The sequence below is a fragment of the Trichoplax adhaerens genome, genomic scaffold (assembly GCF_000150275.1).
Source record: "Trichoplax adhaerens TRIADscaffold_6 genomic scaffold, whole genome shotgun sequence".
Classification (NCBI taxonomy): domain Eukaryota; kingdom Metazoa; phylum Placozoa; class Uniplacotomia; order Trichoplacea; family Trichoplacidae; genus Trichoplax; species Trichoplax adhaerens.
Window position 1 is genome coordinate 5,613,305 of NW_002060948.1, and position 72,089 is coordinate 5,685,393.

The window sequence follows — 72,089 nt, forward strand, 5'->3', positions numbered from 1 at the left end:
CCATGTTGAAAAGCGATTTTCTAGCAGTATTTGGGCCGAGTTTTACTTTCTTCTTAGCTCGATGCAGCCTGGAATCCTGGAACAAATACACCACACCCTGCAATATGGTCGCTATGGCAATTCTATCCAGTATCTATCGATAATAATATTATAATTAGCAACCACTCACCGCCCTTACCGCACCAGTTGGGGTCAGCGGTATGTTTACAAAAAAAAATTTCTTGATGAGGAATAATTGGTGTTTGCAGTGCTACTGTAGAAGCTGTTGAAAAAGGAAGAGAAAATTTCAACAATAAAACCATATTCAACTGTCTTATTCATGAGTGAAACTGGAAAAAGTTTCCCTTGCTCTCTTTTTTTCCAATCGTTGCTGTTAGTAGCTGTAGAGCACAGGCAGATTGCATGGCTACATTGATTGCTCCTCCCCCATTTTTCTTCATTAGCCAGGAATAATTTAGCTCGAGTCCTGCTAACTGCTGACTCATGCCGTTGCAAAGATGGCTGTTAGCCTTTTCGATTGGCTTACATGATCAACTTGTAGCAGTTGCAATTTTAGATTTATGGGATGGATTATTGTGAGTAGAATTACAAGGGGTTGCTATTCTCCCATGACATCAGTTAATTTATAACTTGTTTTTATACACTATTTTCCCAGCTTGAGATCGATATCCGATAGAACCATAAGAGAATTCTCTTTCAGCCCCTTCTAGCTCAGCGGTGAGCATGATGTCCGGATTGACTTTTGGAAATAAGTCTGTCTTCTATATAACAGTATGGGCACAATCGCCTACATCATACACTACCTAGACAGTCTACGCTCGACTGCCCTTACTCGATGCTCGATACGATTGTACACCAGTATACTACCCCATACAATACCTTGAATCCAGTCTATATACTACTTCATATGATCAGCCCACTTGGCTATATAAAGTAACTCAGAAAGTGCATTTTCTTTCTTCTCATCTTATCCCATCAAGACGGATAGCTTGGCTATATTCAGCTCGACAATCCTCTCTTAATCGATCTAGCGTGATTTTATCACTTCTGCAATCAAGTTAAGCATGTCGTCAAATAATGGAAAGTAAGTCTAGCGTAACTTCCTTGTACTGTTGCTATTTTATTGCCGAGAGAGAGAGAGACAAAAAAAAATACTCAGCTGATGCTTTACTCGTACAGTATTCGGAGATTCGCTTATCGCAGGATACATTTGACCTCGATAATCCTTAACTTATCTAGCGTGATTTGATTACTTCTGTAATCAAGTTAAGCATGTTGTTGAATGATGAAGAGGAAGTCTAGTGTTGCTGTTTTATTGCTAAGTGAGAGAGACACACACACACACAAAATACACAGCTGATGCTTACTCGTATAGTATTCGTAGATTCGCTTATCGGAGAGTACATTCAGCTCGACAATCCTTAATCGATCTAGCGTGATTTCATCGCTTCTACAATCAAGTTAAGCATGTCGTCAAATAATGGATAGTAAGTCTAGCCTTACTTCCTTGTACTGTTTGCTATTTTATTGCCAAGAGAGAGAGAGAAAAAAATACACAGCTAAGCTGATGCTTTACTCGTACAGTATTCGTTGATTCGCTTATTGGAGAGTACATTCAGCTCGACAATCCTTAATCGATCTAGCGTGATTTCATCGCTTCTACAATCAAGTTAAGCATGTCGTCAAATAATGGATAGTAAGTCTAGCCTTACTTCCTTGTACTGTTTGCTATTTTATTGCCAAGAGAGAGAGAGAAAAAATACACAGCTAAGCTGATGCTTTACTCGTACAGTATTCGTTGATTCGCTTATTGGAGAGTACATTCAGCTCGACAATCCTTAGCCTATCTAGCGTGATTTGATTACTTCTGTAATCAAGTTAAGCGTGTTGTTGAATGATAGAGAGGAAGTCTATTGTTGCTATTTTATTGCCAAGAGAGAGAGAGACCAAAAAAAAATACACAGCTGATCCCTACTCGTACAGTATTCGTAGATTCGCGTATACTGTTGCTATTTTATTACTAAGAAACAGAGAGAGGAAAAAAATACGCAGCGGATCCTGACAGTATACAGTAGAGATAGTCTTGGATATTGGAGATGAGGCGTGCTACGCCTATCTCGACCACATTGAGCTCGACAATCCTTAACCTATCTAGCATGATTTCATTCCGTCTATAATCAAGTTAAGCATGTTGTCAAATGATAGAAAGTAAGTCTAACGTTGCTTTCTTATACTATTGCTATTTTATCGTTAAGAAAGAGAGAAAAATATACACAGCTGATCCTTGCACTCGTACAGTATAAACAGTACAGGGATGTTGTAGATAGGGTATGACAGGTGTTGTATCTTGGCTATATTGAGCTCAACAATCCTCAACCGATCTAGCGTGATTTCACTACTTCTGTAATCAAGTTGCTGTAAGCATGTCGTCAAATAATTAATGGAAAGCCTAGCATTATACTATTGCTATTTTTCATTGCTAAGAGAGAGAGAGAGAAAAAAAAAAACACAGCTGATACTATTACTCGTATGGCTAGATGACATTGGATATTGTCGATGGGGTGTGGGCTACAAGATGAAGAGAGTGTGCTTTGTCATTGCAACAGCTGATCATCATCATGAGCCCACACACTGTTCTAGGATCGAGAAAGGTTGTGTTCAAATGCATCATCATCATCATGAACAAGTGTTCTATACTGATGGCTAGATAAATGGGCATCATACACAACTTGATTAGTCTTAATCGGATAATCATCTAACGCTTGATAGCGCGATGATAATAGAAAACTGATCTTTTATGTAAATTCTATCTTTTTAGGGCAGATATTGCACTCATTGGTCTGGCTGTTATGGTAAGTTTGCATACTAACATTCTAGAGTGGATCGCTACTCTTATTATCGCCATAGGGCTAGATAGCGGTAGACAGTCGACATATAATACTGTAGGTGGTACAATTTAGCAGAAAATGACCAATTAAGTTATTAATCAAGAATGCTCCAACTTAATACTGTTGATAAATACATGATGATTTGGTGTACATGCAGGGCTGCTACTGCTTGTAACTATGAAAGCTTATACTTTGTCTTTCTTACAGCAATTTTTTTGTTCTCATACCTTGGCATACTTGCATATATTATGTACTGTACTACTTTATCGTTGTCAATCTTTGCCTCTTATACTCGTATGAGCAGATACAGTATTCTATCGAAAATTGAACTGTACCTTGATGGTAACGCAATGTACATTTATGGAGAGATTGTAGTGGTGATTAAAATGTTGAAGTGCAATTTTACTATAACACATAGAGTAGTAGTTGCCGCCATTGAATTAATTACCAGTAGACTGCAACGTATCTATATCTGTGATGGAAGAATTGCAAGGTTGTAACCAACGTTGTCATTAAATGACATCGAAGGACGCCACGATTCTACTTCAGAATTCGAAGTTTGAATCAAAATTTGGCTTTGATTACTAGAATACCCATATAAAACCCTTAAAAGAAATTATTAATTAATGTTACACGATATATTCTTGCCATAATTTATTGTTTAGGGCCAAAATATCATCTTGAATATGAACGATCACGGCTTTGTGGTAAGCTACTAACCTCTATGCTAAACCATGTAGCAATCTACTGCTACTATGCGTATTAATGCAGCTAAATATCCTGTTGATATTAGATATGATAAATAAATGTATTTGTTGTATGGGTAGTCAATGCTGTGTCTATTGTAATCTGCTCAAAAGTTTGAGCTCGTCTACTGCCATCAAAGTAAATGAGGAAAGAGCACTATATTGTAATTGTTGAGTCTTCATTGAATCTTATCAATCAATTGCTGTTAAGTTTCTTACTTTTAGACCCTATACGTTAACATAGTTCTCGAATGTAGACAGAAGGATGTTTAGGCTTTTTGATTAAATTACGCAATGATCTATACCACTAATTTCTATCCATTTCAAAATCTTGGCAGGTTTGCGCTTACAATAGAACAGTTCAAAAGGTCGAACACTTCTTACAAAATGAAGCAAAAGGTTATACCAATGACCAATTATTTGAGCAATTTTTTATTTAAAGTGCAAGTTAACTTTTAAAAGTGATGTTATTGTCGCCGAACTGAAGTTGCTGAATAGTATTCTTGCCGTGTTACATTCTCGATGTATCTGATTACATGCTTATTTAATGGACCTCTTTCTCTTGTTCAAGAATTGTATTTCAACGTTCTTGCTGTTTCATGTCGTGGACCTACAATTTATACTAAAAAATTCAATTGTCGTCTAATAAAGGTACTAATGTTGTTGGTGCTAAAAGCATTGAAGAAATGGTCTCTTTATTAAAGAAGCCGCGCAAAGTGATGACGTTAGTTAAAGCTGGAAGAGCAGTGGATGCACTTATCGAACAATTGGTAATTTGATTTTGGAGAAATATTCAAATTTCTGTTTTAGAACTTACTACTACAGTATCTACTATTATCAAACGACACAATTATAGAATTACATAAAAAATTGTGTTAGCAATGAGATCTTTATATCGAAAAGAGTTTATTATTTTGATATTAGAGAATTCTTTGATTACGAAGTCCAGTTATGATGATGTAATGATGAATGTTTTCTCTTCGTTGAATATTTGTTTTTCTTTCCTAATGAAATACTATGTATTTCATTAACGATTGTATGCTAAAATATAATAAATTAATATTAAATGCTCATTTGATTCTGTAAAAATTTAAAACTAAGCTAGTAGTATTACTGATTACTATATAGAGGACTTAAATTCAATGCTACCGTTGATACGGTTTTTCTTATTTCTTAAGGTTCCTTTGTTAGAGGCTGGAGATATCATTATTGATGGTGGAAATTCACAATATACCGATACCCAGGTACCGTTGGATATGTAGTTAATCGTATCTTTCAAAATGTTTTATTAAATAGCGATTTAATAAACATATCTAATTATAATTAAATATCTATGGCAATGTCTTCTATCCTTTTTTCCGCTTTAGCGTCGATATAATGAACTAAAAACTAAGGGTATTTACTACTTGGGCTGTGGTGTTTCTGGAGGAGAAGATGGAGCTCGGTATGGACCTTCTTTGATGCCCGGAGGTGCCGCAGAAGCTTGGTAAAAATAACGCTAGAAAATTGATAGGAAGTTTCATTTGATATACCTTGTATATAATTCCTATGCTCTTAATGATTTACTAAATTGTTACATTGCATATTCGTCTAAGCCATATTTAGCTCATTTATTACCGATTAATTGTTACGACCAATTGTCTAGGCCGTCACTTAAGCCAATCTTCCAGTCCATTGCAGCTAAAGTAGGAACTGAACCCTGCTGTGATTGGGTAAGAAATGCATGATTAGAGAAATTTTTGAAGCAATGAACTTTTATTTTCAAATTGCTTGCGTAAACTAACATTGAAAGCTATAACTAATACGTGCATATGCTTATCATATTTGTAAGAGTAATGGTTACGTTTGCATCTTAGGTTGGTAGCGATGGAGCGGGCCACTTTGTTAAGATGGTACACAACGGCATTGAATATGGTGATATGCAGGTAATGATAAGAAATTGCTTTTAGACTGTTGGTCATATCAGCATTAATGAGCAATAATTAAAACTTTTAAAATACTCGATTTATAGCTTATCTGCGAAGCTTACCATTTGATGAAAGATTCTCTTGGAATGAGTGATGACGAAATGAGTTCGGTATGATCTTAAATTGTTTAATATTTAAATTTTATTATATAGCATATAATAACATTTAGGGCTCTTGGTGTTTTACAACGCAATTATTGTCTATATGTAGGTTCTGAAAGAGTGGAATAAAGGTGAACTCGATTCATTTTTAATTGAAATCTCTGGTGATATATTAGCCTATAAAGATAGTGATGGGCAACCATTATTAGAAAAGATAAGAGACGCTGCTGGTCAGGTAACCGAATGCATGTTATTAATTACAGTAGACAGTTTGAATGCATAGGAGAGCACACTTGCGGAATACAAATATCTTTTAGTCAGAGAAATAAATTATTCGGTATTTATATTCAAATTAGAAAGGAACTGGCAAATGGACTGCTATTTCTGCTCTTGATTTCGGCATGCCTGTAACATTAATTGGTATGTAGATCAAAAAATGACGTTCTGTGCAACTATTTTGATAACCTATTGCGTTTCTGCAGTCTTATTAAACGCCATTTTGTTAAATACAGGTGAAGCCGTGTTTGCTAGATGTTTATCGTCTTTGAAAGATGAGCGTGTTCGAGCTAGTAGCGTATTGAAAGGCCCTTCTAGTGCAAAGTATACTGGTGACAAGAAGGAATTTATCGAAAATATTCGAAAGGTTCAAAGTCTTCGATTGACATATTTATTTTGAATCAGTTAGTAAAATGGTTCTATTATGATAATTGTAGGCGTTATATGCTTCGAAAATTGTATCTTATGCGCAAGGCTTTATGCTATTGCGCGAGGCCGCAAAACAGTTTAACTGGACGTTAAATTATGGCTCGATTGCTTTGATGTGGCGAGGTGGATGTATTATTAGGAGGTTAGAAACTCAGTCAATTAATTTATTGCTTTATTATTACTAAATTACTCATTCTCCAAATTTTTCATTGATTCTCAGTGTGTTCTTGGGCAATATCAAATCCGCGTTTGATAAAAACCCTAATTTGGAAAGTTTATTATTAGATGATTTTTTCCATTCTGCAATTGATTCCTGCCAAGTATGTACTGTATTGATATTATATTAGAAATTGGTATGCCTTGCCTAATGCTAACGTACGATTTAATCAATAGGAATCCTGGCGTAAAGTTGTGGCAAATGCTGTATTACTTGGAATACCTACTCCATCATTCAGTTGCGCTTTGGCCTTTTATGACGGCTATCGGTACTGTGATCGATTTATCTATTTTTATGCTGTATTTGCTGTATCATGGTTTAGTGGTGCTTTGTTTATGATCCAGTTCCATTTCCAATTACTTATAAAAGCCGTATTTATTTCAATTATAGCTCGTCCCGCCTACCTGCTAATTTAATCCAGGTAAGATCTATACGAATATTAAGTACTGTTAATTTATTATTAGCAATATACTGCATAGCACATCTTTAGTTACTAAAAGGGATATGTCCAGTGTCTCTTGATATTTTACTAATTCTAAGTATATGATTTGCTCTATCTCTTTTTTTAGGCACAACGTGATTACTTTGGAGCTCATACCTACGAGTTACTTTCCAATCCCGGACAGTTTATCCATACTAATTGGACTGGTCATGGCGGATCGGTTTCTGCATCTACATACCAAGCTTAATCTCTTAGTTCTAGCTATCATTTATCTCCTTCAAGGTCATATGGATTTCATTTTTGTTGTAGTTTATGACCTTTCTTTAAAGGTGGCACTATGATTATTTCTGCAATACTTCTTTCTATGATAATTTTACTGTTTGGCAATCCTGCGATTATGATCAGTCACCTTGTTACAGACAGTTGGTCAAGCGTATTGTTAAAGTAGTGATAACTACATGAAATGCAATAAAATGATAACGTTACATGAATTAATTTTAAATCGCTTGTTTTTCTTATAATTTAACCCATACTTTCAAATGATAAATGGCAAGATTGTTATGCATTTAAAAGTGTAGTGTAATAGTGACAGATGCTGATTCATTTTAGGAGACATCAACACTGTACAGTTAAGGATATGATCAAGACATTTATAACTCGATGTTAGTGTGACACGTATGCTCTAGAAGATGTATTTCTATAATGTTGGCAGTACAACAATCAGCCATGCGTACCATAATAATTATCAGTTAATCTTGCTTATTAAAAGAACCTTAGTTTATAGTTGATTTATGGTACTATTTTCATATTTTTATATTTTGTAAAATGAATTTGGCCCTAGCGAAAGCAGCAAAATGCTACCGGACTTTGTCCTATTCTACTTTGACCTGATATTTGATCTTCAGCTAATGTTGCTACTGCCAAAATAGATGTACAGTAGTGATTGGTTAATCTATGATGTTGTATAGGATAACGGTAAAGTATAAGTTTAAGTTGATGATAAATAGGATATTTTCCAGTACGAAGTAACTGAAAGTGGAAGATTAGTTTAACCTAAATAATGTGTCGGCATCACTACAATACAAGGTGCATGATTTTTTGATATATTTTTACATCGCTAGTCCACTATTGGTATTATGAATAGTCTAAACGAAGTCAAAGTCCCTTGCACTACAACAAGTCCGTTATCGACTATTTCAGTTTAAATTCGATATCATGTGTTTATTTCATAGTAGGGCGGTGACACATCTTAAAGAAGAGGTTTAATCCAAACATATGCATTAATTATAATAATTACTAGTTAATTGATTTGCAAGCATGTGTGAGGATCACGTCAACGATTGGAAATCCTGTCGATCGGCCATGAGCGGGTGGCAGTCAATTGAATTGAAATGAATGCTGTAATCATGATCATTATACCTGATTCAAGAAGTCGCATGGGATATTATTTCCAGTAGAATGTTATGAGCAATAACCATCAGTATCTTGATCGTTCTCTTTTTTGTATGATGAATTCTATCATCAATATCATGCTAGCCATGTGGCTGACGGCTAATAACGTTTCCATCGTAAAGCAGCACGATAATATTTCCAAGCTGCCAAGTGACCCAATATAAGAGTAATAATTTCGCAAGATTGATATACTTTACTTCGGAATTATCCAATTTCAGAGTTTTTACCTATAAAACTTCAACTTTATAGTCCATCCTACAACAATTGGACATTGCCCGAACCGATGGTCAAATCATGCATTCAAATTCATTCTATTTATTTATTTCTATCATGATATACAGAGGAAGAAGACGAATTGAACGATAAAAGTTGAATTTGTAAAAGTAACTGCATCAAAATCCAATTTAAAATATTTACTATAACATCCAATACGACTAGACTGTTATCCTACATTGGTTCTCCGTATGCCATTTTGAATGACAAAAAGTGCTAGTTCGAGCTAGAACTATTTTTAGTATGCAAACGATTCATCAATTTCATTCATTTTTGTCATGACTAAAATCTCCATTTTAATCGCTGTCATGCAGATCTTGAAGAAGAAAGTCATACTATTCGAAGAAGTACTTTCTACTGTATAGAATGATATCCATAACAGTAATCATTTCATAAGATTGGGACATTAATTTGGATATTATCCAACTCCAATGGATGCCCATGACCTAGCCATTGTCAGCAATGGACTACAGCTGCTTTACACGCTACTCCATAACCCTCTATGGGTAGGTGATGCACTACCCTATAGTGAACAGTAGTATGCGCAGTATGGTCTCGGGCATACCATTGGATTCCCATACTCTACACGCTATAGTGACTACGTCGATCGCATAGTAATTCAAGTATAAATTCGTCCACTGCAAAGGTTCTTCTCATCATTTGTGGAGAAGACGATTTTGCCAATTTGGGCTTGCGATTGTGTCGACCAAACCATGCCTAAATTAGATTTTGCTATAGTATGCTCTAGTAATCAAAATCGAAGCATGGCTGCTCATAAGCTACTGAGGTAAATCAACCATCATGGGGATCTCTGATGGATGATAAACTACAATTATTATTCGTAATTGTCTTTCGTGTTAGTAATGGATTGATTTTTCATCGCCTTTTTGACGATACGAGTTATGATCACGATCTTGGTTGCCAAGCATAGCTATAGGATAGCCTTTGAGACGGAAAATGGATTGTATTGGTAGAAAAAGCACAACATGATAACATTGGATAGTGATTGAGGATATACTGTAGACGCATGTCTTCGGCTCTGTAAATCCAATGTGTAGATGATAGAAAAAAGTAACAAGATTAGTACAGTAGTGAATGAGACTTGAGTCGGCTTACTTGACAACGAATTCATTTCTTCTAACTGATCATCAATGGTAAAACACAGGATTATAAATCGAATACTGCCGTTTATTCTTGTCATATCTTCACTATACATTGTAGTGATAAAAGTACTTACTTGATCATGAACCATCGTCATGTTTTTAACAAAGACGATCAATGATACAAACTGTTGAAATGATTAAACTTCAGTCAATTCTCACAGCTTAAACAAAAGTTGATTAATTTACAACTATCGCACGTACAGTATTCCTTTGCACATATTACCATAACCATATTGATAGAGCCATAGTTAAAGGAGGTAAAGTCTTTATCCTGTTGATTATGTTCGTAACAGAGAGCCTGCCATGTTACTCTAGCAAGAAATTAAACATATTTTGTCTGTTTCACTAACAATGCGGATATCAGATCCAGGCTGGATGTGAAAGAGTTAAATCTCCAATCGAGCGATTGATTGCTATTAATACCTATTTTTATCATCTTGCTTTAGTAAGCGAGGCTTCAATGTTACTTCATTTGGTTCCGGTACTCATTGCAAATTACCTGGCCCAACTCCGGAAGAGCCTAATATTTACTCATTTGATTCCAGCTATGATGAAATGTATAACGATTTGACCAAGAAAGATAAAACATTGTATCCTGGTGTCACAATATCAACATTACAAATCTCCTCTGTAGGGGATATCGTCCATTCTTGTTGTTATCCATCAATTTTAATTCTACATAGGATACGGAAATGATAGCGATAATCATACACAGTGATATCTTAGAAAGTTGTATTTTCTTTAATTTTAATGACTTATGATACGTTCAAGATATACACAAAATGGTATATTACACATGTTAGATAGAAATAGAAGGATTAAAACCAAGCCCGAAAGATTTCAAGATTGTACTGTTAAACACGATTGTGTTATTTCATGCGATGAGCGTGTTTACGATCAAGTCATCGAAGGTGGGTTAAGATAGACGTACGAGTATATGTTATAATAAAAAAGTTGCGATAAATTCCCTTAGCGCTACTTCTTGATCAATGCTTTCCAGAATGCAACGATTATACTGTACTGATTTTCTTTGCGATCTTTGCTAATAACAAATAGATTTTGAAAATCGTGGCAACGTTAATGGCACTCCCGTACACTTAATCAATCTGAATATAATGGATAATCAAGAAGAAGCCACCATTGGAGCTGTTTTAATTTGCGAACTTTGCCAACAGGTCTGTATGATAGCAGTCCTAAGTTGAGTACCTAGCTTAAAACTTAGTACAAGCCTGCACTCTTTCTATCATTCCATTGAATCGCTTAACCGTTACGTTCATTTCTTTTATTAATATTATAAATGATTGACATCCTTGTTGAAGATTGAAGAATGTGAAGACTTAGATGACAATATCGAGAATATTATTAAAGAGTTTGAGGATAAAAATAAGAGAACTTTATATTATCATGTAGCTTTCTATTGATAAATTAAAAAGTTATTCCTCTTATAGTTGGTCTTTATTAATTACCGTTTCTATATAGTACTTTTATCTGTAATGATATAGTGAAACTATTATACCAGTATTATTTATAACCTTCATAATGTTGTAAATTAGTATTATACTAGCAGTTGATTATTTATCTATAAAATAGATCACCTTACCATTTTGCAGAATAAAACATTAAAACTGTAGCTAAGATTACTTACTTACATAGTAAAAAGTTACAATGTGCCGAAATTGTAATATTGGTTGTAATCACGCTCAGAGGTGGTTCATGCCTCAAAATGGGGTTTGTACATTTTCGTGATTGTAAGCATTCTAATTCGAAATGATTTTGTCTTTACTGGAGATGTACATTGAACAGTACTAGGATACAGTAGCTCCTCCATACAGTAGAATGGGTATTTAGAATAGCTTTCATTAAAATTTCTTCCTGTCTGTATAATCATTTAATCAGCTGAGGTGCATAGGATAGGACTACAGTAGGACTTTGATGATGTATCCTAATCTGATTTCACGGTATGTTGTTATTAGTTGCTTTTAATATAATCGTGACAGCCATCGTATCAACTAATTATGTGTCAGAGTCTTATAATGGCTGGAGCAACGATATCATTGCTACGTATCGGAATCGTACCGTATTAGGCTTTTCCGCCTGCAGTGGATATTTTAGTAAGGTAGCTTATGCTTTCAACTTTTGATATAATCATGGTTATTATGGTATTACTTGTGGTTAATAACATCATGCAGTATAATGCAACTCGAACCTTTATAAAATAAGATTTATATTAGTAGTTCGTCAGGGGATCGCATTTCAGCATCGGAGTTTTTCCGACAAAATAAGGCAGAATGCTTGTTCCATCTTACAACCGTAACACTAGGAGAAACACATCAACATCTTCAATAGTTCACCTTTTATTGATTATAAGTGCAGACAACAGCTTCGTCTACATCAATCTGATCTTGGCTGTGTCCGCTGCTATCAATAGCACCGGCCGGTTTCATTGCTACAATTTCTGAAACTTACTGTATTTAAAGTGTATCACATAGCAACAATAACAAAATAATTTTTTACATGTCAATGCAAAACTCACTTCGTGACAACCATTTATATTAATACTTATTAATCTCCTTAAAATCAGTACCAGAATCTTCATAATTTACAACGGTTTTACAATGTCCTTAAGAAACATGGGACGGAAATTAATACTCCTTTTCCAGTAACATTGAAAAAGAGTCTTTAATAAGTTAACATTTATTAATAGTAATTTGAATATTTGGCAACTCTATTATTCCTGATATCTCAATTTTCATTTGTAATATTTCAAAACAACAAAATTCAATGCTATATTACAAAGATAAATAAATAGTTTAGCGTGTAGTGCTACAGTTATGTCACAGTACTGGCTACTAAGATAAATGTTGTATAACTTATGAAGGAAGAGAACAGTGCTTATTCGGTAATATCCGACTAACAGAGCAGACAAGCAATCTCCTCTAGTACTCTCTACCGAAGTCAAAAATTAAATTTTTTTGATACGTTTTACTCAATCACGACTGCTTGTTCCGCTGAGCAATTTTTGTTTATATTGTCAGTGTTATTTTCTGAAATTTCTTTTAGCGTAGCATTGACTTCCTCGTGATTGTCGGATACTATTTGTTTGTCTACTACATCAGCCACCGCTGTATTAGAGTTAGGTACTTCAGCATTGAAATTAGTACCGACGCTTTCATCTAAGATTGGCTCGGTCGGTTCTTTGTTTAACATTCCAAAATGCGTCAGTAAATTCCTTTCGCTTAGATGCAGTCTCGATGAGATAGAAGGCTGCTTCGGTAGAGACGATATGATCCTACTTGCTTCAGATTTTAGATCGCAAAGTCGTTCGTCTACGTGCCCTAATACACGTTGAAGAATGTCCCTCGTGGTTTGAGAGTCGTCAGCTAATAAGTGTTGATGAGCTTCTAGCATGTATTCAATTTCGCGTAAGCCATGCTCTAAAGATAAATATGAAGGTTCATCTGATATCGATGTTGACTGGTCAGCCCTTCTTAACTGTTCTTCAATTGAAAGGGCTTGCTCCAAAATTTTAAGCCTTCCGGCCATGTATTTATTCTTTATTTCACTACTGAACGATTTTCCAATAAAAGAGTCAGAAATAATAGATAACTCATCGTCAGCTAATATATCTTGCCATCTGCCATGACCATGTTTAATAACCCCAACCAAGAACCAGTAATCATGAACACGACCCCATGGAATATAATTTGCATCAATCTTATGGCTATTATTGTCGTTAACTTTCCAGATTTCATGTAGGTTGGTGAATCCTCCCTCAACAATATTAAATTTAAAGGGGCGGGAAGAAGCTACTGATCGATCTTTATTTGTAACGCCGTTTTCATTTTCATGCTGCTGGTGTAGGTTATTGCTAGGAAGTTCAGTGTGAACCGAATTGGAGGAGAGCGTCGTTATTGTAGTAGTATCTACTTTCTCGGAAGAGCAGTCAATCTGAATGTCTGCATTATCTTTACTGGGCGAAGTATGATCTTCTAAAAAAATATTGGTAGTAAGACTACAATTTTTCAATTTCGAAATTAGTATCACTACGTGAGCTAACTAACCATTTACATGAGTGTCTTTAGAAGATGAGTTATACTCTGATTCCAGACAGGAACCATTTTTGTAAGATACACCATTTACCGATTCGTATTCTTTCACCTGAAAACGAATATAGCAGGTTTATAAATTAAAAACATAATACAGTGATCAAGTTATCACGTTTACTTTTCTTTTAATGAGTTGCATCATGGCAAGCCGGCTCAAAACAAGACCACGTGATAGGTTGTCTTTAGGTACTCCGTCGCTATAAGATTCTGAGTTTGAATCACCTTCCAACTCGCAGAGATGTTTTAAAAATAAATTTACATACTCTCTACAAAATAAAGAAGTTTACATTTAGAACATTAATAGTACAAATTTAATTTAATTATACAATAAAATTTATATCCATACTGATATTCCTTTATAGGCTTAGATCGCAAATCGCGGGTGAACCTAAACAAAATTTGTAACAATTTGTAACTTATATTATACAAAAGATAAAACATTACGTTGCACATAAACATACCATTTTCGATCAGCAGAAATATCTTCAGGCGGCATTCCATAGCGTAATATAAGATTAACAAACGCCCTACGTTGACGAACATTGAAACCGTATACCTATAATTATGATGAGCAGGATTAAACCATTAATCATTGGAGTAACAATAACTACAGAACGTATTTGTATCAAAAACGTTACGAATACGAATTATGATGCTCTCAGCTGGTGCTTACTTCGACGCGTCCATTAACTGTGCTAAGAAGTTCAGCCGGTTTCACAATTTTATCGTCTTTGGAAATATCATTTTTAATTATTTTGTCTAGTAAGGTATATTGAAATACATGATCACTAGCACAGAAGGATTAGTTATGCGTATATTTGGTTATATCATAAATGGAGCTGACACTAACTTGGTTTTTGTCCATCGATACCAGTAACCTTAGGTAATTCGTCTTCAGAACAGGATGGTTCGGACGATTCAGTTTCTGATTCGTCGCCGTTCCAAGCTAGTGACATATTTATGATCTATCTTACATATTTATCGCCGATAACGACCGTCATAAGTAAAACCAATACTTACAGATATCGTCGCCAATATCATATATATCTTCCTCATAATTGATCTATTCAATTTAATATTTATAGAAGAGTTGAATCAATAAAACTGATATATAGCTATTAATGACAAAAAATAATAATCTAGTTGACCCGTTTTCTTATCCTTTTCCCTTTTCCTAACGATTTACTCTGGTCTTCAACGAAAAGCTCATAACGACGTCTCAGTAATTTATTCCAGTAGTCAGGACTTGACGGATGTAGCTTGGGCTAGTAATTAGTAGTTAGTCAATAAGCCATTATCTTCCGAAATTAAAATATTAAAAAAGGATTACAATATGTGATTGCACTACCTGAGTACCCTCTCCATCATGAGATTGATTAACCTGATCCTGCTTATCTTTGAGCCTGTAGCTTGCAACCTAGTACAACAATAAGTGTCACCATTTTTTTACATTAATTACCGAATATAGCATTCACTTTTGCTAATGATTAACCTTGAAAGAACTTAAGAATTCATTCGAAAGGTCTTTTTGTTCCATTCCTTTCTGACTACGATCAAGGAGATCTTCGATTGCTTTGTCATCATAATCTATTAGACGGCTCTTCGAAGCTTTACATTAATCAAGAGCACGCGTAAATCAATAACAAGGTCATATTACTATTGACGTTAAGGTCACTTAATAATAATAAATGTTTGGAAGGCCAACTAGACTATACTTGAATAACGCGTCTTACTTTCGCTATCTTCATCATTAAACAGCTCTTTTGTTCCAAACTTCAAAATATCATCTAATTCTTGCTTAGTAAGGGCACCGGATTGCGATGAACCAAGACCAGGTCGGACGATTAGATGGGTTAACATCATTTTTTTCTTAGCTACCTGTTATACAATCATTGTTTGGTGCAGTTCCACGTTATAATGGCATAAATTGATAAAATACAGAATATTGGATTACAATATTATGTAACCTGTGTGATCCGTTCTTCCACTGAAAATCTCGTAACGAATCGATAGATCATAACCTTATAAAAAAGTAATAATGAGTTACAAAGATTTCAAAACAGCGGAATATACATTATAGTCAATAATTCAAAATATAGTGCATATTGATAGTATGATACAATAAAATCTCCACTTCTTATCTACCTTATTTGATTGTCCGATACGATGTGCACGACTGAAAGCCTAATTAAATAATGATCCGATCAATTGAAGCTTGACTCTATACATATTCCGTACTGTTATCATTTCATTCTAGCTATAGGACATTATTAAGATTACCTGAATATCGTTATGAGGATTCCAGTCAGAGTCATATATTATGACAGTATCAGCAGTAGCCAAATTTATTCCGAGACCGCCAGCTCTCGTTGAAAGCAAAAAACAAAACTGAGTGGCGTTTGGGGCTAAAAATGAAGCACAATTCAAGTATGAAAAAACATTGATAATTCTTTGAAAAAAGCCATGTGCAGTACATATTAACTACTTTACCATTAAATTTATCAATAAGGGCTTGTCTTTCATTTCCTGAAGTACTACCGTCGATACGTTCGTACTCGTAATTTAACCCATCAAGGAAGTCCTCTAATATGTCTAACATTTTAGTCATCTAAATACATAAGTATCAGCACTGTTACTGTGAATTTCATTTCAAGAGTTCCATTACTATATCTATCTGACCTGAGAAAAAATTAGTACTCTATTTCCAGTTTCTTTTAATTTCTTTAGCATCTTTTCTAAAACTATAAGTTTACCACAAGCTTGAACAAGTGGAGATAGATGGTACGTACCGTCGATGTTGGTGGGCGCATCCTAAGGTATATGCATATACGCGTATGCATTTAGGTTCGCATAATTACATCGACAATTACCTTAATTCAAATCATTAAGTTGCAAAAACGTGCGTATTTCGATAATTACTTCAGAAGCAGATGGGATCAAATAAGGATGATTACAGCATTTTTTCAATTCCATTACGATGTTGGACAAAGAAACGTGTTTATTACCGCGGCTGTTCAATGCCTCAAAATTTCTAGTTAGGATATACTTGTAATACGTTCTAATTAAAACGGCACAGTTAAAACACATTAGATTCCATAGCGTAATACAATTAACACGCAAAGATACTTCATTACTTTTGCATGGACGTGAGATCAATTCTAACAATTACTTCACTTTTCTCGGGAATACCCTAATCATGGTAAAGTTTTATTCATTAAAGAGTGATATTTAGAATAAATCGAAAATAATTCCAAATTGTAGTAATCTATTACCTTCATTACGTCAGCTTTCATTCTACGTAATAAATGTGGACCAAGTAGCTCATTTAACTTCTTGATCTATGTACAGTATAGCAGCAAACATCAATGCTAAATCAGAATTACTATCAGGTTTTAATGTTAAGTGGAAATACGAACTTGATCTTCCTTTGAAATATCTTCAAATTTCATACTGAAATCTTGCCAAGAACTGAAATTAGGTAAAATCACGTTAAAGAACTACAAATTTTATCGTAAATATTATTATCAAGTATATAAAATTTTATACCGTATATTTACAGATCGGGTAATACATACTTAAATCGGTCAGGACTTAGGAAATTTAGTAGGTTCCATAATTCTTCAAGATTGTTCTGCAACGGTGTTCCGGTCAGTAATAACTTGTAGCCTAACTTATAAGAGCTAAGTACGCGAAAAAACTGTAACAAATGATCAATTAATATTTAGTTATTACTCATGACTGATTACACAAAAGTGAGTTTCGTGGGACATTACAGTATTATGATGTGTGAATCAAATTATAACTCAAATTAAACAATTAACTATATGTAATTTCATTCTCTCTAACTCATTAAGAGATGATCACTTGAAGACTATAACCTATTTTATGCAATGTTAATTTTTAAGTAAAGGTTAAACAATTTAGTGGCAGCGACTAAAGACTGCCCTCCATACAAGTCTTCGAAGACTTACTTATTTATAGATAAAAAAAACTAAGGGCATTGAAAATAATTAAAGGGACATTTTAACAGTGATTGATTGTAGCGATCCTCCACTTGGATGATCGCACGTCGGCCTAATATAGTATAACTATTGTATCGTTATCTTATGTAAATGATGCAATCAATCCATCTAACGTTGTACCTTTGATTGATTATTCTTTAAACGGTGCGCTTCATCAACTATGAGGACTTTCCAATCGATCGATTGCAGTATCGGAGCATCAATAGTTATTAGTTCATACGAAGTCAGCAGGACATGAAATTTAAGGAAACTTTTTTTCTTCGGTTTAACAGCTTTATTTCCCTTACTGTCAGACTGTTCGTCACGGTAAAATTCATGTTCCCTAGAATGTTGGACACAGTAGTTAAGTATAACATTTATTAATACGCCAAAATAGTGCGAAAATAGGAAAGATTTATTGGTTTTATTATTGAGAGGGCACACAAAACAAGTGAGGGAATATCGAATAGTAATAGCAATATCAGCGGTGAATTCCATTACATTTACCTGATTACTTTTCTACAATCTTTGTCACCTACATATGAAACCACATATAAATTTGGCGCCCACATTTCAAACTCTCTTTCCCAGTTAACGACAGTAGATAGAGGTACGCTAATTAAGAACGGTCCTTTGCAGTGATTCTAAAAGTGAAATACAGTTACGATAGTCAAATCTATTAGTTAACTGCCTTGATAGCATGTACGCGATATACCTCCATAAATAAGGAATTTAGGAATGAAATAGCTTGAATAGTTTTCCCTAGGCCCATTTCATCTGCTAGAATAGTGTCAGTTTCTTCAGCCCATGAAAATCGTAACCAATTTAGTCCTTCAAGTTGATATGCATGTAAAGTTCCACCAGTTTTGCTGATAAAGTCTGGCTGTTCGTCATATTTCCGACGTAGCTATATTAATAGCATTTAGTTGGTCATTTTAAGGGGAGTTCACAGAACTTATTATTGTAAATATATCACTTACGTCTGCAGAGTCAGATTGCGTCTGTTCGGTCTTTTTAGTCCTTCTGTGAGACGAAACAGATATCTTATCCGAATAACTCTTCCTGCAAACGTAAGACATTGCTACAGATTAAGAGCTAAGTCTTTTAACTTTTTGCAAATAGTTTCCTAGTTACAAGGTTAGATAGTCATACTTCCTTTCGTGATATTGCTTAATTGAATCTTCCATTGTTAAAATGTAGGTGACATTTCTAGCACTTTCCCATGAGCACACGTCATAAGGTAAGTCTTTCCATTTAATTAGATAATCAGTCTCTTCTTCGGAAATAATTCTGTCAGATGAAATCAGTGAGAGGTAAGAAAGTGATCAAAATTACTGAAAGACTAATTAGCTATCGAACCTGTCGTCTATAATTCGTTGTACTTGTAACCATTCAGGGCGAACTCCATTCTTGTAATATTTCTCCTCGAGGTTTTCGCCGTTTTTGCCTTTGACCGTAGCGGAGGTACCATAAATTGATTCGTCATCTAGTGGCGGAGGTAATTTACTGCTATTTTTTCGAAAGTAAATTCGATGCATAATGGGGTGATGAATTTCGAACTATGGTACAAGATGGTAAAAGTGTCGGAACATATTAATTATATGTCATTGATCGATCGGACTTGAAGCATCTTTACTGTATTAGTCATCATAAAAGGAGGCAACATGTTCACCATATGCAATAACTGATTAACCTGTAATTGTGAAATCCATGAACATTCCCAATATGATCTATCCTTCCATTTAACGAAAAATTCTCGAGTCGGTTTTGTAGTAACCTGAAGAAAATCCGGCATGCATATAAAATAAAGATCAATAAGGTTTTACGATTGTGTCCGTAGGTGATTATATTAATTTGAGCTAAAGGTAATTTGATATGATAACTTCTTCGCGGTTTGTTTAAAGTCCAACCTTGTGATCTAAATTGTTGAAATATGCGAAAAACGTGGCAAATAAGGGAAATTATTGAAAGGTAATATCGATAATTTTTTAATATAACTGGAGAGTCACCTTCATCTGCATTAGTAAATCGCCACGTTAGGATTTTCTCCACTTTCTTTGTCAGTCGAGGGCACTAGCAAAATGTTAAAGTAGAATTAATCAACTTCAATCAAATTGAGGCCAATGCTGTGACGGGAATTACTGTAGTACAATATATTTGTAAAAGCGAAATTAAGTAATTGTGATGTTAAAAGAATCGTCTACTACAATTTAATTTCTTATTTGGACTTGGTAGGAAAGGTCTAACTGAAATTACCAAACATCTCGGGCATCGCCAATCGCCTTCGGGAATATCCTCAAGGGGAGGGTTTAGACAGCGTAAATGGTAAGAAAGAGGACAAGAGTCACAACAGAGAAGCTGTCCTCCGTCCTTACACACGTGGCAAAAGTCATTATGGTCATCAAAAGCTAGTTCGGAGCTCGATTCCTAGTCAAGAGGGTTAATAAACGTAGTCTAAATACTAGTTAAGGCATTTCAACTTTGATATCATGTTTCGTTTTTACTAAGCAGCAAGCGATCTCAGCAGTTAACTGTGGTATTAACATTGTTATTAGTATTAATTTCGAAGTAGTCATTGATTGAAACCTGTTTTGATGTATCTTTTTGATCGCCTATTGAAAGAGTTTTGTATAGTAGTCAGTAGATAACTATGTAGCAGATCAAAGTTGATAAAAATTACGATTAATTTGAACCTTTACTGTCTTTATAATCGGAATGATTATCTTCGTTGTCACTTTCGCAACTAACGAAGATAGCGTCGTCGTCGCTCTGTAATGTAACAATTAGTTAAAGAAATGGTTAGAAAGAAAATAGAGCATAAATGGAGAGCCAGTTTGTGAATTCTCCAATTCAATCTGATAGAAAAGGAAACTATTCTTTTAATAATATCATCTATAAGCAATAAATATTACACAACACATCGTTCAGAAAATTGGGTGCAAATACTTACTGATGAATCAAAATCAAATTTTATTGGAGCCGTAACACATTTCCTCGTCGATCTCCTGAGGGCAGTTTTATTACTTGTTGCTGATGTTTTCTCCTTTTCATCACTATCACGCTTAGGAATTTGATCTTGACGCCATTGATCATTGTTACGATCAGGATTTTTGGCTTCTACGTTATCAATGTTATTGTGATCTTTGTAGCGTTTCCACCATTTTGAAATAACTTTAGTAATCTAACAGAATCGTTCATCAAGGATTAGAAGGAAATAAAGCAGAAATAAAGGTAAAATAAGACAATTTTTTTCTAACAGGAAATGCTTATTATTTTGTAGATCAATAAAAACCGGAAAGATTAATAAAATAATATTTGTATAACGAATTTACGTCGGCGCTAGTAAGTTCTATTGATTTATATGTACAGCACATTACGTAGGATGAGGCAGTAGTCGAAAGTAGTTTTTCAGTTTGTAGCGCAACTACATACCTATCATAGCACATGTTAATAACATTGATGTACCTTTGCACCACGAGACTGCAAGCACAACACTATTTGTCTACTTGAAGTGGGTCGAATATTTAAAATTTCGAGAGGGATTGTACAGTAGGTTATGTTCTGGTAGAATAGATGTGTCGGTCAATGACCATGCATGCAGTCACTGCAGTTAGCTGTCTCGTTAATAAAGCTGGAACAAACGATCACTCAACAAGGGTCAATTTTGGTATTCTTACCTGTTGACCGAGTAAATCTACTTTCTTCTTTTCTATATACGATTTCGCAGCTTTATAAAAATGGTGGTAACTGGTAATGTTTTCAAATTCACGACAATTGAAGTTTACTTCGACGTTGAGTTCTTCCAATGTTGGATTTCGAGTCGATGGTCTTAGCTATAATCATGTACGTAGAAGACATTTACCATCGATAGCACATTGAGCAATACGATGATCCAATGAGGCAACAAACTGTTACATGTAATCTAGAAAAGGTTTTTATCAAGGGCCATTTCTGGCCAAAGCACAAACAGAGCCAATTGTACTACATACTGCAGAAACAGTAGGTAAGCGACAGGGTGCATAATACCATTTCAACATACCCTTTTGGAAACAACTTGATCTTGTGCTTGGGATTCATCGCTGCTGTCCTGCTAGTGCATGAAGGCAAGTATTTACAATCAAGGTAAGAAAGTGCATTGCAAATGTATCCAATTTTGTATTCTACTGTTTGTATAAGACTAAATGACAATGACATTACAGTATGATATGTAGCTTGAGACAGTGCTTGCAAATATCCATCCAGAGGGCTAAAATTAAAACACCTCTAAACTGATAAGCGATATTTCATCAAGTGCGAATACCTCAGTTTATGTACACAAGCATGGACTACTCGATATATCGATGCATCGAGTTAGTTGATGAGTTACTGTAAGTTAGAAGGGGTGTCAAGGCTGAAAAGATAATACTGCACTGTACTGTTGGAAGAATGTCAGTCATTAGCCTGTACCGTATGTAAGGTAAACTGTCTAATAACAAGGATAGTAAATGAAAGTTGATCCACTCAATGGCTTTCATTATTTCAATTGACCAGTTTGGCTGTTGACATGGTTGAATTTTATCGGCCATATCAACAAGCCTAATTCAACATCAAAGTCGCTTAAGTTGTAAACTACTGACCAACTGAGTCACAAGTCTAGTCCAATAACATACAGTCAAAGTGAGGAACTTCAGTGTCAGCGAAAATGGAATTAGCGCATATTACATGACTGGAAATTTGGACCACGATCAGTAGTTTCATTTGTATTAGCATAGGATCGCCTATATCTAGGCACATCCATTTCTACCTTGTCATGTTATATCAACTGCAATTTCATCCTGTATAAACTGCACATGACGTATTATTCCAATAGCATTGATGGTTGAGTATTCTACTCTCTCTCTCTCCAAACACCCATCATGCTAAGGTGATCTATTGGCGCAATAATGCTGGTGGGATTAATGCGCTGATGGACATCATTTCATTCATTAAAATTACCACTATTTTCTTGTTGTTGTTGTTGTCATTGGTTGCTATCAATTTACCTCTTGAATAGGTTTCCTTTTGCTATTTCTCTTCATACCGGTAGGCAACTGCAAAATCTCGGCTCCCAAGCTATGCCTTCCGCATGTAAAATGATATCCAACAATGTTGGTGTGGTAGTCCCTTTGGTGTGGAAGACGTTGTTGTAGGCTGTAGCAACTTTTTCTTCTGTCTTTGTCCTTCTGAAATGGAGAGATACCGGACAACATTTCTGTTGATTTTAGTCATGCTCAGTTGGACTGTAGATTGTAAGCTACAAATAGACCTACACCAGTTGCGAACGGACCGGAACGGAACGGTGCTTCGGTTACTGGTACTCTGGTGCTCTTGTTGTACAGTACAGTATATACTGTACAGTACAATGTACAATGTACAGTACGGCATTACTGTTGTGTACCGCAAAATACGGTACAGTACCAGTACAGGACAGGACACTTTCGTCTTGTTTGACACGAATACTGTAGATATCTCATTTTGGTTGCTGCAACCGCAGACTCACCTTGTAGAATAAAATGAAATATGAATTTTTCATCTATTCATTAATTAATGATCAATTGATTTCTCAGAAAAATGGATGTATCATAGTAAAAGATTAAGTTTGTCAATGGATATAAAATCAATTCAATCTAGGATGTGCTAAAAATCAAGCTTTGCTTGCAGCTGCTTTGCAGCCCGTGCTAAAGGTAATGCTTACAGTACTTTACTGCGTTACCGTAAGCCATTCTGAGTCTACTAGAGAAAATTCTTGTCCATTCCTTAGCATAACTTGCATAACTGTAAAATGGGAAGAAAAGAAAAAATTGGACGCCAGTCACATGGCGACTCTGTACGAGGAAATGTCTGTCAATACTGTCATTCTGTCTCTGATCAGATTGCAGTACTGTACAGTGTACAGTAGTAACGGTACAGTACTATAAATGTAATGATTGTCAGCTCGTACTGGACCATCGTTGGGGGGACCGGGACCAGTACGGTATGAGACTAAAAACCTTTCTGTTTTCTACAGTCTACAGTCTACAGTCTACAGTACAGCGCTTCAACAGACCCAAGCACTGTACACACTGCAAAGATACGCACGCGTCTAGAGACCCCAAAGAAAACCGTATCACAAGTCCGGCCGGACTAGGAAAGCGTCGTAGTAAAAGACTTGACGATATAAACAGATCCACAGTTTCGACACTATTCGTGGCTAGCAGTGACCATCAGAGAGAAATCATCATGCCGGCTTCAAAGTCTCGTAAAAGTGAAGACGACTTGCTATTGCAAGATTTTAGCAAAAATGTTACCACTGCTTCTTCAGTCATTTTTTACATCAACGCCTTGCTGGTTTCTGTGGTGCCGATATGTAAGTTAATCAATGCTTTTCATTGAGTATACACCTGTTTGTTTGACAGTCGTAGAGGAAAGTATCTGAAAGCAACATTTTCTATCACGGATGCACGGTACACGTTGGGTGGATTGCTTCCCATTTTATGATGATATGTTCTGTCCTTATTGTCGTCATATTGGTCCGAGATCATTTTACCGATGTCTAAATAATTGATATCACTCGCCATACATTTTCTCCTACCTAACTTACACTTCACTGTAGGCGCTTGATTACTTGAAATTTAGTTACGGTAGGCTTTGTTCCAACTTCCAACGACGTTACTCTACAGTACTGTAAATGGCGATTCTGCAATTGATGAAACCATCTCAATGTACGTGCTACTTATCCTTCATATAAAGCATCTAGAAATTTCGGGATCGGAGCCGAAAATGTTCTTTTGAAAGTTGATGGTAATGAAGTTGAAATTAATTTAGGAACCACTACTTTCACATACCCTGTCAATGGCTGTCAGGACGGTACTCAATAGCGTGGGTTACAGCCGTGTTGCTGTCTTGTACAGTACAGTACAGTGAGCGCACAACAGCGCTTCTGTACAATACAGTACAGTAAAGTGGCTTGCTTTTCCTTGCTTAGTACGTGAGGCATTTTAGACTTGTTGGCGCAGGTTTCATTTAGCTTATTGTATGATGGACTAGAATAATTCAATCTGTCCATATTCTTATCCTTTACTTCAAACATTATTGATTTGTATCTATTACTAGAAAAGGATGACAAAAAAGAGACTGGAGATGAACATTTTCATTGTGTACTCAGTATAACATTATTGATCCTACGCCATTGCATGTAAAGTTAATAACATTGTCATCTTTACAGATCACTGTAGTGAGCTCTTGATAGGCGTAAATATACGCTCATACAAGTATATAAATTAAGAATAAACTTCACTTTTGGTATCCGTAAAGCTTGGCAAGTTGTTGCCATTCTTTATGAGTCTACATTACAGTAGTAATACTTGGTTCCGCGATGTCGCCTGCATTTTTTGACCAGCTAGCTTTGAAGCATACTTGCATATGCACACACACGTTGATGATAGAGTTTACGTCGGCTACTCGATTACATTATGCATCTAGTCACTAAAAGTTTCTTACAATTCTTCAACTATAGGGGTCTTTTGGAGAATCCATCAGTTAGATCCAAGATCTGCGGTGATTATCTATGTTCTAGGCGCAGCAGTCAGCACTTATATGGTGGCTTTTGCTTACAAGAACGTTAAATTCAATTTGAAACACAAGTATGAATATTATTTCATCAAGTTTGCGTTTAAATCGTAAAATATGGTATCGACTGCAAGTTACTATCTATTTGGTTTTGAATTTCATAAGTTTATAGCTGCTATCTGCACTATACCATAGTCAATGTTTTTGAATACAAATCTATTTAATATAATGCTGTAGCAGGGGTTTCTAAGAGAAAAAAAAATCCCTGGCTGTAGTAATTTAGACGACTTTATTTCTTGATAGAATCGCTGTTAGTCGCGACGAAGGTGTAACAAGAGAAGTAAGCAATCAACTCAACAATTCTGCCAATGGGAAAAAGATCAATAAGAAGGAAAGAGATGAGAGGTTAGTTCTGCATTAGCGTTTCGCCTACCTTTCCTTAGTATAATTGTTTGGTGGCTTAAATATGAGATATCAGTGAATAATTTTCATATGAGCTTTTGCGTTACTGAAGAGTCGTTTCGGAATTTAGAAAGCATCATTAAATTTTTCAGAGTTTTATGGAAGAAGAATCAAGTTGCCGATTATGAAGCCACGGCCTTTTCCATCTTTTACAACAATGTACTTTACATGCTACTTTTGATTGGAGCTTCCTTCTACATTTTACGAAATTTCAGCCCTCAATCGTATCCTTTCATATAGTAATTTAATCAATTGTAAGGGTATGGGTTTGTTTATTACTCTATTCGATAGTAGTATAGAAATTTTATGTACAGCGTTTATATTTTCGATTAAGTACAATACTTATTCCTTAACGTTATTTTAGCAATTATATTTTATCCACTGCTGTTGCTGCTGGTCTTGTCGCTCTTTTCTCAACTGGCTCTTAAATTTTAAATTTAAATTTTCAATTTGCTTTATGCAATTGATAAATATGATTGTTCGAATTTATAAATGAGACGATACCATTAAATCTTGGAATGTTGTTCTCATACATTATTGCTTCTCTTCACTGGTGTTGCTCTATTTATTTCACAGACTACAGCCGTTGTTTACTGTTCACGAAAGTTAAGGATGTTACTAACCACTGTAGCTGTTCCTAGAGTTAGGACTGTAATAATGACTGTTAACGGCTTGACATAGTGGTAAAGTATTCTTAGTTTATGACTGAGTTTTTACATTTAGTAAGATAGAACTAGTGCTCTATTAGGGTCCTAACTTGAGTTAAAAAATTCAGTTCGTGTAACCGGAGATTATTGTACTATAGAACCGTAGTTTTTGGTACAGTAAAAATTGCTATAATTATATTATTTAGTCTAATAACACTGCTTAACTAGGTATAGGTTCCTGTGCATAACGAAAATTGAAAGTAGAAACAGACAGAAACGAAATGATTTCTATTAGATTTCCTTTAGGTGTACTGTATTAGGTTCGATCGACGATATACCGGCAGTTAGGAAATAGGCGTACCGAAGAAAATATTTCATTTCCGTGTTGTGTTTAATTAAGTTGGTCAAGAACAACGAATGTCAGTGATTTCTTAACTTTCTATCATTGAATTTATTTAGAGTAGTATTTATAATTTATGCATGATATCCTCCACTCATCGTATTACGCATATGTGCATAATTTTAAGGCTACACCATATGAATACATGAATGCCTTTGATTTCGGTTTATAAGAATTTATAAAGTTATCTTAGTTATGAGACGTAAAATCGTTTAATGCGTCATACCGAGTAGAAGAAATCGCAGAGAGTAATAATGCAAAACTACTAACCAAGAACGCTGTTAAATCTCTCGCAAGAAGCGTGCGAAATAACTATTCTTAATACGTCATTAATAAACCACGGAAAGAATAATTTTCAAGTGTTTGGCATCCATATACGTTTTCTACCATACACTGTCATTGTTCCATTTCTGTAGGCTTACTCTTAACGCCAGTCATACATACAGAAGGGTATTACGCCTCTTATTTATTGTAAGGATTATGTTGCAGTCCTAAAGTGCACATAAATATAGCATACGAGTATATGATAATCACCATCGGTAGGAAGCGAAAATTGTTTACACATTTCATATATCCAGAATATGTTGTTACCTCCAACGAATACATCAATGGCTTAGGGACAGTACTGAGCTAGTAAGAGCAGAAAGATCGCGAAGATCTATTTTCTAATTGTGCAGATAATTTATCCAGGATACTTGACGATAAGTCGTAAAGTTTGGGATTTAAACTAATAGCTGTCTTGAGTTCTTCAGTTGATAAGTAGTTACCACACACAGCATTTAATTTAGCAACAAGTGGCGAGGAAATTATGTCTTGATCAGATAATTTAAGCAGCTTTGAAAGGTCACGATTTTGTCTGAAGAGATATTTTTGATGGTAGCTAAAAATGATAATAATAAAACGAAAAATGAGGATATAGCGTAATTTCTAATATTTGTGCTTAAGTGACATGCATAACTATAAATAGAATGTACAGACTCTATTACATAATTAATATGATTACAGCAAGTAAAGATACAGTACATGCCTACCAGTTACTTTTTTGTCACAGTACTGTAGTCGTAATGAAATAAATTAATCTTCATTGATTCAAGCCATTCAAATGGGTGTTCAATTTTACTGTTTACTGCACTGATGAACTGTAATGTACTACCTATTACTTATCCACCAGTAATCAAAAGTATATTTACTACGAGTATTATCTTAATTGAAAGTTAATAAGCGTATAATAATTTTTAACTCGACGTACAATATACTCGCGATATATCGTATGTGAGGATTTCCAGCATCTCATAAATACTCACTAACATTACAGCAGACAGTACACGGTACGGTATAAAGTTACTGAACCTCTGTTAAATGAGCACATTATCGTAAACCGTCAGTAAAGCGACGGGAGCTTGCACTAAAATTATATATAAATATATATATTATACAGTATGAATGAGTGGGTAAGAGTGTTCCACATAGCTAAAAATGGAGAGTTACTGTAAGATTAGAGAAATGCGGTATGTATATCAGTATATGTCATACACTCTACTACTACACAGTACACGGTATAAAGTTACTGAACCTCTGACAGGTCTACGACAAATGGTAACACTATCTGTTAAATGAGCACATTATCGTAAACCGTCAGCAAAGCGACGGGAGTTTGCACTAGTGATACTGAAATTCAATCTAACTATGATATTGACTAGCGATCGCCGATATTCAGTAGTGATGACTGATTCAGTGATAGCCGTAATCTTATTCACTTCAGATATGGAATTTCGGACTAATAGTTTAATACTGCAGCTAAAACTCTCTAACATTTTTTGTTTCTTTTGCTGGTCAACTTATGACAAATGATTCATATTTGACAGGCTGTAGAGAATACACACTTGCAGTAATACAGTACATACTTCTCTGCAAGGAAAAATTTGCCAGCAGGTTGTATTACGGTGACAATTTTGCGGTAGACGTGTTTTTGGCGGTCAGCCATTGATCGCTTTGCTGCTGCTTCTTGCTTAGCATCATGATAAAATATTGCGGACATATACTGATTGCTTCTCTTGCTGGTGGGATTGTGGGATGTCCAAAACTTTGTCAGTAATTCTTCGTATGAGATAACATTAGGATCATATTCAATTTGGATGGTCTCGGTATGATCGCCCCTAATCATGCAATATCAGCGTATACAAAATAGCTTCAGCATCAAGTTACAAGCGACAACAAGCCACATATAAGTATAGACAGAATATCATTCAATTATTGAAATTGTACATGTTACAAACTGCAACGGTTATCTTAAAATATAGGACTAAGGCCTACCCACAGAATACTCGTACATTATACCATAGACTACTTTTGTTATGCTGTACGTATATTCTCGTATATGTTATATCGATAACAATATACAGTACACATAGCGAAAGCTAAAATATTCTCAGTTATGTCGTAGACTGAGTTCGATAAACCGATACGAAATCTAGTCTACTGTACGACTTGGTCTGATATGATCTGAATCGATGGCTGACCTTATTTGTAAATAGCAGAGTCGAACTACTACTGTACGAAATAGAATACTCGGTCGATATGTACATGAAAAAGGAGAGGGTCATAACTATAATTAATTCACCGAAAACTCAGCACATTTCGTGCAACGCTTTACCAGTACAGTACTGTAGTATAGCACTCGGACCCAAGGGCGTGTTGATTAGAGCTGGAGATAAGTGTATAACGCACTTTCCATTACTATTCCCTTTACGAATGAATAATTTAAACGAAAAGTATCATAGGTAATGAAGAATGTTTCATACAATTCTGCATTAAATGGCCGCTTCTTTTTAATCCTATGAAAATGGGTGTAAATCAAGTATGATTACTGTATGAATCATCACAATAACAGCAGCGAATTTAATGTACGAGTATTTCGCCGGTAACTTTTCTTGATGCTATCATGATTCCAATAATATTGATTGTACAGTATTTAGTGTACTTTGCTGCAATTATCCTTACAAATTGTAATAAGTTGGATTTAAGGTCTTGCCCCCAGCAAATCCAACTTTAGTCCTGATGACGCCATTAAGAGCGGCGAACTGGGCTTCGGGAAACCAAAATCAGCTTAATGCGAGGGTTGCTTTAGCGTAAGTCGATGCCATTTTATTTATTTATTATTACGTTTTAGACGGTGTACTGGCCTATATGTAGTACTGTATAATGTGTGACATATTGTATATGATGGCATATACATTATACAGTACTACTGTTGCTGAGCATGCGTAAGTCTGTTGCACTGTGTTGTGTGTACTGTACAGTACAGTATATTGTAGAATTGGAGCTTTTATACTGTAGGGTGTAGCGGATACGGCAGCCCCTTCATGTACAGTATATTACTCGGTGTTACTGTACCCTACTGTACAGTATACAGTCTGTACTGTAGTAACTGTGCCATGGCTGCTGATGGGTGCTCCGTGCGTACTGTACGTACACTGTTACAACGTCAATCTTCGGCCCGCCCCGGTCTGGCTCGGTCTGGCCCGAACTGGCCAGGACTGGCCTATAGTTAGTGCACAGCTTGACGCAGCAAAACTGCTTTCCTATACAACTGCTGTACTACTGTACAGTACTGTACTGTACAGTATTTTACAGTGATTTGGAAAGAAGAATGGCACCGTGCCAGGTACAATAGCACCGCGCCAGGTAGGTTGGTTGTTGTCGGTCTGTTTATGATGAGTCACACCTTACAGTACTGTATAGTATCATAAAGATCAGAGTGTACAGTCCACTGTCAATAGCCAGCAATGCATGGCTGGTGTAGTAAAATAAAACTGCAAATTAATTAATTTTTGCATGTAGCAGATTGATCTACACTACAGTACACAGTCTACAGTACTAGTGATTGATTAATTCACTTCGCGACATTGGCTCCATTCAAATTCGTTGCTGTCGCTGTGGCGTCGTGCCAACCAGTGCAACAGGAAGTCAGTACTGTAGAGCACTAACGTACTGTAATCATGCCAACGGGAGAGAGATTTACATGAAGTGAACTCAATTGTTCATTATTAAATAAATAAACTGAAATTAAATTTAAATTAGGGGGGATATCTCTGATATATTATTATTCGGTCCAATAGTCCTTCAGACAGGACTAACAAGACTCCTCCCGTTTTTACTCCGTCATTGTGACATAGTCATATCGTGAGATCTTGGCTATTGTCAAACAGACAGGTAGAAAAACCTCTGGTAGATACTGTTCAAACTCTCTCTTTTATTAGGGTCCGGGGTAAAGTGGGCCAGTTTTACTTGTCATGAACTGTACACTGTACAGTACAGTAAGCTACCCCGCGCAGTACTGTAGTACCAAACTGCACAATGTACAGTACTAGCAGTAACGTACAGTACTGTACTGTACTGTACAATGTCTGGAATTTCAAAATTGTTTAGTTACCCTGCTAGTGCAGTCGAACGATACTGCGCTGCGCACGAGCACTACATGACGTCACTTTCAGCTTTCTACAAGGGTTGTAAGATTCTGCGTTTCTCTCATCCTTTACATTGGGACTCGCAAGGTTAGCCATATTGAACATCACTATGTTATCCGCGTAGAATCATATGTGATCGATCATCTAATTCACTAAAAGTTCAATTCTTTCAGTTCCAAGACATCTAAATTATGTATTTTTAAGATATATTGGTTCTCATTGCTAATAGGGTCCGAGGATTAATCGATAGTATTTTAATCTTGGATTGCCTTTCAAGTCAGTAATGACTACTCCGAGTTTCAGCCAATATAGTCAGAAAAATAAACCAGCCCGAGGAAGTCAATCGTATCTTTTTTTTTACAATAGTACTGTGTAATATTAATTTAGGATCTGCTTATTCGTAGTATTTCTGTAACATTATGCTATATCATTTGGTCATGTACTAATTATACCTTAAAGCCATTTCACAGACATGTCCTATAGTAGCATGTCGTGCACTCAATATAGAATCTGCCTTCAACTATGGGTGTAATTTAATAACTAGAATATTGGTACTGATTTCTTTTTACGCCTTCACAGCGGACTGTACTTAGCTATACAGTCTTATTGATCATCTCTATCTAGTTAAAATATTTATAGATTGATACTACAGTGAAGTTTTCAATAGCTCTATGCTACGACGTAGATTTTAGGCCGCATAAGCTTACCTATGAAAATACAATGCACCGGTGTAGTTTCACGACAAGTTACTTCGTTTAGTATGGCGTAGGATATTCATTGAATTAACCGGCCATTGTCATAAAATGTGCTTTAATTGATTCGAAATTTAAGATCGTTGTCGTCTACCTTGTTTTATTAAAATAGTTTCGTTATTCTGCCTTAACTAAAATTTTATTCGACATTGTCAAAGTGGGGCTCCACACTATCCAAGTAAGTTCAACTTGAAAACTTTTTTTACTTGAAATCGGTAGAAAAAAGCTTTTTTCCTCGGATCGATTCTTGTTTGTTAAATAATTCAGTGGAATACAATTGATGATGACTTCTTTCTATACGTATCGTAGTAAAATTTATGTTAGGAACGATGTCTGTTAACAGACATCCATAATTAAAACTAGTAGTAAAATTGCTTCCTTTACCTCATAGTTATAAGCCATTAACGTCTTATTTATCAATCTTCTTACTATCAAGTCGTAATCAAAAGTTTAAAGTCTACTATAACATTGATTATAATTGTTGTCGTTGATTTCTTTTACGATGTACAAGTACTGTATATCGTGGTTGATAAATATCCGCCATAACAGTTTTCGTGCAGTAGTCATGCATTTCAAGGGGTACATATGCACCTGGGCATGTTTTATGAATTTGTTCTTATACTTTTTTTCACCTGACTACTCTAGAAACACAATTTACACAATTTTTAATTGATCCGTTTCTACTATTCTAGGACGTGATGACCACAGTAATTCACATAGAAGACCATATGACCAACAACGTGTAAGTTTGATTGGTTTTATCTGCATGCCTGATCACCAATCAGCAGGATGATAAAGTTACAGCATGTACTACATTATCTAGACGGATTAATTAATCATCCGCTTTGCATTTTTTTTCTATATTTGAAAAATTGCATCAGTAACTTGATCAGCTATTATTTGCTAAGCTGTATAATTTGATGTCGGTTATCAAAATTGTCGAATATTTCATGTAATAACTTCACAATTCTTTGCTGATATATTCAGATGTCCCAGCAGCCCTATATGCCTACCGGTAATACTCAGCATGGCTCTGGTGCTTATAAACTACAAAATCGCGGGCAATTAATGACAACTAGTCGATCCGCTGAAATGCCTCGCTATCCGCCTGCTGGGGTTTTGTATTCATTTCCACAGCAGTCTGTTCAGTCACCTTACCCAGCGTATGACAACAACAACATGGTACGTTATAGACGTGTGCTTTAGTAACAGTTTTTTTAAGTGAATGTTACATGTAGTCAGTAAAAATGTATCAAACTTCATCAATGCAATAGCGGAAATATTACAATCGATCAATACTTTAATATTGTAGGGAAAAATACCGTATAGAGGAAGTATGTTTTATATTTCTTTGAATTTTGTCAGTTATTAAGTGTGCTTGATGACTAAATTATCTTACTTAAGTTTACGGAGCTATATTGTAAACTTTAGCACAGAATTACGAACAAAAAATGCATTAATGAACCACCTTAAGTATGGCTGTACAAAATTAGGCTATAAACTATATTTTTACTTTTTTAATGATATATTAGGTAATGCAAAATAGGCCGGCCTATGGACATCAAAATTTTAACCTTATGAACACTTATGTTGGTAATCAAGGTATGAGCAACCCTGGGTACAACACGCAAATGAACGTCGCTATGTCGCAGCCTGCAAATATGGCCTTCGCGACGATGCATGATCGCTCTAGTATACAAAATAGAACCACACCAGTTCAAACTATGCCTCATCAAGCGGAATCACAAAATATGAATAATCCAATGAAGGCACCACCAAAGAAAAAGAAAAGCCATGCCTTAACGATTGTCGATCCTAACACTAAGGAAGCTGTGAATGTAAATGATACTACTCAATCGAACAATTTCGATAGTAACATCGAACGTTCTATTATGCATACGAAGCAAGCCGATAATAATGATCGCCGAAGCTATCAATCAAAAGCAAAAGGCTCGATAAATGATAGTCATGATGTTATTTCTAATAGTACCACAGCTTCCAACAAAGAAGTGTCCAAAACAGAACAAGACAAAGAAATACAACTTCAGAAGTCAATTAAAAGTAGTGACGACAGTAGTGCAAATGCTGATGAACTACCAACGACATCAGAAAGTGGCAAAGTGCCTGTGCCTAAAACTGAAATAGAGGATGACGCTACAAAAGTTGAACCTAACGATAGTTCCAATTTAGATAATATAATTGATCAACCAAATATGGCATCAGATAATTACGAAAATGAAGTAGTGAAAGTTGATCGGAAAGATGTAACTGACGGGATTAGCGAGATGCAGGTAGACAATACTGATGATAAGAAAGCTGAGTTGATTGAAGAAGTTGTTGTAAGCAACGATTCATCAGGTGAGATTGTACTTATTACGAAGAAGGGTAAATGAATGGCATATATTAATAAATCAAATGTTACGTAGCACCTGCAGAAGACGGAAGTAAGAACGCTCAAGCGGTTGTAGAGGAAGAGCAAAAACCGAAGCCCTCTAAAGAGAGTTTACATAAACCGGAAGCTGATTCAGAAAATATTAAAAAGGACGAGGTAGTTAAGAATCTAGCACTGCCTATTAATATGCGAACGCGGCATTGAAAATTGAAATTGTTTTAAAATTTTTAGCCAGTATTAACAGAAGAGAAGGGAACTGAATCGTTTATTGAAATTAAGAATCAGGAGCCAACTATGGAAGATGAACAAAAGTCGGATACTAATGATGATCAAAGTCAGTCTGATGACGATAGCTTAGAACAGAATGAAGAAAGCGATGAAGGTAATTAATTAAGGTTGCTTTACCAGCAAAACTTACTTTTTTATCCACTGAAAGGAAAGGGTTCTAGTACCTTTGCTTGTGAAACTGTGGAGAATTTTATGTTCAATCATAATTACTGATAAACAATTTCCATAGGTAATCGTCACTATGATCGTGAATTCCTACTAAAGTTTCGAGCTATGGGACCGGCCCAAGCTCGACCTGACTTACCGAACGTCGAATGTGTGCTAAAAGAGGTAATTTTGTTAATGACGTTAACCTAATTTACAGTAGAAATATGTTATAGCATTTATAACCACTTTTTTGCTAATAATTACTATTTACTATTATTTGTAGGGAAGCAATATTGGCGATGTGTTAAGGTTAAAAATGATTGTTTTATCTTGTAATTCTAACATTAAAAATAACATGCTTCATTTTCTATTTAGTAAAGCTATTTATCAATTTGTTTACAGGCATCCCGCCGATTTCGTCCTTCCGCCATACAGCCGTCAAAAATCAAGTGTAAGTTTCATTCAATATAGACCTACATCTTAAAGCAATTTTGCTTATTTATCACATGATTGTCACATCAGGGCTCCGGTAAAGGAAGGAGTCAACGAGGATCCAAAAAAATAATTGATCATAGTATCTCTACTAATATTACGCTCAAGAAAGCAGACAATAAATGGCAGAGACCTAGCGAAGAACGTGACGAAGATAAAGTAAACAGACTGTTTTTCTCTAGCAGTATTTTCTGTCTCAGAAAGCTTATGTATGCCGTTTTTAAATTTTTATAGATTATTCTAAATAAGGTTAAAGCTATTTTAAATAAATTAACGCCTCAAAAGTTCGATGTCTTGGTTGGGAATTTTAAAGAATTGACGATTGATAATGAAGCAAGATTAATGGGTGCCATAGACCTAATCTTTGAAAAGGTGCTAATATTCTGCTGATGTTTTAGATGATATTACGTAGCATTTAATCGTCGTGAATTTCCACACTTTTAGGCAATTGCTGAACCAAGCTTTAATCGCTGCTATGCTCAACTCTGCCTGCTATTACAGGATGTATGACAAATCAAACGTTTTTGATAGAGGTATAATTTGTAGGTCATTTGCTCATTGTAGAAGCTTCTATTCTGTTTTACAGACCTCAATACAAAAAGGAGCGGATGGATTATCCGGCAAATCTAAAAATGTAACATTAAGACGATTGATCTTGAATAAGTGTCAAGCAGAATTTAGCAAAACTAAAAGTTTCGATAGCAATAAAGCGGAGCGAAAAGAAAAAAGACTAGCCGAATGCAACACGGTATGTCTTTACGATCACATTATACAGCACATATTATCAAATATTATAGTAATTGGAGCTACTATTTTAAAATCATAGAATGAAGAGAAGCGTCGGGTACAGGAAGAATTGGACATAGAAGAAATTAAAGCAAGAAAGCGATCACTTGGAAATGTTAAATTTATTGGAGAGCTATTTAAATTAGGGGTAAATTTACGTATAAATTGCGTATCGGTATTCTATCCTTTCGGTCAATAGATTATTATATTAAAGTGCTTATAATATAATCTTCATCATTGTAGATGCTTAAGGAGAATATTATACATCAAGATTGCCTTGTACAATTATTTCATAACAGTGATGAAGATTCTTTGGAAAGCTTATGTGGCTTTATGACAAGCGTTGGAAAACTTCTCGATAGGCCTGATATAGCAGATAGGATGGATCAATATTTTGACCGATTGAAAAAATTAACGCAGAAGAAAGATAGGATTTGTGCTCGCATGCGATTCATGATTCAAGATGTAATTGACTTAAGACAGGTATACTCTATTCGTAGATTACGACCTCAAATATTGCCTAGTTATAAAAAGAACCTTGCTTTATTTCTAGAATAATTGGGTGCCTAGAAGGGCAGATAACAATCCTAAGAAAATTGATGAAATTCATCGTGAAGTTGAAAAAGAAGCTGCAATGCAAGAAGAACAACTGCGTGCGCACCAGCCTAGAGAGAAAAACATGCCTAGAAATAGAGGTTAGCTCAATGGTTTTTCTTGTATTTGTCATCGTGTATGATGGAAATTGTACGATACAGAACTCTTTTATTACAATAAATCAGGTCGAGGGAATGACATGGACGATAGAAGACAAAATTATGGTGCAAGCCGACAGCGAATGGATAGATCTGAAATAAATGTTTCTAAGTTTATGGAAGCTGCAAACAAAAAAGATGAAGCTATAACGTTAGGACCCCCAAGCTGGATCAAAAAGACTGCTAACAATTCCGGAGGTTCGCCACGTACGAAGTTAGTATCCTAAATCGAAATAGATAATCAAAATAAATTTATCTGTTGATGGATCGAAGTATCTAAATCAGTAAAAAATCTCTTACAGTCAATCGAAAGATCTTCATTCCAAACACTATAAAGCCCAAGGGTCGACTAGGTATATCTATGATTATTTATATTATTGTGTATTTAAATCATTTAACATTTCGGTGATGTACTTTCTGTAGTGGTATTATGAAAGAACGCAGCGCGATTTCCCATGACAGAAAACGTGATAATGCGAATATTAAAGAGAACAATAAGTTAACTGAAGTATCATCAGATAGATTATTGTCTATTGTAGAAGAAGTTTTTGAAGAATACCGTAATAATGGTGATTTTAAGGTATTAGCTCAAAATTCCAGCAATTGTTTCCTTCTCAGAAATTTTTAGGAATCTAATGCAAGTATTACTTTTAATTGTAGGGTCCTGTTCAAGAATTGAGCGATAAATCGAATTTTGTAGATAAACTTGTTAACCACGTTCTTGATAAGAAGGATGAGGATCAGAAGGCTGCTTCTTTGTTGCTGCAGGTCTTATTCGAAGATTCAATTATACCGTCTGATGACTATTCAAAGGCGTAAGTTAATTTCTTTGCCTCTTACCGATTCTTATAGAGTACGGTGTTTCTCATCAGTTATTTAATTATTTATTGTTATCTTGCATCATAGATTTGTGAGTATCCTAGATGTTGCTACGGATGTGGCAATTGATGTTCCACTGATTTATAGGTATTTAGCGAAGTTGTTTTCGCCGTTAATACCAAGTTGTGTTTCATTACAACAATTAATTAAAATTGCAAAGAACAATGTAATTGCAAGTTGTAATGGCCATAAATTGATTTGTGAAATCTTAGTCAACATCAAGGATATTAAGGTACATTATTCTCATTTGAAGTGAAATGGTATGGTAGGCAATACAAAGTTACTGAATTCAGAACGATTGCATACAAATATATAGGGCGTAGATTTTGTTAGCAAGGTATGGGCAGATAGTGGTGTTTCTGTTTCTGATTTCACAAGCCTGGATAGCGCGAAAGTATTGCGTGATAACGTATGTTTAGATGCAATAAAATTAACTTTACGAAATATGTGGAGATTAATTTGTATTTCATTATCATGAATGCGTAGGGTCTTGAATTTCTGATCAAACCTAAAATCAGTTCTGAAGAGATAGAAGATGAAATTCTACGTATGCTTGAGAATGGAAATGATACCGCAGTCCAGCAAATGGATCAATTATTGAACACGGTATTGATGAACAATATTTTCGTATTGTATTTACACGTGCATTAGCATAACGCATTAGAAAGTAATTATCTAATTAATTATCTTGATCAATTAGTACGCAATTACTCATCAATTGGAAGATTTATTGCATAAAGCCACGATTGCAATTTGCCGCAGTTGTGTTAAAGGTTGGTTGTCTTTACCGATTTGATTTATTTTGGATTCATTTGTGTAATAAATTGTTTCTGCTGTTTTAATTATTGATGTCACATTATTGTCGCTGCAATTGGCAGGAAATAATTGCGATGAAGGAAAATTAAAGAAGAATATTGTTGTGCTCGACTCTGTATTAAAGAAATTTTACGATACTAACAAAGGTGGACTTGCTTGTTTGAGTCGTATAGAAGAATTTGTGTCCGGTTTAGGCCACCCGCCAGGTAACGTTATGTTTATGTTGCCTTGAAGTATCAAAATTGGTTGTTATAAAAATTGCTAATGGTAATTTCATACTATCAATGCAGATCTTCTAGCAAAAATTTTTAACAGTTTATACGATTTTGAAAGTATTAATGAAGCTACCTTCAAGGAATGGCTTGATGATAAAAAGTCGAGATCACCTGAAGTTGCACGTTCTCTTAGCCATTTTATTGATAGAATTGAGAAGGGCGATGTGGAATCAGAATAAAGATATAAGATTGTTACATATTGTTTAGCGTTTGAATTTAGATTGTTGGGATAACAGACACTTGCAAAGTAAGTTATGCCTAATGTGTATAACACTGTATGTTACTATGCATACTTGACAATCATGGTACAATGACTTCTTGTCCGATATCGAGACGTAGATAGATCTGCCAAATACTTTATATCACTTTGGTTTATGGATAAAGTATTATTTTGTGAAGCGCAGATATAACAACTATTTAGATATCGTACGAAGGAATATATTTGTAAGTAAATAATCATATACTTTGATATTGGGTGTATTAAACTAAACTATCGTCGCTTGATTTATACTATTACTATTACTTGAATCGAAGAGTTTGTTTTGTCTGATTACAGTCAATAAATCGAAGTTTTATTGAAATAAAAATTCTTCGCTTTTCGCTTGTAATTTAAGAAATTTGTTAACGGTTTACATTAAATTATAGAATAAGCGATACACAACACGTATCATTGTATTATAGACTGCATAGTCGTTGCTAGCTCTCGATTAATTGCTAATTTATTAGCAAACTTATATTGCCTCTTTACCACATTTTGAGGTAAAACGCGTTAGGCGATTTCATATCCCTATTGTGCAACTTTGATCAGCATTATTTGTTACTGCCAATCGCGACAGAATATGATCTGTAGTGTTTTATTGATGGTATTTTACGATCGTTTCCTGCAACATGGCTTAATATTATCTTTAACTACTGATGTAATATCTAATCAATTAAGTAATATGACTGTTATAAATAAAATAGTAGTCTTTTATGAATGTGTTATTAACTGTGTAATTAATATAACATTGATAGAGAGCTAGATTACTGCTTGTCATGTAAAAAATATGCAATTTATGCAATTTTAAAGTATTGCGGGTATTTGTATAATGCAGCATACGTAGTATGAAATGACTGTTTAGTAATACCGTACTTCTGTTTAAATTAAATTAAAATCACCAATTGGATGCATTCGTACCTCATTAGATACTGTTATTAATTTGCGTACTTCACGTAAACGTATATCATTAGCTTTCACTGAATTAGCAGTCAATAGACTTGGATACAGAATCGAAAGGTATTTCCACGCACTTTGACCGTACGAACTAAAGTAAAATTCAATAGCCTACAAGCTCTAGGCTGCTAGCCTTTGACATCATACAGTATTGAAGGGTTAAAATAATCTCATTGAAGCTTAGACCGGTTGGAGGTTAGAAAATTTAAATTTGATATCTAAAATTTATAAAGTAACAGGTTCAGCATAAAACTCTATACCGCTTTATATGACTAACACTATTATATACTTGTCAATGATAATCGTAATGAAATATAACCAGTTTGACATATTAAATACTGAAGAGATTGTGAAAGTGCACCGTACACATATTCATACACTAGAATGATACTTAATACACGGCATAAAAATCCTTCTTTTCTGGTGCCTTACGTTCACATTTTTAAATATGTTTATTACCATGTATCATTAACGATATCAATATTTGTAATATAATCATAATATAATAAATTTACAAAAGGATCAATGAAATCGTTACGAAATACATCGGTCATTCTCAAGAGCTAATCTTTTATAGCATATGATTAGCTACAGTGCCAATAAAGACAAATTTCTGGAAAAGATACTCGTATTAACCACATATCATATTTAGATTAGGTTATAATTGGTGATAAAGAGTAAAATACAGAGTTGAAATAACCCATTTGATTTAATTAGTAACCAACTTGTTCAAAGTTACTTACGAATACAAGCATAGTGTTTTGTATACGTTGAAACTATAGGATTCATTACAATAGTTGGAAAGGAAAGCACGACTATTACACTAAAATATCAGGTTATACTTCTCCAGCTTTAAAAATATTAAATGAATTAGAGATCAATTTTAAAAAGTATATAGCGTAATTGTTAGAAAGATGGCTTTTATGCAATTAAAGGTTAGGTCCATGGTAGTCTATTACTATATTTACTAGTTGTAACGTGCGCGAATATGAAACCTGGATAATAATTCGCAGCAAAGTCCTAATACCGGATCTAGACTATAGGTTTCAATGGCTAAAATGTTGTAAAGAAATTTTATAATAGTACGGTTGTTGTTATTTTCATGTTCAGTGTAGAAGGAGTAGAATAAACCAGATAGTAATTGTATTCTAGTTGAGGAGTTATGTCTTTAATTAAGTTTCAGGAAATAAGTCGATAGTGTCTTCTGTCATTCTGGAAGTTGGTTTAGCTCTCATAAGAAGTTGAACAATAGCTTGAGCAAAATTCTCTATATCATCTTCATCGTCATCATCATGGTCATCTTCGTCTTCATTCTCATCTTCATCAACGTCTTCTGATCCTTCGTCCCTCTTCAACATTATTATTAAAATTACTGCTTGCGTTTTCTAATTCTGCAGCTAATTTATCAATGATATCGACACTTTTGATAGCTAGATATAAACAAAAAAAGTAAGAAGGGAAGCGTTGCCAACCAATTTCAATTTCTTCTAGTTGGTTTCTATAGCATTGATATACTACCTTTATATCTTGTTGACAGCCTCAACTGTTATGATAACACTTTGCACGATGATGCATATGTAATGAAGATTCATTAGTAGCATTTTCAAAGCAAACATTAGCTTGGTCTACTTTATCTTGCTGATTATATAATTTCCAAGTCCATACTGGCCTTGACAGTGTAATTCTTGATCATTTTCAATAATTCGCTTATATATTAATTCGCTCAGCTGGGGATCATCACATGCGATGTGTTTTTAATGCTGTAACTTAGCAATTTCATACAAGGATGAATAAGTATAAAGTCGGCACTCATCAAGAATATTTCTAGCGAAAAAATGAGCAGCCCTTTGGAGATCTTTTTCGACACCGATGCCATGAGCATAGACAATACCCAAAGCAAAAGCAGTGCCACTATCGCCGCCACCGTAGTTTTGCTTGTATAATTAATTCGACAGAAACGTTAGCTTTTAATAAATATTGATGTATCATTTTAGGATGACTTTCTGAGTCGGAGTATTTAACGGGTTCTTGCATTCGTGCAATATCGACAGCCATATGCACTAACGCTTTTGCAAAGTAGATACATTTAAATTTTAAATTTGAACGATCTAGTCATCGCAAGCATTGTTGAATGGTATATAAATCTATTCTTACTCTGGAAAGTAACGCTAAGATAGAGCGAGATAGAATGTCCACGGGAAGCAGCTTTCTTAGTGTAGTAATTGCGCTTGGCTCTATTTGTTTTTGTAGCACGAGCCCATCGATATATTAGCCAACCTAAGTACTAATCAGCTCGTCCGTCCCCTAATTTACTAGCGGCTTCAAGATACTCCTTTGCTTTCCGGTAATTGGGCAGATTCTCTTCATCAACATCACGCAAAATGTTTTCATCGTACTGGACCATGTTGATACTGACTATTGCCAAGAGAATGTAACTCGATGCAACCTTTTCTGAGCTATAATTGTCAGGATTATCAATGATACCTTTGGCCTCGTCTATAATCACTTTAATATATTTCTCCATTTCGGATAAAAACGCCAATTTGTCCATAATTCGCGGTTAACAGGCGATAATTCTTCAACTTGTATAATACATTTCAGATAATCTCGGAACTTACCATAAAGTCATTGGCTGTAATTTTTACAACTTTTAATTCGCCATGCTTCTCGTCTTCAAAATCATCTTCAGCACTAATTAATTCCCATTTGCAAAACCGAGCTACAGGATGACCGAGATTAGCTGCAGCTTCAAATTCTTGATTACTTTGACTAAATTTTGACCTTCTGAACTATATCCCCATCGATAGATCAAACCCATTTTATAGTGTGCATGAGCATCGTTGGTATCGGTCACTTGTTGCTTATAATCATTTAATGCTTCATCGCTGCCGATCCAATTCAGCCTGTGTAAATGTTGCAGTTTATCCAGAATGTAACCACGTTGGTCATTGTATAGGCTAGCTAAACCTTTGCCAAGGGTAAGATGACTCTTCGGCTTTCTTTTCCTTAATATTGTTCAGTCCAATAAAGTCGAAAAGGCAGCCAATTGCACACTATTTGTATTCGTCTGATCAATCTTCAATAAGAATGGGAAATTAAAACATTTTTTCTTTACTCTGCTACGTGCAATGGGTTGAAATTAGCTTGACGATATTACTATTTTATTCTTTGAAATCTGTAGCATTTTTTTTCGCCTAATCTACTTTTCAATCTGGCTAAAAGCAAACAGTATTTCGTTACCATTAAGGCCAAAGCTAGCTTTGATAACGTTTATTTCATATCAAGCTAGAGATTGTTGTATGCTCAATATCGTTGCGTTATAACTTGATATTAAGCTTATCCTACTTCAACTTGCCAATCTTGACAAGATTTTACTAGCAAGAGCTGCTGGTCTCGCTATTATGGTACCTTAATATACCTTTTGCATGTAAGAGTCGAAGCCTAGTATACGAGTATATAAAGTCCTCGTTATGCTATCATTGCTATGCAAATGCAGTGAAATTTGGTTGGTTATGTCAGATTGGATCTTATTATTGCAGACGGGTGGGGTAGCTCATGATCCAGTTCTCAAATTTGTTAGCCAGATATACTGTTACTGTATATACTCGTAATACTCATATGAAAGAAAGTGCGCATCTAATCGAGCTTTACGAGTATAAATTAATTGCTTAATATTACTCACGCAAGCTCTAGCAGCTACTGAAGTAGTAAATTGCCGTTCTAGAAATGGTCATTAACTTAATAGATAGGTTCTAGTGATTATGTAGCTAAATGACTTATAGTCTGATATTGTCCTTGTTTTGATGTGGAACAAGTACAGTAGATATTCTAGGGAGTAGAGAGCATCATACAGTACTCTGAATATAGCATATAAATTAATTCATGCGTAAGCTGCAAAGATTAGAAAATATTATCTTCATGGAGAACTTTTACAAAAGCGCGCTGTTACCATCACAACTCTACCGCTAATAACCATGCAGTAGCTCATGTTAGTAGGGAGTGATCTAGCGATAGAAAGAGAAGCCCCTAAGATCCTCCAATCTCGACTATTAGATGGTGAAATGGCTGACTGTTGCAATAACTGCGGTCTTATTTTCTCACAGGAATGTTCACGCGATTATTAGCAACAGAAACTACTCAATGAAATGAAGATGAATTGATAATATTATTAATACATAAGGATGTTTGTTATATTCGCTTTGGCCGAAACTCTGCTGTTATATGCAGCTATAGGTGGTCATTTTTTCTTCTGGCTAGGTTCCATTCATTGCTTCCTTAACTGCCTACCCGGATATGCAGTAGTGATAGTTTGTCGTGATTCTTATAGTCTGGATGTTAAGTTAAACTGATGCAACTATAATTATATGATTTAGCCGGAACCAATTAAAGCTATAACAAAGCTGGCCTGTAAAGGCTTTCGAAGGAGAAAGTAATATCTATTCAAACCTAATCTTTAGGAGCTTGGATTCCTTAAGAGAGAAAGAACGATTAATAAAAGCGCGAGCTAGTATAGCTTCACCGATGATGCTATTAACAGAATTTGAAGATTGAGCTTACGTAGTACATGTAGTAAGAATAGTGTTTGTGACTTTGTCCATCATGAATTATGCTGTAATACTGTAGATAGGCAATTAGTAGTCGTAACAAACAGATGGCAAATGAATAAACATATTATTGACATATGAATATGCATAACACGATATGATAATGAAGGGATTAAAGATCAGCCATGTAACAGCGCTTGTCACTCATTTTTCTTAAACTAGATGTTGTCAATAAGATTATCAATAATAACACTTTCATCAATACAATATGGATATATAGAAGTTGAATGTTCAAATGCAAATAACTTCTTGTCCGCTATTTTACGTACCAAATCGACCAATGTTGTTATTATCATCATGGTCGACATAAATACTATGCTGTAGAATAGCCTGAGGACATGTAAAATAGGACACAGTCTAGCCAATTCATAAGATCATGTGCTAATTCAATGTCCAGACACAACATCATTACATCAAAGGGTAGAGGAGAATGATGAATTATTTCATATTACATGGAATTTTAGGAATATCAATCAAGTACATGAAATGAAATTATTCACAATAACTAAGAAAGCAAGTACGATAAGATAGAATAAATGAGGACACTTATTTTATTTTTTACGTCGTTACTATATTATTTTAGGCTATGTTACGTCGTGATATATCGGGTTCAATCAAATCTCTATGCCATCTTATGGAGTTATAGTTAATCTATCTGGCGATAATTATAGCTCAGTAGATTTGCGCGTAACATCATTTAGAGAATGAATGAATCATCTGTCTTAGCTATAGTCTAGCTATAAGTTGCTATTGTGCTTTTACTTCTTGACCAATATGCACCATAGATAATAATTACGTGGCAATAATAAAATGATGGGCTAATTCATAGGTGTATCTTAAGGGCAAAATCAATTTTAGGACAGATTTAAACTATACAATAGCTAATTATAATTATAGAGGAATGGTGAAACACTTTTAGCATTGGCGTTAATTAAATTTACAGCGAATGTCTATAGGAGGATATTTTCTATTGTCAATTTCAGCATTAGAAAATGTTTTAAGGGCTCCAATAACCTTGTCAAAAAGAGCAAGGGATACAAAGAAGAATCGTAAATATTCGATTGGAAAGTCTACGTACATCCTCGTTCTAGTTATCTATCATGTTGAGATGGTAAATTTCATTCACATTCTTAAATCAATCACAATTGAGATTGAATAATTAATAATGCCACCTTTGTACGCAATTACGAATTAATTGTGATAATCAGTTATATATTAAACAAGTATCACGTTGTTACTACTGAGCAGTGAATATTTATAGTTCAAATCTTCTTTAAGGACTATCGCCTTTGCAATTGGAATGCTAAAATTTCTCAGTGTTTCTGCGAATGAAATGAAATAATATTCTTGAATTATATTATTATTCAGCATGATGATATTTTGAATACAAGGAAACGATTGATAATTTCACAAAATAATATTATTAGTTACTCTTCCCTCGGCTTGACTATAGAAATAACTCTTACGGAATGCTTGGTGTTATATTGTACTTATTGGAATACATAGACTACTAAATAAAAGCCTATTTTTAGGAGTCCATGGCATCACTAATCATTTGTAGCGTTATATTATAGTTAAAAATTTACAAATCTGCTTGTTCTTATCCGAAAAAAATTTAGACTGCTATTAATAATGAGAACTAAGCGTATTTCTTTGATCGTACTAATTACGTAGTTTAAATATAATTTATCTTGATAGTTGTATTCAATTGAGGACAAAGTTACCGGTATATCATAAATTTATTATTACTGTTGTTGACTCAATCATTCAAGTTGCTAGACTACTTTTAACGTCATTATAATGCGTAATTGGACTAACAATTTCGATCTTTATCTAGGGAGTAACGAAATTAATTTGTATCAATAGTAATTGAAAGAAATAACCTTCCTTTTCCCCCTAATCTTGCTAGGGCTGAAGATTTTATCTTCTGGAAGGAAGTAAAGTGTTTACAACTCTGCTTGGATTGCTGTCGATTATCGTAACAATTACATGATAATCGGCAATTCTGATAAAGGAATGATAGTTATGGATAAACAAATACAATATTGTAGTTCTGTATCATATTATCGTTAATAAACAACTTTGAACCACTATTGACTGCAATATAACTACACCCTGAATGAATTTTTTCTCTACAATCACTAAACTAGCTTAAAGGTGCCTTTGTTTTTTATAAGTAAATCAAGTTATATACAGTGAATGAAGTTAAGACAGTTTAATGAACAGATTGTGAATATAAATTATTATTTTCATAAATCAATGATTTCAAATAGGTTAATTATGACATAGCATACTGACTTTCTATCTTCGATGTAAGTAATCAAAGTGGTCAAAGCGGACATTAAGAAATAGAACAATCGGCTATATTTATTCGTCGACTTGTTTGATTGGCATTTGTTTAATGCGACAGCTCCATTGGAATAAAATTGTAGATGGCTTTATTTCCTTTTCATGAAATCGTTACATTAACATGTCACTATTAGCTAAAATCATTCTTGTTGTTGTGTTATTTTAATGGAGATAAATTGATTAGTAGCGTAAACCACAAGTATTTTCTTATATATTGTTAGCCACAATTAAGATAGACGTCATCAATCCTTCAATGAGAAGATAACATCTTTTTTCTTTTGTTTAAATAAAACAAGCAGAAAAATATACCAACATGTTAATCTACTATGAATAAAATCAGCACAAAATACGATTGTACGATTGGAATTATTTTGAAAGGTTTAATTGAATCACTATAAGCGTAAGTCAAGGTGTATGATCTTGTCTTAATCAGTGTTATCCTAATTAATTACGATGATCACGTAATCATCTTTGATTTATGAATAGCAACTGACATGATATATCCACAAGAGCTTATAGCTATACTATTCATCTTTATTCTTTCACGTACATTGATTGGAAATTGAGGTAGATCTGGAAATTTCTTTGGGATAGGAAATAACAACGTGATGTTACTTAAGCAATCAATACGGGCTTAATATGGCTTATTTACCGATGAAATTATCATGATGTATGCGTTTTACTGTAGAATGATAATATGCGAGCAGATTTAGCAATTTATCTGGATGAAAGTGTAACAATATATTATTTTACAGATCAATATAGCCCTACTATCGTCTATTTACCGTAAAGGATGGCCCAATGATGTACATGAGAAGGAAAGTGCCGGCGAATTAGCATATAATTCATTGATAGATTCGTATATTGTATTGATATCATCTAATAGTAGTAAGTATTGGCTTAACAGGAACACTTAAATTCTCACATCGGAATTAATGAGAAACTAAAGAGGCTAGTTATAGAGCACATGATTTAATAGATTCTATTTCTGACATCTAGATTGATGAGGTATAGACACATTGAACATATAACTTTCAGACAGAAGATAACTGAATGTCATCATTCTGTAGATTAATAGAAATTTAATATGATCTTCTTGTAGTAAGTGATGGCTTTGTGATGAATTTAAACCCTTATTTTATATTAATAAGGCATAAGAAGATCTTAGAATAATTTTGCAGCCAGATAACGAAGCATTGTAAAACGATCATGACGGTAAGAGGCCAATTATCTGGATCTCTGCTCAGTAGGCGATCTAGCAGTATAAAGAGCACAATGATTATTCGTGGCTTAGAATAAGACATTGAGCTTAATTCATGCAATTTTTCAATCTTTAATTTTTTCTATATTCCTTGCGATTCTGATTGAATTACAATACTGAATTTTTAGTAATAAAGTAGAAATAGTAAGATAAAGTTCAATAACATGATCTTGATGATAGAATATTTCTGCAAAGTCTACCTTTAATAAACGTTGAATCAATTTGATTCCATTAATCTATTTTAAGTATGAAACAAATTAGATGGCAACGATTTAGTTTATTTGTAACAAGGAAGGCATTAATTATAACACTATTAGTCTTGTTAAATATATTAAATGCTTAAAAAAGGTTGATGTAATGATATCCCGGAGAGATATGACGTCCATAATTATCACGGTTGGAGTTCAAATAATAATTATGCAACCTTGAAACTAGAAAAACACAGTAATAATATTCTCAAGGAATATTTTCTCCATTCATAATTGATAACTTTAAAGACAAATAAAGAGAACTATCAATAAGGTTTCTTCATACCTTATTTTATTATAGATTTTATATTTTCAAAATATCTTTAATAATCATAATTATCCCTAATATATTAATAGACGGTTTGCTATTAACTATAATTGATCATCATTCGGTACAGAAATTTAATGTAATAAAGAGTTCATTATCATCAATGAAATCGTAGAGAGGATTTATTTGCAATACTGATGAACATGCTACGCTAAAAAGAAGTAAATAATTCGCTAATTGCATTAATTTGATTTAAATACTAGTTATAAGTGTATCTTTAAGAGGATAGTGACGAGCGCTTTGATTATTTTACTGCTGATATGGTTAACATATTATTTGCCCAATTCTAGACGAAATTGTATAATTAAATCATTTAGCTAAATTAGATGAAATACTTCATTTTAATACTCTATTACTGATGTTACCATAACTATCTAGTTGATGATATACAATCTGTCTTCAGTTGATAGATGAACAATGATCAGGGTTAATTAAATTGCATCCTATGGAGCTTTATTCTGTAAAATAGAATATCAAAATGAAATTATCATGAAAAAAAGATAATAAAATTCAGTGTTACTATTCGAATAGTCAGCATAGTTTCCATAAAATGATTACAATAATATCTGATTTTAAATAATGTATAGATATTGTTTGTGAACTATAGTTTACATTGACTATATTTAGTTCGAGAATTTTTGGGTAGGATGATGAAAGTAATGAGTCTTGCTGTACAGTATATTTGAGATCTGAAAAGGTAGGGTAAATACTACGACAATTAATTGTCCATAGATTGAGCTAGCTATCTCAGTTAAGATATTGATATGATTTCTCTATTTTGAGATAAACATATTTCCTTAGTAGATAAGTAGCGTAAATTTTGGACTAATAACATGCTATAGAAATATTAGCACTATATGATTTTGAAATGATGTAAAACTATGAAGTTTGCTAATGACTTAGAATAATTTGGGCTTAAAATCGAGATAATCAAATGCTCACACATCAGAATTTAGAAGTAACTTGAACGATTTGATATAGCGTAAATTCCTAGCCTTGATATCGCCTTATTTAATAAATCAGATCACCCAGCTTGTTTAATGTGTTCAATTTCAAGTTAAAAAATTTGTTACCTACTGTGCCACTCTGTAACGATGTTGATATGTCGAAATACCTACCATTGATTTATATTGACGATAGGTTAGTCAATTGTCCATGTATGTCATAACTTTGACCATCCGGTGTAGTCTCTATTGTCTCCCTTCCTCGTATCTTAAACTATTCCAAATGGATGACAACGAGGAAGAGGCGAAATTAAAGCATTTGTAGATTTATTAACTTACAGTTAATATCATATTAAAAAAGAGAATGGTAGACTCTATAGCTACGATAAGGATCAAGCTACCATTAGATAACTCTGCCGTGCAGAGATTCACTTGTTGATCTGCAATAGAACAACTTGAATTATTCTGTTTAAGCTATTTGACAGGTCATATCATGGTAAATTAAGTTATAAAATTATAAGTAACTGATCTAATGTTAAATTGCAGGATGTATATTTATTGCTTTAGGTATCATTTGGAATTGAATGAAGCTGGTAGCTGATATTGTATTAGAAGAAAATTATTCGTCTTTATAAGTAATTTTAGTGTTATTACTGAGATTAAACCGCTAGTATAACCATAAATCAAGTTATAATGAGTCATAAAGTTTAATAAATGAAGCTTTGAGATCAAGAAACGTCTAAAAATCATGATAAATAAGCAAGTAAATTAATGCAATATTAACCCGCAGGTTTCATTTTTACTGCATGAGGTATGATTTTGAAATAATTGAAAAAATATTATCATTTTGGAATGAAAATGATTGGGTTTATAGGCAATCATAGGAATAATGTTGAGATTATGTAGTTATACAGAGAATGACTAAAGACGAAATTATTGGAGATCTATATCGAGCAACTTAAAGTATTCTAAATCAACGATTTGAACAGTTAAGATCGGGAAATGAGCTAAATATTATCGTCAATTAGTTGATAGGAGTGATAGGTAATTGAATCAACAATAGACCGTAGGTTGCATGTTTATAGCCTAAGGTATCATTTTAAAATGAATCAAACTGAAAATTAATATCATATTGAAATAAAAATGATAGAGTTTATAAGCAATCGTATCGATCTTACTGAGATTAGACATGTAAGATGACTATAAATCAAGTTGCAGACGAGGTAGGACACGAAATTAGAAGTATTCTACATCAACTATTTCGATAAGAAAGGCGAAGAAATAACTGAATAGCATTACAGAAATGAGCTGTTAGGATTATAGCCATTTGAACGTCGAATTGAACCGCAGATTGTCTACCTTAATTGCCTAAGGTGTCATTTTGAATGATATTGATTCATTTAAGTAGCTACCCACAATCTGTCGCCAACGTAAAGTAGATTGTTAGCTACTATAGATTAGTGGCATCAACAACAACATACACAATAATAACAACAACAACAACAATAATCATGGTTTGTGATAATAATATTGGATAAAATAGTGACGAGTAGTTGTCATTGAAATAATTCATTTGATTTCCATGCATTGGATGATTTTGCCTGCCTATAGAAAGTTATGTTTGTGTCTATCCGCCTCTACTTGTATTTCAATAACTCCATTGGAATTTCAAATTTCAATATGGCTAAGATGGACAGTTATTGTCTACCTTCTCAAGCCAGCATTTACTACGTGATAAATATAGTAAATCGCAGGCATAGAAGTCAATTGATTGATTCTCTACCTACACTCTATTCTTTCCCATTCAAACTGATCAAGACAATATTACAGTTACCTGGTGATAGATTACCATAGCAACGTTAGAGCGCGTGGCGTCACTGCGCTGTGATTGGTAGGATGGACAAACAGTTAGGTGTTTAATTTGAACTTATCTATATGTGAGAACAATGTTATCTATTATAATCCTTCTTTGTTTCGGTTAATTTAAATAGAAAGGGGCATTTTTTTTTATATGGAGAGAGGAGAGCAACTGCGTCTTAATCCCATTCGTCAAGTAGTCTATTTCTACTTCCTCCTCCCCCTTACTTCTACTCATTTGGATAGGCTAATACGGTTTAAGGAAGGTCTTACACACCGATCGACGTGATCTTATAACATATTGAAATCAGGTAAAGTTGAAAAAAGAGGAAAAGAAGACATAGGCAGGGGATATCTAAAAATAAAAACAATCTTTTACATTGTTGACATCATTGGCTTCATTACCGTTAATCAAGGTTAGAATTAAAAATAATGATGGCATTTTCTTCATCGTTTGATGAATTTATCGCCCATTTTTTGTTCATGCTCAATTTTAAACTTTTACTTTACTATTTTATGTCGGTTATTTTGCCATCACTTAATTGTCCATCTTCAATTTCTCACTTGATCCTCCTTCACACTTAAATAAATGAAATAGTGCAATAAACAAGTACGTAATTAATGAAAATGAACTTCTATCTACTGTTCACGGCTTAATGACTCGTCTCTTTGATATGGGTTATCTCGTTGTGCTTCATGGACATTAATCGAGCTGATTGATTTGATTCTATCAGTAGTCCTACCCACTTGTGAAAGTCAATGCTAGTTTAGCTCTATGATCTTTATGATTTTACCTAATTTATCGAATCATGATCATCCAACGGCACACGATGAGTATCCTTAAATTAGTGGCTAGGCATAAAAAAGGAAAAAAGGCCGTCACAGAGTAGATAGCGTCCTATCATTATACCAACTTGATTTACAGTAAATATGTCATGGGACTTTTAGCTTATCAATTTTTATATATTAGACTGTTGCTAATGCATAATTTTGCCTATAAAATATCAAACAACGTCTAGATTGATCATTCTTGAAAGGAAAATGGAATATATCACACTTTATTGCTCAATTATCTCATTTGATCATGATAGGAAACTATCCAGACAATGATTGACAGTACATTTAGCACACGTTTAACTTTTGCCTACGCTTAATCTTGATCCAATGCCAAGTTGAAATACTTCATCATCCAAACTCTTCTTACATAAAGGATAGAAATATTAAAAATGTCATCAGGATAATGATAGCTCGTCTATTGGAAAAATGTATCGCACAGATCAGTGATATTTCTACCCGTAACCAGGACGAAATAGGATAGAATGACTAGTGATTGTCAATGGAGTATAAATTACATCATGGTTTATACGAATATTTCAGCTAATGTTAGCACCGTACTGGAACGAATTAATGCATCCATAACAGCTTTTCAATGTCTCCATTAAATCTTAATAGGAAGATTGCATTCAGTGCAGACTTGAAATAAAGCGATTACCTAGCCACAGTCATGTCAGGGATATAAGCTCAATAACGGACTGATAATATAATGTCGATAGTAGGAAATGAGTACCGCAAAGTATTGAAAGGGACAAAGATCAAGATAGTTTGCTTATAGAATGGTTCTCGTCTAAACAGTCGATAACTTCAATTATTGAGAACAAGGCAATATTGTAAAAAGTCTAAAAGTAATGGATCATAAAATTCCTCTTTTTCTGGTCAATGAACCACTTCACATGATGAATTAACCGACTTTCAATGATTGCTTGGGTCGCTAGAATTAATTACATTAGCTTGTGGCCTTACAGTGGTTGATGTAGATATTTTAGTCTATCGTGAACACGATTTTTACGTTCATTTTGCAAATGAAATGACCGAATAATGGATTTTCCCCATATAGTTTGATCTCTATTTTCAATGAATAGTCTGTAGAAATTCGATTCTACTCGCTGACCTTTTATCATCAATAACCTAGAAGAAAACAAGGTCTGCTAAAATCATAGAATTTTATCCCACTAACTCAGTATCATTTCATCTAGTTGATTTAAAACTGTCAGCCTATAATTTATTGAAGTTGCTGATTTTGAAAGAAATAAAGTAGGCCAGACAATCAGCGATTGATTGCACTTACTAAATACTATCTAGAACAGGATATGGGTGAAAAATCTAAACTATCCGAATCCTAAGTAGATGCTAAATGATTCTTTATCAAAACTAACTTTTAATCTTCATTTTGCCTCTATTTTTCTAGACGCCACAGCATGTCATCGCCTACTGTTCAGAACTTAAACGATGAAAATCGTTTACTTCAAAATGAATTAAATCGCGTTGAAGATATGCTAGCAGTATCACGAGCAGAACGTGATGAAATCTATTCCAAGTATTCAGCAGTTAGCGAACGTGTAAGTAGCAAGATGTTGATAGAAATAATATCAATTCGATCATGATTGTAGTCCAAAAACGACTTTTACCCAACTTAGTCAAATAGTACAACAATTTGACAAAGGGATTGTATTTAATTGAATCATGGAACGATATTTAAAGAAGACTTTCTTTATATTTTATTTGAAGATCGATTATGCCACGTGTTTCAAATCATCATCCACTAGAATCTTAAAGTTAATAATGTTATAAATTCTATTTTACGCACTTCTTCCTAATTTAAGAGATGACTTTGATCGCCATTTTTAACTTCAATTGTTGATCGTTAGAATGCATATTTAAAGAGTTTCTTGGCTATTCTTTTCCTCGTTTTACGTTCTATTTTCGCTGCTTAATATTTCTAGCCGGCTTTGAGTAAGCTACAGAATAAATATCCTAAGGCTAGTTATAATATTTTATATTTTACCAATAGCACATAGGCGTATAATCAAGTGGATTATAGAAGATTTAATCATCGTACTATACGACAAGTTGTTTAGTTTTTACTATCGCCAAACATCTTCCTATGCCAACATCTCGGTGTATAGTTAAATCAGAGGTAGAGTAACGCCTTGAAGGCATCAAAAATAGTATATAATCTGATTCTTGCCGCAATCAGACATAGATTTCACCGAATATGCTGATATAGTCCTCAATCTTAAATTAATTATTAACAATGAGATAGAGGAAGTTAACCATGGCCTATAAATATTCTCAATTCATATTCATTCGAATTGATTTCAATCTTTTCCTCTCCTCTAAACACAATTCAAACTCTGAAATAAGCGAATTATTACCGTTAAAATGAGAATACTTTGTGCTTTGGTGATAGTATTAGGATAATCAATTTAGCTACAGCAATTGCTATTTCTGTTAACCGTTTGATCTAGATATGATCAACTACTTTGGTGATTGATTGCAACTCTGTTGTGTTTCTTTGAGATTGTATTCAAATTAATTTCAGTATTTGACGGCCGTAGATTTTTGCTTAATATTACGTACTGTAAAAATTCCGTATATTAGTATACAACGACGATCCATTTTATAGATGATTTGTGTTTATAAAAAAAATCTTTAGATAGTAGTTATATCAAAGACTTTACCGGTTGATGAATACTATATTTTCTCGTAAAAAGAATAGTTCATAAATACGAAAAGATTCTAGATTAGTTTAGACACCTAATCCGAGATGATAGTTTCATTTGGAATTTAAAAATAACGGATAATCATTGTGATTTCTAAGTAGAAATTGTTTTGTATACTCTACTATATCGTCTTAATTAACTCCAACAGATTTATTGACCATCATGATGATAAACAAATCTTAACCAGATTTGGGCCTTTGGTAATATCAAAGTATCGTTCATCTCGGGAAAGCATATTTTAGCATACATATATAAGAAAAGGCTGTATTTAAAGGAATTTTCCCCCTATAATTTGTCTTGGGAGTCTTGTTCTTCATCAGTCTTTTTCTGTCATGGATGCAATATACTTAAATCAATTACTTATACATACAAAGGCTATTCTATTCTTAATGCCTCCTACTGCTATAATTAACTATTGACGTGTAAAAATTATATTGCACCTGCTCCCCCCTGCAACGCTAGTATATTTTTAATCGGTAAAAGAATCGCTGCCCACTAGTCTCATGACTTAAATTCAAAGTTGACTCAATTTAGATTGAATAATATGCAACTGCTATGGGAATTAATCGCTCTGTAACGATAATCTTACTGTAAACATAGCTAATTACTCAAGCTGCCGAAATTAATTATAATTATAACGGTGATGATATGAACAACTTTATTGACTTATCCGACAAATCATTATTATGTAGTTGGATGCTATAGTGTAAGGTTGATATAGGGTTACTATAGCTTAATGTAATTAGTAAAGTTCTATGCTTTATCCTAATTGATGGAATAAACAGTTATTCAAGGCTGAACTTATTTTTAATTTAAATAGTATCGAGTAATTTTAGTATATTAATGTTATTTGAATAGCAGCTAGTTTAGAAGGGGTTTCCCTTCCTTTTCGAGATTGACAAAATCGCTAAGCTAAATACGATTATCTTAGTTACGTAAAGCAATTTATAAAAATTTAGAAGCACCCAAGTTTGAACACAAGGATAGTTACTGTATGAATTTATAGCTTTCAAAATTCAGTACTATTCGGATAATGTCCGCAGATCGTCTTTATTTATCTAAAACAGTCCGGAAGGCGTTTCCTTCTATTTTATGATTGATTTTAATAGCGAGTACAATTAACTGAGTTATATAGTTATTTCTGAATTTATAGCGATGAAAAATTCAGCAAAAATACCGCTGGATAAGCGACTTTGAAGCGAAATCGAGCTAACTCCACATAACATTAATCGAGTAGTCGGTTTCTATTTGCATGATAGGGATGAAGTTTAGTTTATTATATTGCTATTTTTAGTCAACCGGAAAGTCGTTTTTCATTAAGCGTATTCTATTTGATTGATTGCTGACAGTAGTTGATAGACAATTTAAACACTCTATTTTCACTGATTCCATACCCTGGAATTATTGAATCAACGGATGACCATTTACCAACCATCTAAATTATATCTAAACACCTTAATTAGCTTGCAAAAAAAGATTATGACTATGTCGAATTCATTAAACACAGCCAAACCTAGAACAATCATCATTGATCATCGACTAGTCCTTCAACTGACCTTTGCACAACATTGCCCTTAATCGATCCATTTGTATCGTCAATATGGGCAGTTAAGGATGTAATTGAAAATTCGAATCACTTTATTGTTTATCATCCATTGATATTGTTATCATTTATTTCAATGGATTATTCTTATCGATCAGTCTTGTCTGTATTTTCGACTAGACTATCAATAGAATGTGTCTACTTAAATACAATAGTTATCAAAGCCAGATACTATAAAATTGTAGATAGAGTCGAGAGTTTAGAAAATTGTTTTTACTATTGTCTACAGCAAGCAAGGTTGCTATTTTTCATCCATTGTCAGTTATCTTTCAAAACATTTGATATCTACTGTTAAACTATCTCTCCACCGCGACAACTATGGCAAGAAGGGTATCAATGAATAGCTATCTTAGATAACATTGATCTTATCTATATTTTATCTATGCTAGTCTACGCAACTAAGAATTGAATATCGATTTTACTGCTATTCTGCAATATTTGCGTCAACATTTTCTTCCATTTTTTCAATTCCTATCATCATAAACGGAACACTGCTTTCTATACAATTCTTTCTACATTATAGCTAGCCCGAGCTGCTTTAATTTTGCTTTTTAATACTACGACATTTACAAGAGAGAACGTCAGCTAAATCGTAGATACTTTCAATCCAAAATGATGACTATTATAAAATCGCAGACTTTTCTGTAGAATAGAAATACCGTACTTGTACATGTATAAAGCCAGTATTCTCTCCGGACCGATGATGATTAGAATAGTTGATTTTATGCAGTTTCGATTTGGTGAAATGATATTTGCTTCAATTTAACTATGGTTTAAAGGCATCCTTTAGATGAATAAGTACGATAGAACATAAGATTGAAATTCCTTTTGCTATTTTCCTTGATGTAAGGAATAATAAAAAAGAGGCAAATTCTAAATAAGTTTGAATTTTAATAAGAAGCTATTTCGGTCAAAGCTATTAAAATTCGAAGCCTTTTTAGACAAATAATGACGATAAAAATATAAGATTGATTTCGCATTTACTAATTTATTTAGTATATAGAGAGTGATTGTAGAAAGCAATTACGGCTTGACTCTAATATGTTGATATTTCATCTCATGCAATGAATGTTAAAAGCCTCGTTCAGGCAAATAGGACTGAACATAGGTTTAAGGTCTACTATATGAAATAAGGACAATTTGTTTAATAAGGATCATTTAATGAGTTTTTTAAATCATCAATTATCTAAATAAGTGGGAAATTGATTAATTTTATAATTGAAAGCACCTATTTTTGATGGGTAAGATTGACAGTGTTTAACTCTATCTCTATGTTCTCTTTAGTTGGAGCAACTGCTTCAAGTTTCGTCTGGTGATATTGAACGCGATACAATGACTCCAGATATCGGATTAGTTCATCAAAATGTCTCGTTGAGATCAAAGTTAGAAGATGAACATAATACTTATAAACGAAAGATACAAGCGTATCAGGATGGACAGCAACGACAAGCCTTGCTCATTCAGAAATTGCAAAGCAAAGTAAGTTAAAGGCTGGAGATTGATCGCATATGATTTTTATTATTACTGGTCTCCCATCATTGATTTATGATGAAAGACTAGGCTATACAACGGCGATCGGCTGTAATTGATTTATTATTGTTTACTGAATAAATTATTCATCAATGGAAGTTAAGGCGACAGATTTTTCATCACCTTCTATTGAAAATGTTATAAATGCACAATCATCGGATGGCCCCTTCCATGTATTGATCATTTTCATTTTTAATTTTTTATAAGGTTTTACAGTATAAGCGTAAGTGTAGCGAGCTAGAAAATCAGCTTGGAGAGAAAGCAAGATACGCAGATGGTGCTAAAGTTCAAGTAAGTAGAGTTTTCTTAACTTTATTAAATAAAAATAATTCAATTAATTAAATAGGCAAGCGCAATTACGATTCAAATCCCACCTAGTTAATTTATTAGGTCAGCTCCATTATTGCATCGACAGTCGCAATAGCTTGGCCTAGGCGTTATATATTAGTCATAAAATATTATTTTTAGTCCTATTTTTACTACGTCAATAATTACTTGGCTAATTAATGATTATGACGTTGATTGTTACCTATGACCTTTTCGACGAAAATATTGTATAAACTTTACATCATTTGTGTTGATTCACAAGTATTTATTAATTATGATCGCATTCGGGAAATGATTCTAAATTTTGCAGCTGCAAAGTATGGATGATTTACAACAACGATTAAAGGAGACCGAAGACAAGTTAAGAGTAGCTCAAGATGAGTACCAAAATGAATTGGAAACTTCATTGATTAAATTAGATGAAGAGCAACAACAGTAAGATACAGTTATGATATGTTATTTTTACTTGTCCTGTATCACCATAACAAATATTTCATCGTCAATTAATTATTAGAAATCTGAACTTGAATCAAGTTAATACCGTTTTACGAGAGCAACTTGGACAACTAAATGGACAGGTTCAACAGTTACAGAGTGAAAACCAAAAATTATTAGCAGAAACTGCTGATTTGAAAGATGAGCTAGAACAGCGTGATGCAGAAGAATTGGTAAGTTAAAATAATACCTAGAAGGTTTACATGGATTCTATAAAGCAGAAGAGTCTTTTAATGATTTACAATAAACAATTAAGTAGTTGAAATTAAATACCATCCTAACACTTATTATATTCACATTAAATTATAGGAACAGAAAACTATCGCACAAGGTGAAAATAATCGCCTCATGTCCTTATGGAGAACGGTCATTGCTTTCCGCAGAGAATTTGGCAATTTGAAATCAGCAACTCAAAAGTAGGCAAAATATGCAGAATAAATTTGCAGACTTAGATGATCATGCATCTCTTTGCGCCTTTAAATATATTGATTGATGCCATTAGGGATTTATCTCAAGTACGAGCTGATGTTGTTAAATCCGCACGAGGTGTGCACACATCCTTACTGGATTTCGAGCGAAATCTGCGAAACGAACACTATAATCTTCAGTCTGCATTGGATAAAGAAAATGCAGAACGTCGCAATGTAAATTAATTTTAGTTTAATACCTTGTATCTTGTCTATTTTAAAACGTTATAGAAATTGTGATTGTTAGCATGTACTGTTTTGCAAAGATTGAAGTATAACCTGCAAGCATGACCACTTTATTCTCATACTTTATTTCCTGTTTTATTCGTAGGTTGAAGAATTATTAAAAGAAAAAGACGAAGAGATCGCAGCTCTACAAAGTGCTCATGAAAATGAACGCCAAAGCTACAAGAGCAAGTACGTTCAATTAGCTGCTTTACTATGAATCCATATATTCTGGGTTGTCCTGAATAGAAATATCTTAGTACTTGAAATTATTTTCAATTATTCTTCATTTTCTGTTGAAACAACCATGTCTTTAATACCTCTTGACTTCAATAGGATGGCAGAATTGAACGATAACTTTGCGAAACTCAAGATTGAAATAGCTAAAAAGGTAGAGGAATAGTTTTAACACAAGTTCAATCGTAATTAAGTCGATTACGATGGAAATACTTTAGTAATCACCTTATACTTGCAGAATTTAAAGGTATCTAACTTGATTATACTATGCAATTCCTATTTGTAGGAAGAGATGGCTGCTGATCAGCTATCACCTGAGCAACAAGAGCTCGTGATTCTTCAACAAACTTTACGAGAGATTGCACAAGCTATCATTTCCGATTCAGAATCCATCACTCGAATTACTGTTAATGCATCAGCTGATGTTGTCGATGCTATTGGCGACACCAGCGTAGAACAGAGTATCCTTTCTCAATCGCCAAGCAAATCGAAATCCCCCAGTAAAGTTTCACCACGACGTCAAACCAAATATAAGAGTGTGCCATCAACCACAAATGTGCCACAGCTAGCGGAATCGACAATCAATGCTGTGGAAGCAGCCTTGGATAAGAGACAGCAGCAAATTCAGGTATTCTAATTATGACTAGGCATGCTAATTTTATTTCAGTAGTCGTTGATTGGACATAACACGATCAAAGTAGTGAATCTGAGTGAATACGCAAATTTATCTCATAGGACTTGTGTGCTAAAATGAATTTATTGAGAGAAGAGCTCAGGAATACGCAAGATAAATTTACCCAGAAAGAACAAGATTATACCAATGTCTCGCGAGGTTCTGAAATGCTCCGTGAAGAAATTGAAGAATTGTAAGTTATTCAAGTTTATTGAATTAGTCCTATTAATCAGATTGTCATTAACCATGTCATAAAAAATGAAATTAGGCGTAAACACTTAGACGCAATCACGGAAGAGAAGGATAAGTTTAAATCTCAAATTGGAATTATCATCAAGTACGTCTATAACTTCTAATTGAGTTTGCTTAAGCCATCTAGAAAGAGTACATTATAATCGATAAGTAGCTCGATATTACTTTGATCAGTAGAAATAAATGCATTCTTGATTGATTGATAATAAGTTACTAAAGCTGTTTTATCGTTGCCGGCCTATTTTGGCCAAGATATGTCTGTATCAGCCCTAGCTTTGGGCTACTTGGATATAATAAATATCGATGTACATAGACAGATCCATATTACTTAGATTTGATTGTACATTCTTCTTTTTTTCTTTTAGTGAGAAATCGGGCTTGGAGAAAGTTCGTAATTCTCTTAATGATTATGTCCAATCGATCCAATTGGAAAACGAGAAATTGCAAGCTGCTAATGCTGAGCTACAACACCTCCGTGATAACATGGAAGATGAGAAAGAAGATCTAATGCGATCGAAAGAAACCGTTCAACAAGAAGTTAAACGTCATAGCAAATATATCGAGCAGCTAGAAAATAAAAATTCCGAATTGAAGCAACAACTCGTTAGTGCAAGGGAAAATAATTCACGCTTATCATTGGATAAAGATGTATTAGAACAAGAGAAAGCTCATTTAACAGAGATGGTATCCCATTTGGAATTGCAAAGAGCAGAACTTGAATTGCAAACAACCAAAGTACGTCAAGAGGAAGCCAACTTAAGAGATGCACTCTTGAAAATGCAATCATTGAACGAAAATCTCGGACAAGATAAGATCGATCTCAATAAGGTTATAATGCAATTTGAGCATGAGAAAGCATTACTTATCCAAGATTGCAACGAATTACGCATGGAGAAATCAGGATTAAAAGAAGAATTGGTCTACGCAGAGCAAGAAAAAGTGAGTTGATAATGATGGATTTTATTTGAACTATCAACCAATTCTGCTTGTTACGCTAGTACTCTATAATTTTATCTACTAGTCTTAATTTCAACCTATCCTATCATTTAGCATAGGAATTGTCCTTATTCAAGGTATGATAATACCGATTAACGATTATGATTGGATTTAGGTTAATTTGCAAACGGAGAAAAATCAATTAGATCAAAGTCTTCAATTAGCTGAGCAAGCACGTGAAAAATTAGAAAGTGATTTAGTTGGCATCACCAGAGAAAGATCAGAACTCAATGAATCGATCAATCATCTTGCCCGTGATAAAGATGGCTTATCGGAAGAGCTACGACAAATTCAAAAAGATTCAGAAAGGCATAACCTTACTGCGGTGAAATTAGCCAAAGAGAAGGAGGAATTAACACGCGATAAAGCCAATGTTAGCGTTCAATTAGCCAATTCAGAACGTGAAAGCCGAAATCATCAAGAATTGATTGCATCCTTGAAGATAGAGAAAGATTCATTGGAAAGTACTGTCTTCGAATTGCAGCAAATGAATACTAAATTGGAAATAAGAAAAGATCAACTTGAAGCTGAAAATCAAGAACTTTTGCTTTCAAAAGAAGCTTTAAATGTCGAAGTAGGAAGATTGGAGAAAGAGAAAGAAATTGAAGTTAGCAAGTTAGACCATCAATTGCAAATATTGACACAAAAGCACGATCAATTATCTCGTGACAGTGATATGAAAATGAAACAGTTGCAACAAAAGCGAGAATCAGAATTGGAACGATTACGGAAGGATCATGAAAATGAAATTACTAAAATTGAAGAAGCCAATAAAGAATATGCTAAACGATTATTGGGTGAGAAAGAGGAGATTTTGAATCATCATGCTAAAGAAAAGGACGCAGTAAATGATCAGTTGGTCAATTTGCAACAGAGTAAGGAGGAATCCTTACTTGAAGCTGAACATGAGAAGGAAGAGATAGTTGCATCATTGATGCATGAGAAAGGCATTATTCAAGAAAAATTGAGTAGTTCAACCAAGTACTTAACCAATCTATCTGCTGAATTTGAGAAATTAAAGCGAGAATCAGGAATAAAACAAGAAAAAGATAAGGTACATTTACAATTATTTACCTTATGTGAAGTCCTTATAGGTTACAAGCTAAACTTGCAAGATATTTGTTCTATTTTCTCTACTCTAGTAGCAATCTGTAGCTAGACAATATTTTACTTTCATCAATAGAGTATTTTAAAATCAGAAAATGGTATTCTATCTATTTTAAGGCATTCAGATTAGCTATAGTCATTTTTAAGACATTCTGATTAGTGGAAGCTGTTTATATATAAAAGCAGAGCTCTGTTGTAATATACAGTTAGCTATAAGATAATGATTGCTTATTTCTATATAGAATTCTATTCAATATCTAATTGATTGCACTACTGAATTTTATAGAACATCATTCAATCTAAGGAAAATGATATTAAAAACTTAAAATCAAGATTAGAGGAATACCAGTTCGTATACAATTGATTTCTATTAAAGTTGTTTGATAGTGTTATAAAATTAGATAGACCGCTAATCTTGATTCTGCTGACTTATTTAGGAATCAAAGTTTGAATGAAATTTCCGTCCTCAAGCAGGATTTAAATGATACACGGAAAGATCGAGAAGGCGGCCACCGTGAAAATAACGAATTGAAATTGCAATTGAAATTAGCTGAAGAAGCTCGCGATGGATTACGACGAGATTTAATCGATAGTCAGCGAAGAAGCCGTGAATTAGAAAGTATGCATGAAGTATCACGACAGGAAATATCTGAATTAAAGCGTTCCTGTAAAGATGAACAACATGAGAAAGACACAGCCAAGAAAGCAGCGGAGGAATTGCGCCATAAAGTCAAGCAAAGTGAAAATAATCGTGTCGCTTTAAAGCGTGAATTAGATGAAACGAAGCAGAAATTAAGCGTTGCAGATGATAGCCGTAGCTCATTGCAGAAAGAAACTGAAGAATTCCGAGCTAATTTGCGTGATGTAGAGAAAGCAAGAATGGATGCACGCCGCGAATTACAAGAATTACGCCGACAAGTTAAATTAATGGATGGTGAACGGCAAACTATGATTAAAGATATCCATGATTTGAAGGATAAATTAGCTCATGATGATGAAATTCGTGAAGAACAACGACGTGAATTATATCAAACTAAGCAACGTCTAGTTGAATCGGACGCTGGTCGCGATGCTGCACAACGCGAAGTAGCTAATTTGCAGCGTAAATTAAGTGAAAATGAAGAAAATTTCAGAGTCAAAGAGCGTGAATTCCAAAATTATGCTGATGATTTACGCCGAGTTGAGAAACGTACAGTTGATCGAAGTCACGAATTAGAAGCTATTGTCAATTCATTAACTGATGAGCAAGGTAATTTACGTTTGCAATTATCCACTGCTGAAGGCAAAACATCTGCACTAGAGAATAAATTAGAAAGAACTGAAAATGATAAGCAAGATGTAGAATTCAAGTTGGCTAGTGTTGCTTCCATTTTACGTCGTACTATTGGAATTAAGCTATCGAAGACGCTAAGTCCAAGTAAATCTCCATCTCGCCATGTTAGTCCACGAAAAAGACGTGTAGCTTCCCCTGAACGGGATACTATGGATAGCAGCAATCGCACTCGATCACCTAGTCCACGCCGAGCAACATCCAAAGCAGCTGAAATGGCAGCTGAAGTCGATATCGAAGCTGTACGAATATCATTAAGAGATATTGTACAAAACTTACGTGATACTCAAAAGGAACGAGATGATGCACAAAATCAAATTACTACCTTAAGGAGGCAATTGAGTGAATTGGAAGATGATCGTAATAAAGTCGAGCAACGACTTCAAAAAGTGCAGAAAGCACTCACTGCAGCTGATGATGTTAAGCGTAATACTGATGGACGCTTAAATGATGCTCAAACAGCTCTGATGTTGCAAGAAGAAACGATTAAGAAAGCAGAACGTGAACGTAAAAGTAAGTTGAAAGTAGATACAAGTAGTGATTGGATAACAGTGATGTAGCTTAAGTAGATGTTCTAATTACTTATTGATGCTCTTCACTATTGCAGACCTGATCGAGAAATTGCATAATGTTGAACGCAATTATAACTCTGCTGAAGCGGAAATTAAAGCATTAGAAGAAAAGAAATCACAATTGCAAAAGAGTGAAGCAAAGAAAGAAGCAGAAAGGAGATCATTAAAGGATAAATTAGATTCTACTGAAAGTAATCGTGTGAAGCTTGAATTGAAGAAGAAATCTTTAGAAAGTGAATTGCAACGCTTGCAAGTTTCATTATCGGAGAAAGAAGCTGAAAATCAAATGTTGCAAGATAAATGTGAATCATTAACTAGGACACAGAATGAGCTGGAAAGTAAAGTCCAGAGTTTGCAATTATCTGTCGAGCGGTTATCGCATGCTCTTGCAAAATCAGAAGAAGAAGAAGGCTCTCTGAAAGAACGTGTACAAGATCTTTCCATGTCGCTCAATGATAGCAATACCAATACTCAAACACTTCATGAGCAATTCAATCAATTGCAACGTGCACTAAGTAGTAGTGAAAATGATCGACGAGTTCTTCAAGAAAGGTTGGATAAATTAAAGAGTCAGCATCAACATGCAAAGAGTCAAATCCAAAGTTTAACGGAGCAAATACAGCAGATGCACTCGGTAAGTGAATCAAATTGAGCTTAATATTGTTCCATTTTGATATGTATTTATATTGCGGATTAAATTAGCTAGCAATCAATATCTTGTACTATGCATATAATACATTTACATATACATATACATCTATTAAGTCTTTCTGTTCTCCTTAGGATGAATCCGAATCTCAAACTAAACAGCTAGAATTGGAAAATGATATCCGTGATTTACAAGAAAGATTGCGCCAATTAACAGAAACAGAACAGGAATATAAACAACGCGCTCGTTCATTGCAAGCTGATAATCGCCAATTAAACGATAAGGTTTCCTCCCTTAAGAGAACATTGGAGAATGTTGAAACGGAAAAACGTGAAGTAAATCGCAATCAAAATCGATTAGAGAAAGAAAAGAAAGCTCTAAAGCAAACACTCGAGAAAGTCGAGAAAGATCGCTTACGTATACAAGAATTATATAAGCGAGCAGATAGTGATCGCGTGCAATTAGATCGTTCCTTGAATCAATCGGATGAAGAAAATGCTAACTTACAGAAGCGAATTAAAGATATCGAAAGTTTACTAGCGGATAAAGAGAAAGTTCAAGCTCAAAGGTATTGCTATATTTTTAACTATCACTGTCTTAAATGTTGTAAAATCATAAAAGCAATCTATGTTAGCAAAGGATGGCTCATAATACAAATGATTCTTATTTTTCTTAGATTGGTTGATGTAACTAAACGCCATCGTCATGAATTGGACTTGGAAGCTGAGCGTGCTCGGGCTAAAGACATGCATACTGATCGAATTAATCGAACCAAGATTAAGGGATTAGAAGATCAGGTAAAATAGAACCAAAGATGATGTTCATTAGTAATTTAATGTTATCAACGGTCGATTTATTCTCTCAAAAGATTTCATTAAGATTGTAAAAAACCAGTAAGATTGACGATATTCTTCTCCATGGCTAGGTGAAAATGCTAAAAGGGCAATTAAATAAAGAAATGGAAAATAAGGAATCTTACATCGCTAATTCTACACTCAAGAATGAAGAAACTCGTAACTTGCACAATATCTTGGGATCATCATTGCATAAATTAGGCAGCGATAGTGCTGCTGATACCTCACTGCTTTTACAGCAAGAATCAAAACGTCTTGATGATACTATCGATAATTATCGAGCTAATACTACTAGTGTTAGCTTTGCTAAAGTTTCTCCTTCCAGTACACCTTATAATACTGGCAAGTTAGCAAGTATGAAATCACCTACAGCGGCACGCCGAACTCTTTCACCTACATCTCCACGAAAAACTCCAACATCGATTTTACGCTCTTCACCGACCCGTAGTACTAATTACTCCTCGCCACTTAAATCCAAGTATGGCGGCCGAACTTAATGAAGAATACAAAAAAAGTGCACGGTTGGAAATAAGAAGAATAGTAGGAGAAAAAGGATACAAATTTAGGCAAAAAAGGAATTGACTGATTATCTTTATTTGGATGTAGACTCCTGTCCATTGGATGGTAGAGATTTGCTTGCTTTAGATGAACTTGTGCTGCAAGTTTTATCGATTGAATAGAATTACCCATATTTTAGACAGTAATAGCAGTTCATGATGATCATTAAGCAAGAATTAGATATTTTAATATCCTATCGATTTTGTTCATCAAGACACCTGTAGTATGATTTACTGACTATTGATGTCGAAGTTAATATTCAAAAAGGATAGATACAAAGGTATCATTCTTGTAACACAACACCAACATTTACCTTAGATTTAGCTCGATGGCAATTATTTTATGCATAGTATATCGTAATCATTTTGATGGTAGTTGTTGTTGTTGTGGTTATGTTTATGCTTAACATGATGATTGTAATGATTCATACCTCTACTCTTAGCCTTCCTATGATCTTCCACTTTGATCCATATTTTAACGTGTCTACCTTTGTGAGTTGTAATTTATTTGCCTATCGTTCTATTATTTTCTACCTAGCTTTTAGAATAACAGTCGTTTCATCTTACTATTAGTACGTACTAATCAAATATTATACATCAGAAATATTTCAGTTGGATCCTATTTGGCAATACTATGTCATCACCTATGCTGTTATGGATGGGAGGCAATCTTAACCTTGACTATTGTCATTATGATTTTAAAAAGTTTAGATTATCAACAATTTATGCTTCTAAAATGCAGTAAAAAAGTTAAAATTGAACATGGTAAATAAGCTATTAATTTTACTTAACATTTTAAAAATTTATAAGATGTTGTTCGAGGGTGATTTTATAAGCCCTTGCTTTATTGCACTATGAGCAAATGACTTAAAACCAAATAAAGTAACCCATTTTGAATAAACATGCAGTTTTAGATAGCTTATTTGGCATGATTTTGGTTAGCCTTGACGGTATTACTTTATATCACACCTTCAGGGCTTGACTCCTTTATAGTCAAATATAGATATTCTATTTTTTCTTTCCCCAATTTACCCCCAAAAAGTATTATTAAATATAAGAAATTTATTTCAGTTCTATTTGATTTTAAGACCTTGTGGCGCAGTCGCTAATATAGCTAAGATTAAGATTGCATGATCGTACAAGAATAGTTGGTCTTGTATGTTAGATTACAAGATTGTGTAAGTGTCCATTTGTAGAAGATATATTACAGAATGTACCCGTATTAGAGCAATTTTATCGATATAATCCAGATTCCAATACATAAAATAGATTGCACTTGAGTATGTGAATACTGTGAGATTTGTATTGAGACGATTTAATTACAAATAGATAGCCATAACAAATTTAGATCTGATCTTGCGGCTGCACTGGCAATATGTGATTGCGTTGCTAAGAAAATCATTTTGTAACTGATTGCAGCATATATAACGATAGATTTGATTGTAATAAGTTAGATATTCTGATTGCATCTAGATATTACTTGATAGTTGTAAAACGAAGTTAATTAGTAGAGACATCTTGTTTATCTTGATAGTTATATTTATAGATTAAAACTATATGGATAATAATGTAATTACAACAGTAGTGGCTATCTATGTCTCATATAGAAAGATAGATGGTAATATATATTATATTGCATTAGCGTTAGTATTAGCCACTACTGTACTAATTAGGAAATTATAATTTATTAGTAGATAGTTGCAGATGTTTTATTAGTTAGTACTGGGCTTGTATTAAATTGTAATAAAAAGCTAATACTATCCAGCAGGGTTTATTAGAGTCGAATACGATTGCAAAGTGTCCTACATTCAAGCTAAGGATACGCATAGCATAGATACAGTTCGAATTATGGTTATAATTTTTGCACAATGATAAAAGTAATAATTAACGATTTAACAGATAGACGATCTTTATGTTATTAAATAATCTAACTGATAATGGACGACTTACTATCACGATTAGCTTATTACAAAGTAGATCTCAATGGTTATTGGTGAATATGTGCTGATATTAGGTGTTGTAGCTCTGAGCAAGCAATATAAGCAGCAGCAAACCAGCGGAGATGTAAGATAATATTATTTAGCAATAATTGCACTAATATGTAATAATCATCCTATAAGTAATATGCCAGTATAGAAACAACTATTAAATAGCAAACTTGCAAGAATTTGCTGCGGGCAAGATACTACGGCACCGACAATAGAAAGTCTATGGTTATTATCGTTGAAATGGCCGTAGAGCTTTCAACCTTAACTCGATTTGATCTCAAATTTATACGTGCGCGTTGTAATAGCCTGACTGCTACTATATTAGGTTGCTAACATATTTGGACACAGCCTACTGCATAATATAAGCTGTCAGTCCCGGTTCTAGTACTTAGTATAAGCTAGTTCCTTCCTTCACCACTTCATCATCGGCAGCGACCCACTAACAAACATAATCAATCGCTAAAGTAGTACTGGTTGCGGAACCTAATCTACGCTACCTTCAAGTAGCATAATCGAAATATAAATCTCTACGTAGAGGGTTTAAAGATTCGATATTAAATCTAAATACAGACAATAAAACGATTTTTGAGGACTATTTTTTTCTGACTAGGTTACGACCCAAAAAGTAATGATTCTATGCTACTTATGTATGCTTGGAGGCTGTCACATTAGAAACAACTCTTTACACCTTCATCAATTTTTTTGGTCGCATTTACTTCAGATGCAACTACAACCATATACCCAAAGTTTATGCACTTCATGGCATCAATATTACTGTAGCTGTAATTCGTCTTATCATAACTAAGTATTATGGTAGCTTTTGCGGCATGCTCCAAATTTCATTATGGCATCTGGCATTCAGACAATTTACTAATCTGGCAAGTTCGGTAATGCGAATATCTATTTGAACAATCTAAGTTATTGAAATAGTCTATAGGCTACGGTGATTATTCTAATTTCACTTTTGAACATATTTCATTTTCAGCCACCAACATTATATCTAAAACAATTTTAAAGTAGCAATTTCACAATCTGCCAATATTTTTTATTCAATTGAATAATTTTGGTGCTATGTTGACCTTTTGCCTATCATTCGTGAATAACTGTGCATAAAATATCAGAATGTTTTCAAGAATGAAATAAAATATTTAAGTTGAAGACAATTGGAATAACCAAGATGTCAGAATGACAGTAAACGTAAGGATCATTTCAGTTTATTACCAATACAATTTATAGCCTAATACAATGCATTAAAATATACTATACTTTAATGTAATAAAAGACTAAAAGCAGAGTCCTTTATAGCTTTTAGTATGTAACTATTCTAATTTTCTATATAGAAAATACCTAGAAAGTGATAGTATCTTTTAGTTTTAACCTGGCAAATCTTTATGTCGCCATGTTTTCTTCTTCATTAATTTACAAAGTATTATATAGATTACTATAGGAATAACCTAAGAGTAATCGCCTAATCTAAAGAAAGGGCGTTTGATAGCATACGAGATTATTGATGAATTTGACTTAGTAACAAAACCGCTATCCATAGAGAAAGGGGATTTATAACATGACAGTAAAGTACGGTAATGCTGCCTATAATCGTACAGTTACCGTACAACTTCACGCTAAAACATCAACTGTCAACACTAATATTAAGAAGTAGTCATAGTAGTCATATAAAATTTTATGATAAGCGATTACTGTCATCTTTATAAAATTCGAATTTTTCAGATTCAGATTCCGGATCCGGTCGGATTTATGTCCGATATAAATTTAATTTTTGGATTTTAATTTTTAGAAAATGTTATAAGAGTTGACTTTTAAAATTTGAACTTTCTGTTGTGAATTTGAAACTTCGGAATTGTATGAAGTGACATGAAAGTTACATTAGAAAAGTTTAGTTGAGAAAATAGAAAATAAGATGGCATATAGTAGAGGTTATGTTGATTGTTAAGTAATTGAAGTGTTATTTTTATGACTAAATCTTGATATTTAAAGGTTAATTTTTAGATTTTTGTAATATATGATGATTGGAAATTAAGTTAGAAGTGAAGCTTGAGGTATTTTATACTTAGTTTGATGGTTTCATAGTGTTTTGTAAGGGAATTATAAGGTAATTTGTGTCTGAACTTTGAATGATTCTTGCTTTCTTAAGTGGTGCAAAGCAGTTTTCTAAAATGGGTCTTAAGAGTGATTGGTTAATAAATATTTAATTTTAAGTACCATTGAGGGCTCTGCAAAGCCTATAAATGATACTACAATCAGAAAATTTAGAGCAGAGAGCAAAAGAAGATTCTTTTGAAGAACTTGTTGAATTTTAAAGGCCTTCGGGGTCGAACTGTTGTAAGTTAAAGCGTTCTTTTTGTTGGTTGTTTGGTTATTAACAGTTTCAGTTCTGTCGTTTTTTTCATTTCTTTACTTATAATACTTAGAATTAAGTATTTGGAAGGTTATCGGATCAGACTCTCACATTTTCTTAATAAATTGTTGATCGGTTGTTTCCCCAATTTTATTTGGTGTCAAAGTTTTGTCAAGTCGACCAGAGTACAAAGAAAGTAGAATCAAAGTTCGTTAGAACTTTGGTTCCTTGGTTTCTACACATTTCATTCCATTGCACTAATATCATAGTGGTTAGAAGTGTGAATAATGTCTTAACAAATTAAAATTTATTCATAGTTATTTTAT

At 34.0% G+C, this 72,089-nt stretch overlaps 8 protein-coding genes across 8 annotated transcripts; 4 read left to right on the forward strand and 4 right to left on the reverse strand.

The window, feature by feature from the left end:
- Positions 1–1,064: 1,064 nt before the first annotated feature.
- Positions 1,065–7,348, forward strand: TRIADDRAFT_64046 (expressed hypothetical protein; the record flags this gene model as incomplete). Its single annotated transcript, XM_002113469.1, has 18 exons — positions 1,065–1,084; positions 2,819–2,852; positions 3,554–3,595; positions 3,973–4,033; positions 4,286–4,404; positions 4,813–4,878; positions 5,002–5,120; positions 5,280–5,346; positions 5,491–5,559; positions 5,646–5,711; positions 5,812–5,937; positions 6,059–6,122; positions 6,215–6,345; positions 6,416–6,549; positions 6,628–6,727; positions 6,801–6,892; positions 7,015–7,045; positions 7,194–7,348. 18 exons carry the CDS (start codon positions 1,065–1,067, stop codon positions 7,311–7,313), a joined length of 1,461 nt encoding a protein of 486 aa, XP_002113505.1. The 3' UTR covers positions 7,314–7,348.
- A 2,156-nt stretch (positions 7,349–9,504) lies between these two features.
- On the forward strand, positions 9,505–11,375 carry TRIADDRAFT_26378 (uncharacterized protein; the record flags this gene model as incomplete). The annotated part of the gene is made up of 5 exons (XM_002113470.1): positions 9,505–9,578; positions 10,401–10,544; positions 10,726–10,865; positions 11,011–11,129; positions 11,274–11,375. 5 exons carry the CDS (start codon positions 9,505–9,507, stop codon positions 11,373–11,375), a joined length of 579 nt encoding a protein of 192 aa, XP_002113506.1.
- Positions 11,376–12,936: 1,561 nt separating this feature from the next.
- Positions 12,937–13,758, reverse strand: TRIADDRAFT_27149 (uncharacterized protein; the record flags this gene model as incomplete). Its single annotated transcript, XM_002113842.1, has 1 exon — positions 12,937–13,758. A coding segment is annotated over one exon (822 nt), but the record flags the coding sequence as incomplete, so codon positions are not given.
- A 1,441-nt stretch (positions 13,759–15,199) lies between these two features.
- On the reverse strand, positions 15,200–20,452 carry TRIADDRAFT_27056 (uncharacterized protein; the record flags this gene model as incomplete). Its single annotated transcript, XM_002113843.1, has 23 exons — positions 15,200–15,319; positions 15,406–15,477; positions 15,553–15,668; positions 15,785–15,938; positions 16,028–16,081; positions 16,206–16,244; positions 16,341–16,465; positions 16,551–16,668; positions 16,740–16,871; positions 16,980–17,118; positions 17,195–17,250; positions 17,333–17,398; positions 17,477–17,528; positions 17,636–17,757; positions 18,203–18,404; positions 18,569–18,705; positions 18,777–18,968; positions 19,012–19,081; positions 19,196–19,351; positions 19,421–19,620; positions 19,755–19,838; positions 20,060–20,134; positions 20,318–20,452. Coding segments are annotated over 23 exons (2,616 nt in total), but the record flags the coding sequence as incomplete, so codon positions are not given.
- A 3,846-nt stretch (positions 20,453–24,298) lies between these two features.
- On the forward strand, positions 24,299–26,517 carry TRIADDRAFT_57750 (expressed hypothetical protein; the record flags this gene model as incomplete). The annotated part of the gene is made up of 4 exons (XM_002113471.1): positions 24,299–24,425; positions 25,575–25,701; positions 25,931–26,032; positions 26,454–26,517. The coding sequence occupies 4 exons, from the start codon at positions 24,299–24,301 to the stop codon at positions 26,515–26,517; spliced, it is 420 nt and encodes a 139-aa protein (XP_002113507.1).
- A 1,396-nt stretch (positions 26,518–27,913) lies between these two features.
- TRIADDRAFT_6339 (uncharacterized protein) lies at positions 27,914–30,237 on the reverse strand (the record flags this gene model as incomplete). The annotated part of the gene is made up of 3 exons (XM_002113844.1): positions 27,914–28,016; positions 29,041–29,292; positions 30,137–30,237. Coding segments are annotated over 3 exons (456 nt in total), but the record flags the coding sequence as incomplete, so codon positions are not given.
- Positions 30,238–35,910: 5,673 nt separating this feature from the next.
- On the forward strand, positions 35,911–37,075 carry TRIADDRAFT_5699 (uncharacterized protein; the record flags this gene model as incomplete). Its single annotated transcript, XM_002113472.1, has 6 exons — positions 35,911–36,045; positions 36,118–36,177; positions 36,260–36,421; positions 36,500–36,607; positions 36,703–36,942; positions 37,013–37,075. Coding segments are annotated over 6 exons (768 nt in total), but the record flags the coding sequence as incomplete, so codon positions are not given.
- A 5,073-nt stretch (positions 37,076–42,148) lies between these two features.
- TRIADDRAFT_57753 (uncharacterized protein) lies at positions 42,149–44,382 on the reverse strand (the record flags this gene model as incomplete). The annotated part of the gene is made up of 3 exons (XM_002113845.1): positions 42,149–42,328; positions 43,013–43,183; positions 44,344–44,382. 3 exons carry the CDS (start codon positions 44,380–44,382, stop codon positions 42,149–42,151), a joined length of 390 nt encoding a protein of 129 aa, XP_002113881.1.
- Between the last annotated feature and the right edge of the window lie 27,707 nt (positions 44,383–72,089).